We start from the raw sequence: 72,089 nt of genomic DNA on the forward strand, positions 1-72,089 counted from the left end.
TATAGCCACCTTGCATTTTGGTTTGTAGGCCTTGGGTGTGTGAGTGTGGAGCATGCATTGTGTGCCTAGCATCATTACTTGCTTGCATGTTCATATTGCATGCCTAGTTCACATGCCTAGGTTGCATTACATTGGCATGCATGCCTCTCCTCTTGATCAAGCCATGATGGAGGTTGAAGGCTCCCTTGTATGTTTATATGCATTGCATTACATTTGAAATCAAAATGGCACACTTGGTCCCTTGGGCCATCACGCATTGAAATGCGCGATTGGTGGTCCGAGAACCAAGAACCATGTCCCTTTGAGTCATAAACATGATAAGGGATGTGTTGGTGCACACATTTGCTTGGAATGCATTGCCATGCCTTGTTTTGCCCTCTGCTGCTGTCAAAACAGGATTCTGCAGGAAGCTTTGGCCGGCCGGCCATCTATACTGCCGACCGACCAAATATGGATGGCCGAGAGCTCAACAAATGGTCGATGACCATCCTGCTATGGCCGGTGATGATTTATCTTAGTCGGTGGTGATCCACAATGTCCAGAGAGTGTTCCTTGAGAATTGTGCCATTTTCAGAGGAGAAAAACAGTGGAAACAGAGGCAACTTGTGCATGGCAGTGGACTTCCGAGCGGAGCCGAGCACGCATTGCATTAGGCCCTCTTCCCGAGGCTGTTTACTGTTTAATTAGCTTAGTTAATTTGCTTAACTAGTTTAATTGGTCTGTAATATTTAATTAGCTTGTAGGTTAGTTAAATCTGTATCATTTTTTCGGTCTCTCCAAGCGAGGGTGAATTTGTAATAAGTGTGGGTGCATGTGTGCATGTCTTCAAACCCCCCACTTCTTTCTCCCTTTTACTTACCTGCTTTGATGGTTAGTATTAAGGCATATTTAATTTAGCATACCTCATGCTATGCATGCGTGCATCATTCATCAGTATTGCATGCATCGGGCTCGACGCATCATGCTAACTGAATAAGTATTTCAAATCTAACTTGAATACGTGCATCAAATGGTTGCATTTCACATGCCATCCTAGGATTAGCCGAGCCTATCCTAATTGCATTCTGTATGCGTTGCATTAGCCATCTTAACATGAAATAGGATCATGCATGATTACTAACTAGTTCATTGTTTTGGCACGGAGTACTAGGTGAGCATTTATGCTTTAGCATCTCGCATGAGTGTGAATGTTAATATAATAGCATGCTTACCATGTGGCTAAATGCTTACGTGATATAACTGCACGAGTGCCTGTGGATGGAGGTTGAATTACCTAAATTGGAATAATGCACTAAAACTGTGAGTTTTAAGCCCACTGGATAGTGGCAAAACCATCTTTTCTAAAGCCCACTTGAGGGTGGCAAAATCTGTATTTTAGCCTACTTGCGAGTAGCAAACCATGTTCAAAGCAAACATGAAATGTTTTGTTCCAATTTAGGCGATTTGGTCTATACTTGTTTGCTGTGCGCATAACATAATAATTCTAGGCTAATAACCGGAATAAGAACACGTAATGTTTTCAAAACAAGATATCATGGTTAGTAGAGGCCGATCTTCGGATCGGGTGAGAGGGGGTGCTCATAGCTGACCTTCCCCAATCGTACCCAAGTTCTCGAGCCGAGGCAACTTTGGTGATGACAGACACGTGGCCTTAGGCAAATGAGTCAGGGTTTCCTAAATTCCCCCATTAAAAAAAATATTTAGGTGCCGACTCTGTATCTGGCAAAGCAGTCCATGTTTGGCACTTCTTTTCTAAAAATCTATTTTCTCAAAACGATTTTCCGGATTTAGACTCTCTGGTTCAGATTAAGAACCGTGACAATTTGAGTCCGAACTGTAGCGAGCCCAAATAAAACAAAACGGGATTTCCCTCCCGGGACGTTCGGGGACGTCTACAGCAGTCTTTATAGATTTTATGAACCGGATATTCCAGGAATTCTTAGATCGCTTTGTGGTCGTTTTTGTGGACGACATTCTCATCTATTCACATTCAGAGGAGGAGCACGGGGAACACTTGAGAGTGGTGCTCGAATTACTTAGAACCCATAGGCTGTATGCCAAGTTTGGGAAGTGTGAGTTTTGGCTAGGAGAAGTCAAGTTCTTAGCCCATGTGGTTTCCCGAGAAGGGGTGTCTGTTGATATATCCAAGATTGAGGCAGTGCAAGATTGGGCACAGCCTAAGAGTGTGTTTGAGATCCGCAGTTCTCTGGGATTAGCTGGGTATTACCGCCGGTTTGTGAAGGATTTCTCCAGGGTAGCTTCGCCGTTGACTAGACTGACTCGGAAGGGAGTCAAATTCGTATGGAGTGAGACTTGTGAAAAGTCATTCCAAGAGCTGAAAGTTAGATTAACCACAGCTCCGGTCTTGATTATTTCGGAGAGAGGGTTGGGTTATGCCGTTTACTGTGATGCCTTACGAGAGGGTTTGGGTTGTGTGTTGATGCAAGAGGGGAAAGTGGTTGCCTATGGTTCACGTCAGTTGAAAATACATGAGAAGAATTACCCTACGCATGACTTAGAGTTAGCAGTAGTGATTTTTGCCTTGAAGATTTTGAGGTACTACCTTTCGAGGTGTTCTCGGACCATAAGAGTTTGAAGTACCAGTTTACACAGAGGGACTTGAATTTGAGATAGAGAAGATGGATGGAGTTCATTGAGGACTACGATTTTGAGTTGCACTATCACCCGGGAAAGGCCAATGTAGTGGCCGATGCCCTTAGCAGGAAATCCATTAGCGATGTAGCTTGTATAACCATCCGGAGTGGGAGATGTTAGGTGCGCTTGGTGAGTTTGATTTACTTTTGGGCGAATCCGTTGAGGCTGCGGTCTTGTTTTCTGTTGTTGCTCAGTCTACACTTATGACTCGAGTGTTAGAGGCACAGAGAGGTGACCTTGAGGTAGAATCCCTCCGAGAGAAGATCTCCAGTGGGAAGGTTGAGAAAGGTTTGACGGTGTATCTCGACCAGAGTGTGAGATACCGAGACCGTTTATTTGTACCAGAGTCTTGCCGAGAGAAGGTACTCCGAGAGTTTCATCATTCACGCCTTGTAGTGCATCCAGGAGGCACTAAGATGTATCGAGATTTGGGTCGCTAGTTTTGGTGGCGGGGTATGAAGAGAGATGTGGCAGTTTACGTATCTAAGTGCCTTACTTGTCAGCAAGTGAAGGCCGAACATCAGAGGCCAGCGGGTTTGTTACAACCCTTGCCTATTGTCGAGTAGAAGTGGGAGCATGTCACTATGGACTTCGTTGTAGGTCTTCCGAGGACTCAGCGGGGTAGTGATGCTATTTGGGTGGTTGTAGACCGGTTGACTAAGTCGGCGCACTTCATTTTTATGCGCGTGAGAGATTCAGTAGATCATCTTGCCGACTTGTATATTCGGGACATAGTGAAGTTGCACGGGGTCTCAGTAACGATCGTCTCAGATAGAGATCCTCGTTTTACTGCTAGGTTGTGGCAGAGTTTGCAGAATGCCTTGGGTACTAAGTTGACCTTTAGTACGGCTTATCATCCTCAGACTGACGGGCAGTCCGAGCGTACTATTCAGATCCTTGAGGATATGCTTCGAGGTTGTGTCCTTGACCTTAGTGGGACGTAGGAGAGGCACTTGCCCTTGGTGGAGTTTGCCTACAACAATAGTTTTCAGTCTAGTATCGGTATGGCACCGTTTGAGGCCTTGTATGGCCAACCGTGGAGGTCTCCAGTTTGTTGGGCCGAGGTGGGTGATGCACCTTTGTTGGGTCCAGAGTTGGTGAGGGAAGCGACAGAGAAAGTTGAGCTTATCCGTAGGAGGCTTATTACAGCCCAGAGTCGTCAGAAATCTTACGCCGACCATAGGAGACGACCTTTGGTATTTGAGGTGGGTGATCATGTCTTTCTAAAGATATCACCTAGGCAGGGATTGATGAGGTTTGGGAAGAGTGGGAAGTTGTCCCCTCGGTTTATTGGCCCTTTTCAGGTCCTTAAGAGGATTGGCGAGGTTGCCTATCGTTTAGCTTTACCGCCGCAGTTGTCCGGAGTTCATGACGTGTTTCATGTGAGTATGCTTCGAAAGTATGAGCCAGATCCATCGCATGTATTGGATTGGACTGACTTAGAGGTTGATGAGGATGCCTCGTATGAGGAGAGACCGGTTCGGGTCTTGGATAGACGGGATCAAGTCTTGCGAGGCAAGACCATTCCCTTGGTAAAAGTCTTGTGGAAACATCACAGAGTGAAGGAAGCCACTTGGGAACGTGAGTTGGAGGTCCGAGAGAAATATCCGGACCTATTTGTGGATGTTTGAGTATATGTTATGTATTTTGTTGTACTATTGGACCTTAAGAGTATTGAATATATCTAAGGTTGTGAAACATGGTATATGTTTTGGTTTAATGGAAGTTTAATGTAACATTGCATATGTTGATTATATTGTAGAAATGGAATTATATCATGAAAAAAAATGAATATGATATGGAAATGGGAATCATGTATATTGTAAACTGCTGAAATGGAAAGGAAATGCATGTTGAAATGTATATGTTGTGAAATGCCTCTTGACAAGAGATGGAATGACCGAGATGGGTCGAGTTATTGAAGGTTGAATGTAACATTGTTTAAAATGGAGAAAAACTTGTTCTTTTGAAAACTTGCCCTTAATTTCGGGGACGAAATTCTTTAAGGGGGGGAGGTTATAGCGATCCCGGGTTTTTTCCCTTGTTGTACAGTGATCCGGACTTGGTTCCGTGGATGTTAGTAGTTGTTTATATCTTGTTTACATCCTTTCATACTTTGTATTTGAGTTATGGGATGTGTTGGGCAGGCTTGTTATAGGTTGGTTGTGCTTGGGAGCAAATGGTTGCTGCCCAGAATTTTGGTCCTTCGCTCGAGCGAGAATTTTGTCGCTCGAGCGAGCTCTTTGCTTTTGGTCCTTCGCTCGAGCCAAGGTTTCTTCGCTCGAGCGAGAGTTGAGTTTTTGTGTCTGGTGGGTCGAGCCAGAGTTCCTTCGCTTGAGCGTGGAACTGCGTCTGGTTGCAGACCTGAGGGCTTGAATTGTTGGCTCGAGCGAGAGTTCCTTCACTCGAGCGAGGTGGGTTTCTTGTGTCTGGTCGCTCGAGCGACCAAGTCTTCGCTCGAGCGAGCCTGTTGTATATCAGCAGACAACAGCGGGTTTAACTTCACTTTTTCATCCCCTTTCCATTTTGAAACCCTAGAGCCGACTCTCTCTCTCTCTCTAAACTTGTCTTCTCTCTAGGTTTTCATCTCTCTTTAGTGTGAATCTACCCTAAGTCCTTTGTTAAAAAGATAGAGGGTGTTGAGGGCTTTGTTTTAATCTGAAAAACTTGGGATTTGGAGCACTTTGATTGTTGGTCTTCATCTCCGTTTGGGCTCTAACTTCGAGGGAGGGATATCCTACTGCTTCTTATGAGCTTTGTCTTTAAATTTTAGCATTTTGATATATTGGGGGTTGTTGTGTAATTTTGAGAAAGTTTGGGGGTCTTTATGTAATTTTCATAACAGAGGGGTTTTGGACTAATTGAATCCATGTGTATTTGTAACATTGAAAATGGAAGTTATGTTATGAAATTGATAGAAATGGAACCTTAGGGTTGTTTTATTAATTATGGGAAATGCCCTAATTACATTGATAAATTAATTTGTGTAATTAATTTTGAGAAATGAGGAATTGAATTGAGAGTGTTAAAATTAGGAATGTATGGGATTAAAGGGTATAGTTGGATAATTTATCACTCACCTAGTTGAAATGTTGATTATATCCATTTGGTGCATTTATCTTCTGTTTAGAAATAACTGCTTTGGGCTATCGGTGGAGGATAGTCTTGATTGTTGTAGACAATGCATGATGATTAGGCAAACTAAAACTAATCGATTGAGTATGCTTCCGAATATAGCGGTTGGAATAATACATTAACTTTATGTATTGATTGACTAAGTATATGATCTATGTTTATATATATTGTGTTGTGTGAGAGGAGATAGGGGATGTACTCCACGGTTTAGGGGAAGATAGGGGATGGACCTCTAAACCGGATTTTGGTTTGACATTGATACAACACTAATATGTGTATCATTTGTGGAAAGTGGAAGTGTTTGATTTGATTTGATATAGCACTAAAATGTATATCGTTATCAGTTTGTGAAATATAGAAGTGTTTCTATGTTATAGTGATACAACACCAATATGTGTATCACCCGTGAAGTATGAAAGTGGTTTATGTGTTATTGATACGTCACCAAAATGTGAATCCATCACGAATTTCGAAAGTATTTAAAGATGAGTCATAATCTCATTAAGTTATTTGGCCAGGTTCTGAGCCTCGTTTTCAAACTCAAAGTTGAATAAGAAATGAGAAATGAAGTATAACATGGACTTGATTGTCATGGAACTGTAATGTGATGTAAGTTGGATGTATAAGTGTTGACCATCTATTAATTGCTAATCTTCTAGTCATTGTTTATAGCTGGTTTAGTATGTTTCTACTGGGCTGTGGCTCACCCTATATGGGACACCATTTTCAGGTACATGTAGCATGCCACCTCCAAGGACATAGCTTGGGAGGCTAGAGGCAGACAGACTTTTTGTTGTGTTGGCTTTCTTTTGATGTATTACATGTAAATTCAAGCCAAGGGCTTAATATGTATATGAGTTAGTACTCACTTCTTGTAACCAAGTGTTGGCTTGGAAAGTTGTAAGCCCATAGGGTGTTTACTTTTGCTGTCAACATGTAATACTTTTTGTAATAAATTACTCTGATGAATAGAAGGATGTTTATCTTTTATGTCAATGCATATCTATATTGATGGGTTTAATGTCATTATTTCGAGGGCGTTACATACTAAATCAAATATAAGAAATGACTAAAACAATAGCATTTGATAGATGGTTAACACTTATAAACCAGTTATATCACAATACAGTCCCATGACAATTATGTCTATGTTACGTTCCGCTTTCCTTTACTTATCCAAATCATTTCATATACATGGCTCAGAACCTGGCCAAACAATTCAATGAGACTATAACTCATATACCAACACTTTCACATTTCACGATAGATACACATATTTGATGCATCATTATCATACTAAGACACTTCCATACTTCACAAATGATACACAGATTTGCTGTATCAATACTTCAATTTAATACACATATTTGCTGTATTAATGGAGTCCATCCCCTATGTCCTCCCAAACAAGTTTGAGAGTCCATCTCCTATCTCCCTTCAAACCATGGAGTACATCCTCTATCTCCTCCTACACAATACACATATTCCAAGTATGTAAACAATTATCATATACAAGAATAATTCAATACACATATTTGATGTATTATTCCAACCGTCATATTCAACGACATATTCAATGTGATTAGTTTTAGTTTTCCCTAATCAACATACAGTGTCTACAACAATCAAGACTATCCTCCACCGATAGCCCAAAGTAGTTATTTCTAAACAGAAAATAAATGCATTAAACAAATATAATATCAACATTTACATAGGTGAGTAATAAATTAATCCAACTACACCATTCAATCCCATAACTTCCCAATTTCGTTATCCTCAAATTAATTTCATATTTCCACATTTTTCCCAAATTAATTATACAAATTAATTTATCACAACATAATTAGGGCATAATCCTTTTTTCTCAAATAATGATCCTAAGACCAAATTCCACCAATTTAACTCTCAAGCCCACATTTCCAAGGCTTAAAATACACATGGAGCTTTTAAAACATAAAACCCCTCTTTTGTAAATTACAAATCAAACCCTAACTTTTCCCAAAATTACCAAACTACACCAACTAATCAAAACGCATAAAACTTATGTCAAAACTCATAAGATGGAGTAGGTTATCCCTACCTCGAAATTAGGAGCCCAAAGGAGAAGATGGTGAAAACCCAAAGTGCTCCAAATCCACAACTTTTCAGATTTAAAGGAAGCCCAAGTCACCCTCTATCGTTCTTACAAAGAGACTGTAGACGTGCCCGCGAGGGACCCCGCTACAGTTCGGACTCAATTTGTGTCACGGTTCTTAATCTGAACCAAAGAGTCCAAATCCGGCAAATCGTTTTGAGAAATAGATTTTTGAAAAGAAGTGCCAAACATGGACTGCTTTGCCAGATAAAGAGTCGCCACCTAAATATTTTTTAAGGGGGGATTTAGGAAACCCTGACTCGGTGCCAAAGGCCACGTGCCCGTCATCACCAAAGTTGCCTCGGCTCGGGAACTTGGGTACGATTGGGGAAGGTCAGCTATGAGCACCCCCGCTCGCCCGATCTGAAGATCGGCCTCTACTAACCGTGATATCCGTTTTTGAAAGCGTTATGTGTTCTTATTCCATTTATTAGCCTAGAATTACTATGTTATGCGCGCAGCAAACAAGTATAGACCAGATCGCCTAAATTAGAACAAAACATTGCATGTTCGTTTTGAAGATGGTTTGCTACTCGCAAGTAGGCTAAAATGCAAGTTTTGCCACCCTCGAGTGGGCTTTTAGAAAAGATGGTTTTGCCACTATCTAGTGGGCTTAAAACTCACAGTTTTAATGCGTTATCCCAATTTAGGTAATTCAACCTCCATCCACAGGCATTCAAGCAGTTATATCACATAAGCAGCTAGCCTCATGGTAATCATGCAATTATGGCAACACTTACACGCATGGGGTATGCTAAAGCAAAAGGACTTACAGAGTACTCCAAGCCAAAATAGAAACTAGTTAGTAATCATATGCATGATCCTAGTTCATGTTAAGATGGCTAATGCAACACATGCAAAATGCAACTAAGATAGGCTCGACTAATCTACAATGACATGTGAAATGCTACAACTAACATGTATTCAATTTGGAATTGAAGTACAATGCAGTTAGTATGATGCGCCGAGCCCGATACACGCCAGACAAATGTATGGATGCATGCATGCATAGCATAAGGTATGCTAAATTAAATATGCCCTAATACTAACCATCGAAAGCAGGTAAGTAAAAGGGAGAAAGAAGTGGGGATTGGAAGACATGCACGCACGGACCCACACTTTTTACAAATTCGCCCTCGCTCGGAGGGACCAAAAGAATAATACAATTAATTAACTACGAGCTAACTAATTATTACAGTCCGTTAACTAGTTAAGCAAATTAACTAATCTAGGAAAACAGTAAACAGCCTTGGGAAGAGGGTCCTATGCAATGTATACGCGGTTCCGCTCGGAAAGTCACTGCCATACACAAGTTTGCCTCTGCTTTGACTGTTCTGCTTCTCTGAAAATTGCACAACTCCCAAGGTTGCTTCTCTGAGTGTTGTGGGACACTACCGGATGAGTGAGATCATCACCGGCCATTTAGAATGGTCATCGGCTAAACATTATGCTCTCGGCCAAACCTGTTTTGCCGGTCGGCACCAAACACTGTCGGCCGGCCAATTCTTCCTGCTGAAACCTGTTTGACAGCAGCAGAGGGCAGACAAGGCATGGCAATGTATTTCAAGCAATGTTTGCACCAACCACACTCCTTATCATGTTTATGGCTCAAAGGAGCATGGTACTTGATTCTCGGACCACCAATCGCGTATTTCAATGCGTGATGGCCCAAAGAAACCAAGTTGTGCATTTCAATTTCAAATGACATGCAAACCAATTAAACACATAAAGCCCAACCTCTATCATACTCAATTCAAGAGGCAAAGCATACATGCTCTATGCAATGCAACCTAGGCATGGAGGCTAAGTATGCAACATGAACATGAGGACAAGTATACAAGTTAGCAAACATGCAAAGTGTAATCTTAACCATGCACATATGCAAGGCATGTAACATGTTAGGAAACTTAGCAAGAAATGCATGCCAAATGCAACACCAATTAAACATGCAACGAAATGTCATGAGCCAAGTACCTAAGCATACAAACATGCATGCAAACATGGTTGAATACCTAAGCATATAGAAGCAACTTTCAAGCACACTTAAAAGGGGCAAACATTGGCACATAGCATACATGATAAGCTTTGAAAAACATGTAGAAGATGATGCCAAATCAACCTACCAATGCAAGCAAAGCATGCATCCAAGCCCAAAGACTTAAACTATGATCATATGACACACGAAGCAAATGATCAAAGTGAATCAAAACAGTCCCAAATCATGCCAAATTAAGGTCAAAGACACACCTAGATGGCATCTAAATGGCCTATACATGGAAGCATACAAAAGGGGCCAAACATGGAGCATAAGATACCAACCTCTTAAAGCATTAAAGGAGCATCAAATGCAAGCATACAAGCATGCTATAAGGTCTGAAATGGCATGACAAATGGTTCCAAACCACTGAAACAAAGCAAGTAAAGCATGCTAGGGGGGTCAACACTCAAGGCCTACAAGGGAGATTGCATGGTAGCTATACAAAGCAAAGCATGGATGCCCCAAATGACCAAAAACAGACCTTAAGCACACTAAAACATGCATAAAAGCTTCACAAAGCTAAGCCAAAATAACTAAGCATAGCGGTCTAAGTGCTAGATACATGTTAAGACAGTTTTCATGGCATTACAAGACAAGTATGCAAAGCAAGCATGGTGTGTCTAAACCAAGTAAAAACAGTAACATGGTATGTCAAATAAACCCCAAAAACCCATGGAAACAAGGTCCACACATGCTAGGATGGGGTGTTCCTTTGAAAGGCCAACAAGAGGGTTACTCTACACATGCAATAAGGACATTCAACAAGACCAAACCAACTCTGGAAATGGCTTATGGGGGTCCTAAAACCCATTGAAAAATGCTTGAAACAAGGCTTGGAAGCATGCAAATAGGAGCCCCTTTGGAAGGCCAAAAAGGGCAACAAACAAGGCAACAAGGGAGAGGGTCACCCCTCTCCTTCTTAGGACCTTAAACCACCATCCTCACCACTGAAATCCCTCAAGATTTCAGTGGTGAGGAGGCCCAAACAAGGTAGTCCCGAAGTTCACCAAAAATAGCACAAAATGAAGCCAAACAAGGCCTAAGAGGGGGTAAACGACCCCAAACACAAAAGTGTCCTTAATGAAGTATCTTAAACACAAAAAAATAAAACTTTTTTATGTTATACACAAAGCTCAAAACAGCAAGCAAGATAGGCTAAAAGCTTGTGCAAAAACGGGGGATAAAAGAGGGTTAAAGGCTCACCCTTGTAGACCAACGAAACCAGCAGCTTCTTGGGAAAAAAACCAGTCCCTTAGCCTCTGAAAATGGCCTCCAAGCTCCTTAGGTTGATGATGGAGGTGTTAGGCTAGGGGTTGGTGTGCAAAGGAGCCAAGAACCAAGCAATTTGGAGCTAAAATGAAGGAGATATGGACAGAGATATATGTATGGAGCCTTAGACCAATTCTTGGAACCTCTTGAATGGAATGATAGCCTCTATATTTATAGAGCAAGACAAGGTGCCAAGCTTCTTAGAGAAGCTAACAAAAAAAAGGGTCAAGGGGGTCAAGCTTCCCTTAGAAGCTTGGAGCAAAAGGGCCAAGAAGGCCAAGCTTCTTGGAGAAGCTAGACAAGGGTTCAAGCTTCTCTTAGAAGCTTGGAGCAAAGTGTTCAAGCTTCTTGGAGAAGCTAGAACAAGGGTGCAAAAGGTGCAAGCTTCTCTTGGAAGCTTAGAAGGGTTCAAGCTTCTTGGAGAAGCTAAAAAAGGGTCAAGCTTCTTGGAGAAGCTAAAAAGGCTCAAGCTTCCTCAAGAAGCTAAAAAAAGGGTTCAAAAGGGTCAAGCTTCTTGGAGAAGCTAAAAAGGTTCAAGCTTCCTCAAGAAGCTAAAAAAAAGGTTCAAAAGGGTCAAGCTCCCTCAAGAAAAGGTCTCGGCCAGGAAAAGTGGCCGATTGATCAGAAACAGTGGCCGGCCGACCAAACACAATGCCGACCGACCATCAATAGTGCCGACCGGCCATCACCAATGGCCGGTGGCAAGGAAACAAGGCCGGTGGCCTCAAGCCATGGCCGGTGAGGAATGGGGATGGCCTACAAGCTACTTCCCACCCTCAAAAGCAAAACCACAAGTCTTTGATACAAAACCAAACACAAAACAAACAAGTCAAGAGGTCTTGATGTAAGGCGCATAGCCGAAACCTCCGAGAACTCAAGACGAACACAAACAAGGGTAATCATCGAGTGTTCAAATGATGACGTCCAAGTCTTAAGGACGGTCAAAAATGGGGTGTCTACAGTTGCCCCTCTTTGACAGAACTCGAAAGTCATAAAAATGACGGGAGTGAATGTCAAAGCCCAGAGACGACCCATTTTTGACAAGGCCGAAGACTTAGTCAAAAGCATACAAGCTACAAATAAAGGTATGCGCCCGAGGGCAGGGGCAAAATGCAAGACAATGCACAAAGCCGAGCATAACATATGATCATGCAAGAAACATAGGGACGTATCCCGGTGTTTCGGAAATGTATAAGCATTGGAACGTATTCCAAATGCTCTTAACCAAAGAGGGAGAAACATAGGGACATATCCCGGTGTTTCGAAACGAATGAGAAACATAGGGACGTATCCTGGTGTTTCGGAAAAAGAAAGAGAAACATAGGGATGTATCCCGCTGTTTCGGAAAAAAAGAAAAAACATAGGGATGTATCCCACTGTTTCAGAAAAAGAGAAGAAACATAGGGACGTATCCCGGTGTTTCGAAAATAAGGGAGAAGAAACATAGGGATGTATCCCAGTATTTCGAAAAGAAGAGAGAAACGTAGGGACGTATCCCGGTGTTTCGGAAAAAGTGAAAGAAACATAGGGATGTATCCCGGAGTTTTGGAAAGAGAGAGAAACATAGGGACGTATCCCGGTGTTTCGAAAAAAGAGAAAGAAACACAGGGACGTATCCCAGAGTTTCGGAAGGAGAGAGAAACATAGGGATGTATCCCGGTGTTTCGGAAAAAGAGAAACATAGGGACGTATCCCGGTGTTTCGGAAAAAGAGAAAGAAACATAGGGACGTATCCCAGAGCTTCGGAAGGAGAGAGAGAAACATAGGGACGTATCCCGGTGTTTCGAAATGGTGTGAGCATTGGAACGTATTCCAAACGCTTTTAACCGAAGAAGGAGAAACAAAGGGATATACCCCAAAGGTTAGGGACGTATCCCAAAGGTTAGGGACGTATCCCAAGGATTAGGGACGTATCCCAAAGATTAGGGACGTATCCCAAGGATTAGGGACGTATCCCAAAGGTTAGGGACGTATCCCAAGGGTTAGGGACGTATCCCAAAGATTAGGGACGTATCCCAAAGGTTAGAGACATATCCCAAGGGTTAGGGACGTATCCCAAAGGTTAGGGACGTATCCCAGTGTTACGAACAAGGAGGAGAAACATAGGGACGTATCCCGGTGTTTCGAAACGAATGAGAAACATAGGGACGTATCCCGGTGTTTCGGAAAAAGAGAGAAACGGAAACGTAGGGACGTATCCCGGTGTTTCAGAAAGGTATAAGAAACAAAAGGACGTATCCCAGTGTTTCCAAACAAAGGAGCGCGTAAAACAATGCAATGCAGGTGCACAAGACAGTGCGATAAAATGCAATTCTATGCAAGTATGGGGGGCATTTTCTATGCAACATTGAAAGCATATTCTATGCAGAAACATAACGATGCGCGGCACGCATGCAACCGAAGTGTATATGAAAGTTCACATTCTATGCAATAGAAGGGCATCAAACACGTACTCTGGTGCCTCCGATTTACCTTTCGGAGGACTTGGCAACACAACTCTGCTCGAAAAAGGGACACCCTGTTTACATTGGCGAGAGATAATATCTGTTGCTGCTTTAATTGCCATTCTGACTTGAAGCAGGCTTAAGCTTGGAGTAGAGGCACACTCATTCTTCGGAGCACTGACAACGCCTGAAGAGGTACATCCGGAGTACAATCACAGAATTTGCGGAAGGTAAAACATACTCAAATGCTTCGATTTTCCCTCTTTTCTTTTGCTTTGTAGTCTGGAACCCATATAGCTTCAAATAGGTCATTGTTTTACTGTTCTTGCATGACCTGGGTTGAACCCCGCAGTTTTAAGAAAGAACAAATTCTTGTTTTGCACAAATGTGGAGAATGGCACAGCACTCTGAGCACACAACAAATCATTTTTTGAAATTGAGAAAATGAGTTCTTGACCAGGTATTGAGCCTACGACTGAACAGAACGAAAAAGACTCAACAACGAAAAACAAAAGGTAAACAACCTAAACACATCGAGATACGCTCGGAACGACTCAAATCCAGAATCGAGACAAACAAAACAAGAGACACGACACATAGACGTGTTACAAAGACGAGAGACCTCTCAGTACGCAAGGAGCCAGTTTTTTTCGGGTATTGTTTCCCACCCTTTTGTCATTTGTGATTCTCACATCACTCTGGCACTCAATCTCTGTTTTTCTGAAAAAAGCCATTTTCTGACTTTTTCTCTCAGCGCACATCTCTCTATTCTTCAATCTCTCATTTTTTATCCCTCCCCTAGGTGGTTGGTGGATAAACAAGGAGTTACGGGCTCTTGCCCCTAGCATTCTGCTAGATTCTCTTCTTCTGCTCACAACAGTGAGCTTCTCCCACGGAGAGGTTGTGATGCGGCTGGATGTGCTGCAGATTTGCAATTGACATCGGTTGACGATGCTTTGCTGGGGAGTTTGGATGTGATCAGATCTGTCCAGATGAGGGAGTGGAATATCATGATCCTTTCCAGTTTGTGCTTCGCACTTGGCTCGATACCTCATTGCTCAAAGGATGTGAGAGCTTTCTGCCCTTTTGCGGTCAGCTTCAGTGGTGCCCTTTTCTGGCAGGTAGAGTGCCCTTTCTAGTGGGTAGAGTACCCTTTCTGGCAGATGCATTGACAACGTGGGAAAGACAGGAAGCCTGACTCAACTGTGCCCTTAGTTCATTATTTTGACCATTTTTGTTTTTGCTTTCTACTAAAACAATTTTGACCAATATGAGAGTTAGATTAACATACTTGTTCGATTTTTGATCTGAAAATCATGCAAGTTAGGTTATGAGCACTGAAAATTTTCCCTTTTTGAGTCCAAGAAATGGTCCAGTTTTGGAAAAGATGGAATAATTTTCGAGGGATCAGTCAACCTCAGTAAAAAATTCTCAAAAATTATTTTTGCAAACGGCCACTGTTCAACAAGGACAAAACCTACTCTTGAGATGCACAACCTCGGATCGGAGGCAATGGAAAATTGCCCCTTGTCTGAAGGACACTGCATGGCAACGGAAAGTTGCCCCTTGTTTGAACGACACTGCAGCGCATTGAATGGCAACGGAAACTTGCCCCTTGTTTGAATGACACCGCAGTGCATTGAATGGCAACGGAAAGTTGCCCCTTGTCTGAATGGCACCGCGGTGCATTGAATGGCACCACGGTGCATTGAATGGCAACGGAAAGTTACCCCTTGTCTGAATGGCACCGTAGTGTATTGTAATCAGTCTTCAGAGCGATGATTGCAACCGAACTCCCGGATACAAAAAAGACAAAGATGACTAGAACCATCACATGGACACAGTTGAATTTGAAGTATTTTACGGCTGGACTTCAAAATGAAATTGCCTACGTATCCCAAAGATGGGAATCAAGCCTTACGTAGTTCCGGTAAGGTACACGCGGGGATTATCCTCTCCTTTTTAGGCTCTAACTTTTGCCAAGGCGCCCGTTGCGGGTTTTCGACCTTGCGAGCTTTGTTCTTCTTTTCTTTTCAATTTTTTTCATTTCTTTTTCTCTTCTTTTTTTTTTTTTGCATTTTTTTTTTTTGCATTTTTTTTGTTTTTTTTTTTGTTTTTTTTTGTATTTTTCTCTTGCTCTAACTTTTGCCTGGTTCGCCCTTCCGGGTTTTCAGCCCAGCGAGCCTCTCAAAGGGTAAAAGTGTAACAAGTCCATGCCAAATGGTTTTAGGGTTTTGAAGCCATCCATATCCAGGAGAGTGGTTGTTGTATTGATTTACTGAAGGATCCATCTTCGGCTCTTCGAGAATATCTGACATTTTTGCCCCTAGTTTGAGGGGGGGCTTCTGATCTAGCTTTACAAGCTTCCTTTGATCTGATCTTCTTGATCTGACTTTGGTGCCTCTTGTTCGAGGGCTGCTTCGAAATGGCCACACAGGCCTCACGTTGTGGTTGACCGTTGAACGTTCTGAACTCAGGTTCAAGGTTTGAAAGTGAGGGGTCGAATCTCGAGGCTGAGAGGGATCCTAAGCTGCACAATCTCAAGAGCGATCCCACACAAGTCTTCGCAAGACCGCGCAAAAAATTTTTTGAAATTTTTTAAGAAAACGACAAATCGCTCGCGCCGAAGACAGTGTAGAACCAATCTGGATCAAGCCAGGATCCTTCTCAGTACTCACATTAGCAAGCATGATCTCAATCATTAAGGGCTTAGCATGCCTCTCTTTCTCTCAATTGATCAAGTTTTGCAAAACCTGAGGAATTCCTTCCTTTTCGTTTTTATCACAATGTTTCGAAAAAAGTTTTGAAAAACTTAGGTCATTACAATGACTTCAAAGGCACAGAAAAGGCAGGCGAAGAGCACTGTCATTTCATTCAAACTTCTGGCACAACTAGCACACGGCAGAAGCAAACACAAGAGTGTGAAAATCACTGCTGTTCCATTCAAATCTGTTGGCATAACTGGCTCCAAGGCAGAAACAGACTCAAAAGAAAGCAAAAAGACAAACACAAAACAAGATAGTGATGTCCAAGGTAACACCCCCCGAATCACCCGACTCCTATACAACAGGACTGACTTGATACGACAAGACAGACCTCGAAACAAAAGGACTGACTCAAAACAACACAATAAGACTGACCCAATACCCGAGTCAGAATGTACAAAACTATCATTCACAAATGCTCAAAATAGTGCGTGCCATACGCCACATCCGGAGTAAACTGAGCGCCGCCCGCAGGTGGTTCATTCCTCGATCACATCACATTATCCCCCACAAGTTCACTGGTCAAGTGTCGATAGACTTTGCAGGACCTGGTGCGGGGATGACCCTATTGTCAATTAAATTTTGTATCTCGTGGCGGAGACGGACGCAACTGTCGGTGTCATGACCGGTCTGTTGATGAAAAGCACAGTACTTAGTCAGGTCATGCTTTGGAGGGAGAGGATCGGGTAAAGGCCGTTGTTGCAACGGTTTCAGATATCCTTTCCTGAGTAGGACCCCTAGGGCTTTAGACAAAGGCATATAGAGTGGGGTGAAAGCCCTTTTGCCTCGGGGTAGATAGTCCGAAGTTTAGGGGTTTGAAGTGGATGCACCAACAAAGGGGGTGGCTACTCTTGGTGTGGTGGTGGTGACCATGCCCACTTCAGAAGATTTTGCGGTTGCATCACCGCTGGTGGTCGCACTTGAATTGCTGGAAAATGCCCTCCTAGGCTGCTCCTTTTCCTGGTCAATGAGGCCCTGCTTCATAGCGTCCTCTATCTGTACTCCCATCTCATGCAAATCTGAAAAGGTAGGGAAGGGGAGCACGATCATTTTCTGCATCAGTTTGGGCTGGAGGTTGCGCACAACCATCCGTATTTGATCCTTATCCGTTGGCCTAATGGTCATCATTGAGGCCTTGGCCCTCCAGCGGGCCACGAATTCTGAGAAGCTCTCATTTGGCTCTTGACGGGTGACTTCAAGATCACGAGTTGTGACCTCAATCTGTGCGTTGTAGGAGTATTGATCACTGAAGGCCTCAGCCATCTCTTCCCAATTCTGTTTCACAGAGTTCTCCAATTTCGCATACCAGATTGCGGCTATCCCAGACAGGGTCCGGCCAAACAATGATAGCTTCTGTAATCTGGTGAGGCCGATCGACCTTAGTATGTCTGAAAATAGCCGCAAGTGCACCATGGGATCCCCGGATCCATCGAAACGGTCAATATGTGGCATCTTGAATCTGTCTGGCAGCGTCACAGCTGCATCGGTATACCCATCCTCGATGTCCGGGACGGATATCATGCCTTGAGCCTTCTTGAACAACCTTTCAAGCTTACTCATCTTTAGCGCCGTTGGATCCATCTCTAACTCAAAAGGAGAGTCCGGTAGGTTGATGGGTGTCTTGGATAGCTGGGGTAGAACCGGGGGCGGAGCTGGCCCGATTGGAATGTCTGTATCATCCTGGACGTGGGTTGCCTCCCCGAGTATGGGAACTCTTGGTGGGGGAGGAGCCTGGTGCAAAGTAGATACTCCAGTTTGCTGCTCCAATCTGGCAATTGTCTCTGCCTGTTGGGTTATGACCACAGCCTGTTGCTTGGCGAATTCTGCTTGACGGACAGTGTCTTGCTGCATGGCTTTCATACTATCCTGGAGTTGGCGCACCATCTTTTCCAGACTCGACATACTGTTCTAGTCTAACTGAGCAACCGGTATATCTGTGTTGGCAATAGGCTCGGAAATCTCAGCCCGACTGCTCAAAGATCACTGATCTGGTAGCTGTTGTACTGGTGGTCTGTGCCTGACTAGCCTTCTCTGGCCCTGATTACCCTTGAACTGAGTCTATGACCTGACGAAGTCTATCAGTACAAGTCCAATGAACCTCGGGGGATATTGGAGCCTTCTGAAGCTATGGTTCTAGGACTACCTTGCAAAAGAGAAAACAGACAGCACCTCAGCCTGATTTCACCAAAACAGATATGAGCACTAGGATAACTGTGCCCTCTACTGAATTCTGCCCCAAAATTTTGCCTGTAAACTGATACCCTCAGGTAAAACTGATTCCCCAAATACTGATCGTGATGCCCATAGGCCTGATACTCAAACTTGCAAACTGATACATGCAATCCTGTAGAGGCCAACTCTAAAGCACATAGCAGATAAGTGAGAGCCAAAACACCCCTATGTTGGGATAGGGTTTTCCTGTCCTATTTTGTCAGGAGCTAGGGTTTCACTACGCACGCAGCGGTTTCAAACAACTTAGCATCGGGTAAGCAACCTGTCCTAGTTTGGAATGGTCACTATGGATTCCGAATATGCACTAGGTCGAATGGTCAAAAAGGGCGCCCCGGTAAAATCGGGGTTTGTGTTCCCATACTGTCAAAGCCCATAACTGGTCAGCCTTATGGTCATGCCTTGACAAGACAAGCCTCCGACAAACCGCTCAGGAATGGCAGATGGCAAACACGGTGTCCTAGGCGCACCAATGCACATGCAATGCAAAGACACACATAACTGAAATCAAAACAGGATATCATGAGTTCGAGTCAAGCTTTCTAAATCCCCAGCAGAGTCGCCAGAAACTGTAGACGTGCCCGCGAGGGACCCCGCTACAGTTCGGACTCAATTTGTGTCACGGTTCTTAATCTGAACCAAAGAGTCCAAATCCGGCAAATCATTTTGAGAAACAGATTTTTGAAAAGAAGTGCCAAACATGGACTGCTTTGCCAGATATAGAGTCGCCACCTAAATATTTTTTAAGGGGGGATTTAGGAAACCCTGACTCGGTGCCAAAGGCCACGTGTCCGTCATCACCAAAGTTGCCTCGGCTCGGGAACTTGGGTACGATTGGGGAAGGTCAGCTATGAGCACCCCCGCTCGCCCGATCTGAAGATCGGCCTCTACTAACCGTGATATCCGTTTTTGAAAGCGTTATGTGTTCTTATTCCATTTATTAGCCTAGAATTACTATGTTATGCGCGCAGCAAACAAGTATAGACCAGATCGCCTAAATTGGAACAAAACATTGCATGTTCGTTTTGAAGATGGTTTGCTACTCGCAAGTAGGCTAAAATGCAAGTTTTGCCACCCTCGAGTGGGCTTTTAGAAAAGATGGTTTTGCCACTATCTAGTGGGCTTAAAACTCACAGTTTTAATGCGTTATCCCAATTTAGGTAATTCAACCTCCATCCACAGGCATTCAAGCAGTTATATCACATAAGCAGCTAGCCTCATGGTAATCATGCAATTATGGCAACACTTACACGCATGTGGTATGCTAAAGCAAAAGGACTTACAGAGTACTCCAAGCCAAAATAGAAACTAGTTAGTAATCATATGCATGATCCTAGTTCATGTTAAGATGGCTAATGCAACACATGCAAAATGCAACTAAGATAGGCTCGACTAATCTACAATGACATGTGAAATGCTACAACTAACATGTATTCAATTTGGAATTGAAGTACAATGCAGTTAGTATGATGCGCCGAGCCCGATACATGCAAGACAAATGTATGGATGCACGCATGCATAGCATAAGGTATGCTAAATTAAATATGCCCTAATACTAACCATCGAAAGCAGGTAAGTAAAAGGGAGAAAGAAGTGGGGATTGGAAGACATGCACACACGGACCCACACTTATTACAAATTCGCCCTCGCTCGGAGGGACTAAAAGAATAATACAATTAATTAACTACGAGCTAACTAATTATTACAGTCCGTTAACTAGTTAAGCAAATTAACTAATCTAGGAAAACAGTAAACAGCCTTGGGAAGAAGGTCCTATGCAATGTATGCGCGGTTCCGCTCGGAAAGTCACTGCCATACACAAGTTTGCCTCTGCTTTGACTGTTCTGCTTCTCTGAAAATTGCACAACTCCCAAGGTTGCTTCTCTGAGTGTTGTGGGACACTACCGGCTGAGTGAGATCATCACCGGCCATTTAGAATGGTCATCGGCTAAACATTATGCTCTCGGCCAAACCTGTTTTGCCGGTCGGCACCAAACACTGCTGGCCGGCCAATTCTTCCTGCTGAAACCTGTTTGACAGCAGCAGAGGGCAGACAAGGCATGGCAATGTATTTCAAGCAATGTTTGCACCAACCACACTCCTTATCATGTTTATGGCTCAAAGGAGCATGGTACTTGATTCTCAGACCACCAATCGCGTATTTCAATGCGTGATGGCCCAAAGAAACCAAGTTGTGCATTTCGATTTCAAATGACATGCAAACCAATTAAACACATAAAGCCCAACCTCTATCATACTCAATTCAAGAGGCAAAGCATGCATGCTTTATGCAATGCAACCTAGGCATGGAGGCTAAGTATGCAACATGAACATGAGGATAAGTATACAAGTTAGCAAACATGCAAAGTGTAATCTTAACCATGCACATATGCAAGGCATGTAACATGTTAGGAAACTTAGCAAGAAATGCATGCCAAATGCAACACCAATTAAACATGCAACGAAATGTCATGAGCCAAGTACCTAAGCATACAAACATGCATGCAAACATGGTTGAATACCTAAGCATATAGAAGCAACTTTCAAGCACACTTAAAAGGGGCAAACATTGGCACATAGCATACATGATAAGCTTTGAAAAACATGTAGAAGATGATGCCAAATCAACCTACCAATGCAAGCAAAGCATGCATCCAAGCCCAAAGACTTAAACTATGATCATATGACACACGAAGCAAATGATCAAAGTGAATCAAAACAGTCCCAAATCATGCCAAATTAAGGTCAAAGACACACCTAGATGGCATCTAAATGGCCTATACATGGAAGCATACAAAAGAGGCCAAACATGGAGCATAAGATACCAACCTCTTAAAGCATTAAAGGAGCATCAAATGCAAGCATACAAGCATGCTATAAGGTCTGAAATGGCATGACAAATGGTTCCAAACCACTGAAACAAAGCAAGTAAAGCATGCTAGGGGGGTCAACACTCAAGGCCTACAAGGGAGATTGCATGGTAGCTATACAAAGCAAAGCATGGATGACCCAAATGACCAAAAACAGACCTTAAACACACTAAAACATGCATAAAAGCTTCACAAATCTAAGCCAAAATAAGTAAGCATAGCGGTCTAAGTGCTAGATACATGTTAAGGCAGTTTTCATGGCATTACAAGACAAGTATGCAAAGCAAGCATGGTGTGTCTAAACCAAGTAAAAACAGTAACATGGTATGTCAAATAAATCCCAAAAACCCATGGAAACAAGGTCCACACATGCTAGGATGGGGTGTTCCTTTGAAAGGCCAACAAGAGGGTTACTCTACACATGCAATAAGGACATTCAACAAGACCAAACCAACTCTGGAAATGGCTTATGGGGGTCCTAAAACCCACTGAAAAATGCTTGAAACAAGGCTTGGAAGCATGCAAATAGGAGCCCCTTTGGAAGGCCAAAAAGGGCAACAAACAAGGCAACAAGGGAGAGGGTCACCCCTCTCCTTCTTAGGACCTTAAACCACCATCCTCACCACTGAAATCCCTCAAGATTTCAGTGGTGAGGAGGCCCAAACAAGATAGTCCCGAAGTTCACCAAAAATAGCACAAAATGGAGCCAAACAAGGCCTAAGAGGGGGTAAACGACCCCAAACACAAAAGTGCCCTTAATAAAGTATCTTAAAAACAAAAAAACAGAGCTTTTTTATGTTATACACAAAGCTCAAAACAGCAAGCAAGATAGGCTAAAAACTTGTGCAAAAACGGGAGATAAAAGAGGGTTAAAGGCTCACCCTTGTAGACCAACGAAACTAGTAGCTTCTTGGGCAAAAAAACTAGTCCCTTAGCCACTGAAAATGGCCTCCAAGCTCCTTAGGTTGATGATGGAGGTGTTAGGCTAGGGGTTGGTGTGCAAAGGAGCCAAGAACCAAGCAATTTGGAGCTAAAATGGAGGAGATATGGAGAGAGATATATGTATGGAGCCTTAGACCAATTCTTGGAACCTCTTGAATGGAAGGATAGGCTCTATATTTATAGAGCAAGACAAGGTGCCAAGCTTCTTAGAGAAGCTAACAAAAAAAAGGGTCAAGGGGGTCAAGCTTCCCTTAGAAGCTTGGAGCAAAAGGGCCAAGAAGGCCAAGCTTCTTGGAGAAGCTAGACAAAAGAGCCAAGCTTCTTGGAGAAGCTAGACAAGGGTTCAAGCTTCTCTTAGAAGCTTGGAGCAAAGTGTTCAAGCTTCTTGGAGAAGCTAGAACAATGGTGCAAAAGGTGCAAGCTTCTCTTGGAAGCTTAGAAGGGTTCAAGCTAAAAAAGGGTCAAGCTTCTTGGAGAAGCTAAAAAAGGGTCAAGCTTCTTGGAGAAGCTAAAAAAAGGGTCAAGCTTCATGGAGAAGCTAAAAAGGTTCAAGCTTCCTCAAGAAGCTAAAAAAAAGGTTCAAAAGGGTCAAGCTTCTTGAGAAGCTAAAAAGGTTCATGCTTCCTCAAGAAGCTAAAAAAAAGGTTCAAAAGGGTCAAGCTTCTTGGAGAAGCTAAAAAGGTTCAAGCTTCCTCAAGAAGCTAAAAAAAAGGTTCAAAAGGGTCAAGCTTCTTGGAGAAACTAAAAAGGTTCAAGCTTCCTCAAGACGGTAAAAAAAAAGGTTCAAAAGGGTCAAGCTCCCTCAAGAAAAGGTCTCGGCCAGGAAAAGTGGCCGATTGATCAAAAACAGTGGCCGACCGACCAAACACAATGCCGACCGACCATCAATAGTGCCGACCGGCCATCACCAATGGCCGGTGGCAAGGAAACAAGGCCGGTGGCCTCAAGCCATGGCCGGTGAGGTGTGGGGATGGCCTACAAGCTACTTCTCACCCTCAGAAGCAAAACCACAAGTGTTTGATACAAAACCAAACACAAAACAAACAAGTCAAGAGGTCTTGAGGTAAGGCGCATAGCCGAAACCTCCGAGAACTCAAGACGAACACAAACAAGGGTAATCATCGAGTGTTCAAACGATGACGTCCAAGTCTTAAGGACGGTCAAAAATGGGGTGTCTACAGAGACTAGGCTAGAAACTCACTAGAAGTAGTTCAATCCCTAGAGAGAAGGTGAATAGAGAGAGAGGGAGGGGGAGAGAGGACGAATCTAGGGTTTGAGAGAAAAAGGAGATGAAAAAGTGAAGTGTAATCCCATTGTTGTCTACTAATATAACACAGGCTCGCTCAAGCGAAGGATTGGTCGCTCGAGTGACCAGACACAAAGAACCTTCGCTCGAGCGTAGAAAGCCTCGCTCGAGCCAACAATGCGAAGCTTCAGGTCTGCAACCCAGAAGCACGCTCGAGCGACAGAATGCTCACTCGAGCGAAGAAACCCAAAACATAGTCTTCGCTCGCTCGAGCGAAGGAAATCTTGCTCGAGCCAAGAATTGCAACTCTCAGGTCCAGAACTGGACGTAGACGCAAGCTTGAGCGAAGGACTTCTCGCTCGAGCCACCAGATACAAAACTCAACTCTCGCTCGAGCGAAGGAACCCTGGCTCGAGCTAAGGATCTAAAACACAGAGCTCGTTCGAGTGACAAAAGGCTCGCTCGAGCAAAGGACCAAAATTCTGGGCAGCGACTATTTTCTCCCAATCACACCCAACCTGTAACAATCCTGCCCAAAACATCCTATAACTCAAATACAAAGTATTGAAGGACGGAAACAAGGCATAAACCACAACTGACATCCATGGAACCAAGTTCGGATACAACAACCAAAGGAGGAAGAACCGAGATCGCTATAAATCCTAAACTACGAGGACTATTAGTGTAATCCGTCCTAATTTTTTTTCAAAATTATGTAAAAAAAATTTCATTTTTCGGACTGTCTTGTATAGACTAATCAAAAAAATAATTTTTTTTGAAAAATTCTAAAATACTGAAAAAATCCTGAATAAGTCAAAAAATCTTTTTTTTTTAGATTTTATTTTTGTCTTTTTAAAATTTTTTAAAATTATTTTTAAATTTTGTGATCGATCCCATCAAGTTAAATTTTTTAAAAACTTTTTGTCTTCCTTGATGAGTGAAAAACACGTTATGGGGTCCAGTAGACATCAATGAAGACTGGCTCACTTGTTTCTAGGAAAATGCTAGTATGCATCCACTTTTTTATCATAATAAAATTATGATTTTCTATAGTAAAAATCATATAATTTGTGGTGAGTGTTTTATGTATATTTAAAAGTCAAAATTAGATATTATTATGGTTATGTTATCAGTTATATAGTGTAATTTTGTGTTTGGTTGGAGGATTTTGGGAGGGATTTGGAAAGGGAAATAGAAAAGGTGTGTGAAATTATGTGAAATGTAAGTATATTTTTTTTATATTTCACCTACCTTTTCTATTTCCCTTTTCAAATTCCTGCTCAAATCCCTCAACCAAACACAACATAAATGTTACAAATTATTTATAATAAAAAATGTTAAAAATATTCAGTGACAAAAATTAAAACATATTGCGGTGTTTGTTACGAAATATTATAATTTTGTTATGTATAATGTATTGTCTTTTTAAATATTTACAAGGTAGATGTGGCAAACTTTATGAAGTCAAGTCTTTCTTGATGAGGGAAAGACACGATATGGAGTCCAGCTCTGTAGAAATCAATGAAGAGTGACTAGTCAAAGTATTTTTTGTCTTTTTTTGGACTTTATTTTTGTCTTTTTTAAACTTTTTAAAATTATTTTTAAATTTTGTGATTCATCCCATCAAGTTAAAATTTTAAATTCTTTTTTATAAAAATATTCAATAAAAATAAAAATAAACCAAAAACAGAGCCACCAAATAAACAAATCTCAAACACCCATTATTGCGGTTGATTATGATCAACATTTATGAAGTCAAGTCTTCCTTGATGAGTTAAAAACACGTTTTGGGGTCCAGCTTAGACATCAAGGAAGACTACCTAGTCAAAGTCACTTTACTTGCTTGTAGGCTTTCCATTGCACCCACATTTGCCTATAAAGCATTTGGCCTCTCCCCTGTTAATAGTCAGCAAGCATTACAACCTTTGTTTTTGAATCTAAGAGCAAAGATGGTCTCTAACAATCAACTCTTTCACCTCTTTTTGTTTCTTTGTTTTTTCCAGATTACTTGTTTGCATGCCCAACTCTGCACTCAACAACAGACCTCTGCATTGCTCCAATTTAAGCAACAATTTTCCGTCATTAAATATCCTAAATACGGTTTTCCTTCAAAAAATACCCTTACTCATTCTTACCCGAAGATGGAGTCGTGGAAGGAGGGTTCTGATTGTTGCTCATGGGATGGGGTCGAGTGTGACAACAACACAAGTCAAGTAATTGGCCTCGACCTCAGTTGCAGCTGGCTCAACGGCACCATCCACCCCAATACCACCATCTTCTACTACTTTCCTCACCTCCAAAGCCTCAACCTTGCTTTCAATTACTTTGGTATGTCTCCAATCTCATCTGAATTTAGTCGATTCACCAGATTGACACACCTCAACCTCTCTGCCTCTAGGTTTTCTGGCAAAGTCCCTATAGAAGTCTCCTTTCTGAGCAAATTGGTCTCGCTTGATCTCTCTTACAATGATGGTTTGAGGTTGGAACAACCTGGATTTGAATTACTTGTTCAAAACTTAACCAAGGTAAGAGAACTTAATCTTCGAGATGTAAACATATCTTCAGTGGTTTCCAATTCCTTGCTCAATCTGACTTCTTTAACACTTCTCGATCTTAGTGGGTGTGGATTGCTTGGAAAATTACCTGACGGAATATTCCATTTACCACATCTGAATGAGCTGAGTATATTGTATAATCTTGCTCTCACTGGTTATTTTCCCGAGTTTATAAACTCGAGCAGTCCTCTCCAGTACTTGCACCTTGCACAAACTAATTTCTCCGGAGAACTACCTGACTCAATTGGGAATTTGAAGTCCTTGAAAATGTTGGCTGCCTTTGATTGTGAATTTTATGGATCCATCCCTACGTCACTCGGAAACCTTACGGAAATGACTCATTTAGACATTGAATATAACAATTTCACTGGCATGCTCCCATCTTCACTTTCAAACCTTGGAAATCTCGTCTCCTTGCGAGTTTCAGGTAACAATTTCGAAGGTATAATTTCGGATTTTTTACCCAACAGTAAAAGTCTACTTTATTTACATATTGGTTCAAACAACTTCAGCGGTCCATTCCCATCATTGGTTTCAAACCTAACATCACTGGTTGAGTTAGGTTTGTCGCATAATCAGCTAAGAGGACCTCTTCCATCACAAATAATTGGATTTCCAAATCTAACGTCGTTAACTTTAGATGACAACTCAATCAATGGTTCAATTCCATCTTGGGTCTTCAGCTTACCAGCATTGATTAAATTAAGCATCCGTAATAACAAATTGACTGGGCATGTAAAAGAGTTCAAATCCACTGATTTAAGTTTTGTTGATTTGAGCAATAACAACCTACATGGTAGTTTTCCAAGTTCAACCTTCAAACTTGTGTACCTTAGTAGTCTCATTCTTTCATCAAATAACTTCAGTGGTAAGCTAGACATGCTCTGTCATGCAAAGTTCCTTCAAATTCTTGTCCTGTCTAATAATAGCTTTAATGGTGCTATTCCACAATGTTTAGGAAATTTCAGCACTGGTTGCTTTGTGCTCGATCTGGGGAAGAATAATTTTTCTAGCACCATTCCGAATACATTTGTAAAGGGAAATTCCTTTGAAACTATCAACCTTAATGGAAATGGATTTGAGGGGGCAGTACCAAAATCTTTAGTCAATTGCAAAAGTCTACTGGTGCTAGATCTTGGACGTAACAAGTTCTCTGACAAATTTCCATATTGGTTGGAAAAACTACAATGGTTGCAAGTTCTAATACTGAGATCTAACAAATTCCATGGACCCATGCCAACTTCCAAAGCCAAATTTCCCTTCCTTAATTTGCGAGTTATGGATTTGTCAGACAATTATTTTACTGGTCCATTGCCAGAAAAATATTTCAAGAATCTTAATGCTATAATGAATGTCGACGAAGCCAATTTTAAATTGCAATACTTAAGCGGTCCTGGCACATATTACTATCGTTTGACTATAGTAATCAAAGGATCAACCATAGAAATGGAAAAAGTCCTAACCATTTTCACTGCAATTGATTTATCGAAAAACAAATTCGAAGGTCAGATTCCACAGATCATTGGAAAGTTAAATTCAATCCGAGGGCTCAACTTGTCACACAATAGGCTTACAGGTCATATACCAACATCTCTTGCTAATTTGACAACGCTCGAATGGTTAGACCTCTCTTCCAACAAACTCAATGGGGAGATACCTCAACAACTAAGGAATTTGAAATCCCTTGAAGTCTTAAACCTTTCGCAGAATCAACTAATAGGACCAATACCACAAGGCAACCAATTTGATACATTTTTAAATGGTTCCTACACTGACAACTTGGCATTATGTGGACCTCCATTGTCAAATGCATGCAATCCAAGTACACCACAATCACCACCCTTGATGTTTCAACAAGAAGACAATACTTCAAGTGGATTCAACTGGGAAGTCATATTATCGGGTTATATATGTGGGCTGGTGTGGGGACTTGTTATGGGATATCTTATGTTCTCTAGAGGAAAACCTCAATGGCTTGTGAGGATCATTGAAGGTGAACGAAACGAAAGCAGAAAGAGATTTAAAAAGCATGCTCACAGGAACAGAGGAAGGTGAAATTAGCCAATGCAAGTGGTGTCCTTTGGTAAGTATTACAATGAATTTCTGCAATCTTTTGCTTGAACATGAAAAACTATGGCTTGGTTATGGTTTTTATCTAGTCTATTTGTAGTTTCTTAGCAGTTTATTTATATCATACATAATAAAGCTAGTTTATTTCCTTTGATGTTTATACAAAGCACTTGATTGGAAATCATCATACGAAAAATTAAAAATAAAATCATGGTCGTAATAAATGAGTAGTGAAAATAAAGGTTTGTTATTGATTCCAGTAGCTGCAATTGAAAAAGGTACAAGACTTGGACACTTTTTTAATATATATATATATTTTTTTAAAATTTACTTTTATACTCTAAACTATAGTCACTTTTTCTACTTCATTTTTAAATTATTAACTGCATCTATTTAGTCTTTATTGTTCATGATTTTAGTTCATATAATCCGATTGGAGACAATTTGTCCAAATCATTAATGCTAAAAATCTAATCTAATGGTTAAAAAAATAATTTTACAATTTGGACAACCAAACACCCATCTTTCACTCTACTTCAAATAATGAATAAGAAAATGAGTGCTTGGTTCGGTAAATTTACACCAACCTCTCCTAATTATAGTGGGTTAACACTTAGCTTATTTTTATCAGTAACATTATTTATATGGATGAAAAAATAATATGTTTACCTTGTTTGGTTTAATTCACTTTTCAAAAAGTTGAATATTTTTTGTTTTGTTTTGTTTTCCTTTTTAGTGAATATTTTTAATATTTTACGCAAATTTTTTATTTCTGAAATACATCTAATTTAGATACACTGAAAAAGTATAATATTTGCGAAACAAAAAATAAAAAATTCACCAATTACAAAAAAAATAAATATATATATATATATATTAAAATTCAATACATTTTCATATTTTGTTATATTCAATGAATTTTTTTTTTTTTAATTTTTATATTTTGTTATACAGTAAACTATAGTCACGTTTTTTTACTTCATTCCTAAATTGTTAGTTGCAACCATTTATCGTTTCTTATTTCAGTTCATATGGTTTAATTGGAGACAATATTCGCAAATTAGCAATAGTGAAATTTTATCGTTTCTTATTCATACTTACAAGACAGCTCACCCTATACAACTAGACACCTATATTCCTCTCTACCCCTCATCTCAAATAATGAATAAAACAAATATGTTTTTGGTTGTACAGTTTAGAGTAAATTACACAGGTCTCTCTTAAAATTTGAAGAAAACAAGCCCTCTTTTATGTTTTTGCTTTCTATTATTAATATGGGAAAGAGTTCTATCTAATTTACTGTTGAAATAGAAGTGTGATAATCAGTTCATAAGATACATTATAGGTCTTATTTTGATAATCTGAATCGTACAATTTGTAATTTTTTTTTTTTTTTTTTTTTTTGTGTAGATCATTTAGGATAAAATTTAGATTAATGCCATATTTATATCCATATATATTTTTTCATATTAGTCTTTGAAAAAATGAATGGACAATTTCAAAATTAGACTTGTGATTTGTTTTTTTAAACAAATATAATGAAATCATATAGTATAAATATAATGAATCTAATTTTTTTTTTTTTAAATTATCAAAATGGGATATGCGGTGGCTCTATAAACCCCAACAACACCCCTCTAGTAAAACTGTGGACGGGAGAGAATCATTCCCCATTAAAATTGAGAAACATTAAAAATGTTTTCATTGTTTTCATTTTTTTTTTCATTGTTTTCATACATTAATTTAAGCTATCTAATAAGCATATATATGGTTTTCAAAATATATTTCGGTGACATGTATGTGAAATCCAATATGCTCAGGGAATTCAGTAATTGTAACAATCTTTGATTTGTGTCATGTAGTTGCGGTGCATTTCAATTTGATCTAAGTGGCGTTGCTTTTGGAGCCATGGCAAATTTTGGTCAAGCTGATGCATTACACAATGCGGGGAAGTTGCAGATACAATATCAAAGGTTAGAATATATATATATATATAGATATGTTAGTGGGTGTGTGTTTACTTGATGAGTGTATTGTTAAATCTGTAAAATATAAATTTTAATTTTGATTTAAAAATAAATATGTTGTGTGCTATTTAAGTAGTAAAGATGTTGTTTCCCATACTGAAGATCTTGGATTGGAATCTTTTGCTTGGTTTGTATTTTCTCGTGTTTGGAATAATAGAAAACGAAAGTCAATGATTTTTTTTTTTTTAATCAACAAAAAACAAGCTTATTTAGATATGAAATGTTTTTTTACTTTTAAAAGGCAAAATATATTTTCCGAACAGTCTTAGTAATGTCACTATACTACCACCGCCACTCTCACCTTCAGCACCACACCATCATCACCATGGCCACCACCACTATCATCGTCGCTATCACCGTCACCGCCGCCCCACTATCATGCTACCACCTCTACCTCTGCCTTCATTCTACCACCACTACTATCACCACCAAATATAAAAAAATATTTTCTATCCAAAAAAATGAAGCGTAAATTTACAATTGCCAATATTTGGCCATGTATGCACCTTCTCTCTGTATCTCACATGTTAATAAGGCCAAAAATGACATTTTAATTTGGCAATTTGTTAAAAAAAAAAATGACATTTTCATTTGACAATTTGAGATCCATTTGACTCACTATAGTTGAGTGTTGGTTGCTATTTGTATATACATTTGACTTTTAGAGTGTCACTAGTCATTTACTCAATAGTTATTGGCAGCCAGCATATGTTGTTTCTCAAAATCTGATGGGTGGAAATTGGTGATAGTGTGCTTTGGGAGACTAAAGACAACAATACACTTTGTATTGCTGTTTGTATAGTGTTGCAGATTGTCAATTCAATTTCCGTGGATTCATTTGGTGAATAGTTGTAATGACTGGATTTTTTTTTTTTTTATATTTAGAAAATCATTATATAATTTGATTGAATGGTTATTGCACCACGTGATTAGTGATTTTTTTATTTTTTTATATTAAAAGATAATTTGTAAATGGGTTTATGATAATTGAAACACAATTTTTAATTTGTTACACAAGTTCAGGTGAAATTTGTGTCTCTTGAGTTGAAGATCTTACTTTTGTAAAATTTTAAAAATAGTTGTATAGCTCAAACATTATGAAAATTTTATGAAGTGTTCATGCATGAGTATTTATTTTTTAAAAATTCACAAATTAAATAGTGTTTAGTTTAATTTATAACAGAATTTTGTGTTGAGATTTGATGTTAAAATCATGACTTGAGGTAAAACTGATTGGGTTTAATTTTGTATATATTTGGGGCATGTTTGGTTTATGGGTGAAAATTTAATTCAAGAGCCATAATTTAAAATCAATCTAATTTGGGTTCATATAATACATGTTCAACTGTTTAATTCTTTTTAATTATGTGAATAGAAGGTACCACATCGAGAGTTGTTATTATTTATTATACTGTATTATAATAAATGTCTATAATGTAAATTTATGGTGCGTTTTATTAAACAAAAAAATATATTTTGTGATAAGAAAAATTATATTATTTATATTACAAAATATTAAAATATTATTAAAATATTTTTAATTGATGTATATATATATATATATAAATAGATGATATTTGAATATAAAAAATAAATAAATAAATAAATAGAGAGGCAACCCACGTGGGGCTGCCGCCACCCCTTTCCTTTATCTTTTCTTTTCTCTTTCTTCTTATTATTATATTTTTTTGGGGTAAATTACACTCACTTTCCTTGAAATTTTTGATAATTATAGGAATTTCTTTTATAGTTTTAATAATTAAAAAAAATTATCTTTACTTTTGAAACTATTATTAAGATTCTCTCACCGTTAATCTTCTATTAATTTATTTAACAGAATTCTAATGACGTCATGCTGACGCCATGTACTGAGTTAAAAATTCCAAGATTGGCCTTATATATTCAAATAGTAAAGTTCACTCATTCCCGAGGTTTTACAAAAAAAATTAATAAAGACTCATACATTATTTTAATAATGTTAAACAAAATTATTAAATTCTATATAATATTTTAAAAAATTCTAAATTGTTAAGACAAGCATATATAGTAGAATAACCAAACATTACCTTATCTGAAAAAAAAAAAAAAAAAAAAAGAGCTAATAAATTGATCACCATTAAACTTTATACTAGATTAAATACAATCATTTATTTGAAAATTACGAAACAAAGTATAAAAGATGTTTTATTTTTTAAAAAAGACCACCAATTTTATAATAATTATTTTGAGAAATTAGAGTTTGAATAAAAATTTAAAAATGCATATAGGTATTTGATTTTTTTTGGGGGTATGAAAAATATATATTTGGAGAAATGATCCCTCTCTTTCCATTTTCTTTATTTTATTTCTTTCTATTCATTTTCTAATTCATTTTTTCATGTCAATGCAGCAAATAGCAACACCATATAATTTATTATTATTATTTGTTCTCTCCTCTACTCTTTTTTTGCAATTTTTTTTCATCATTTTTTTTTCCTTCTCTTTCATCAATGTTAGCTAGCATCACCCAATATCATAGCAACTTATGAAATATGAATTTTTCTTTTGTTTTGTAAACGTATTTGTGTATTAATTTTTTTTAAAGAAAAATAAACATAATAAGATTTTATATTTATAATAAAAAAATTGACTTATAAAAATTACCAAATGTTACCTCATAAATATATATTTAAAAAAAAAATTATCATTTTATCTTTTCACAATCCTATATTATTCTCAAATTTTAATTATCATTAAAAAAATAAGTCAATATATATTTCTCACCTTAATAATAAATTTTTTAAAAATAAATAAAAAATGAAAAAATATCTAATCATGTTACAATAAATTAAAATTAGATGATAGAGAATGAAAGATAAGGAAATCATTTAAGAATATAAACTATTTAAATTTGTCATTTTTTACATCTAATTAAAATAGAATTTTACTTGAAGAAATAAATTATTTGAAAATAATAAAATACTCAAATAATTTGTTATTTATTACATCTGAAATCTATATCTCCCCCTTTGTTTCTTTCATTTAAATTATTTTTATTAAATGAAATCTCAAAATTAGTTCAAATAAGAAACATGGATATTCTTTCTTAATTTCATTAATGACTGATTTTTTTTTTTTTTTTTTTTTAAACTTATGTTCAAAGCTTATAGTGGAAAAAAAAATGCAAAGTCAAGGAAATACAAAATAATAATAATAATAATAATAATAATAATAATAATAATAATAATAATAATAATGATTGTGAGAGATAAAATGATAATTTAATATATAGGTAAATTACAATTAAAAAGTATTAAGTGTAAGGGGTATTATAGTCATTTGCACAACCAAGTTAACACTGTTTGGCTTAAATTACCTGGGGGGAGGGAGAGATATTGATAATGTTAGAAAAAGTAAGGGTAGTTTCTGTAATTATTGAAACTACAGAAGAGGTCCCCTATAATTGTCAAAAACTGTAACGCTCCGAATAAATAACACAATAAATACTCATTAACTTCCAATTACATTAACTTGATTCCAAATCAACCCTTTCAATGTTATATATATATATATATATATAAGGAATAAAGTCTCAACATGTACATTGTCATCAAATCTCCAACATGGATATTCATTAAAATCCAGTGATTTACAAAAGAATGTTCCACATGCAGTTATACATTCAACATTCCTAGAATATGAATCTATAGCATGTGACACAATACATCAAGTACAATTTAATGCCCTCAAGGGCTACAATTTTCCAAGGTTTAAACTCGGTTACACAAAAGTAGTTTTCAAACTTATACATATAAAGCTCTTAGCTTGTCAAAAATAATTACAACAAAAGAAGAGAGTCTTGTGCTCTCAAAATATATTCCACGCCTCTAACTCGGCGGGCACACCACATCGTTTCCCGTACAAAATCTCATAGGGTGAGCACAAAGTCCAGTAGGAAAATCTTAACAAAGTATATACATTTTATACAATCTCCTGAGATGAATGTATATGCCATGCCATGTTCAAATATATATATATATATATATATATATCTTTTGAAACCTTTGTGCACAATGCAATTTGAGAATTTAACAATTCAATGATTTCAATGTAGTTCAAAAGGGGCGGTAAATACGATTCAGGTAATCTCTAAGTTGGTGTCTGCAAGTAGGCATAACAAGCACTATTAATCCCTACGTTACCGGTTGCTAACCGGAAGGCACATGGTACCTCCTCCGTGCGTGTTTTCGGTCTTTCACAATGGACACTCAGCCCAACTTAACCAATACTAACTACATCCTTTATCTAGACTTATCAACGTATTTACCCAAAAATCATCCAAAAAGATCTTGTTTCACAAACAATTTCCTTTCTCAAACAATACTTTTCCAATGCAAGATTCAAAATTAATTGCAACAATAATAAAATAGAGTGGCAATGCATTAATATAGTCCATTTTCAATTCTATCACAGAATCCTCCATTGTGATCAAATTTTCACATCTTTTATCAATATAACTATAGTGAGCCTGGTATTCCCTGTTATTGTTTAACTGTAATCCAGATTCGGTTTCGTGAGGGTGCTGCTGTCTTATCCTCTTACTATTCCTTTCTCTTTGTGTTCGAGTCTTGAGTTGTGTTGGGCGAGTTTGAAACAAGTTGGTTGAACTTAGAAACCAAGAGTAGTTGCCCAGATCTTGGCCTTCACGCTCGAGCGGGGATTATGACGCTCGAGCGGGCCCTTCTCTGTCGTCTTTCCGCTCGACCGGGGTTTTCGACGCTCGAGCGTAGTTTTCCATCTCCCAGTATCTCCTCTGCAGTGTTGTGAGCTCGAGCGGGAGTTTTGACGCTCGAGCAGGATGTTGTGTGTGACGCTCGAGCGGGAGAGTTGACGCTTGAGCGGAGACCTGGTTCTGTAAAAGTTCTGGGAGTGTGTATCCGCCGCTCGAGCGGGATTGTTGACGCTCGAGCGGGAGTCTGTGAGTGACGCTCGAGTGGGGGTTTGGACGCTCGAGCGGGGAGACTTTTATATAAAGCCGAGATCCGACTTTTTTGTTCACTTTTCAACATCTTTTCTCTCTCTTACTTTTCCAAAAAGGTATTTTGAGAGCTCCTCTCACTAAAACCCTAACTTCTCTCTTAGGATTGATCTAGTAGGAGTTGTTTTCTAACCTTGGGCCTTTACAAAAGTTGTGTTGATCGTCGAGGGCTATCTTTTAATCTGAAAATTTCGGGATTTGGAGCATTTCCGTTTCTTCATCTTCTTCGTTGCGTCCCATCATTCGAGGTAGGGATAACCTACTCCATCTTATGAGTTTTGTCTTTAAATTTTAGCATTTTGATATGTTGGGGGTTGTTGGGTAAATTTGAGAAAGTTTGGGCCTTTGTGTAATTTTACAAAAGTTGAGGTTTTAAATATATAAACCTATATGCATGTTAGGCATAGAGAAATGAGATTAGTATTGGGATATTGATGAAAATGGAACCTTAGGGTTGTTTTGTGAATTATGGTAATTTGCCCTAATTGGTTTAATTAATTAATGCATATAATTAATTTAAGAAAGCAAGGAATTGAATTGAGAATGTTGAAATTGGGAAGGTATGGGATTAAAGAGTGTAGACAAATTATTTATTGCTCACCTAATTGGAATGTTGATATATTCTCCATTTGTGCATTTATTTCCTGCTTAGAAATAATTGCTTTGGGCTACCGGTGGAGGGTAGTGTTGATTGTTGTAGACAATGCATGATGATTAGGCGAACTAAAACTAATCAATCGGGTGTGTCATAGAGTATGACGGATGATGGAATACATTAACTTTAATTTTTGTAGACAATGCATAATGAAGGTTTTGTCCCCTTCACCCTCTTGTCAATTATTGAAACCGGACTACGATTTCCAGTCCAACCTTTAATTTGCGAGTTTCTTAGGCAAACTAGATTATGCCCTACCCAACTATCCACCAATTCATACCGCATCATTATGGGAATAGCCGAACTGAACCGCCAAGCCGGACTAAACCTTGGCCTGGCCGAGATCTTCCACCAATACTCCATTGGTTCAAAAGAAGATGGGTGGGTCTACTATTTGAGAATACGTCGTCGTCGGGAGAAGATAATAAAACACACACCGGATAAAGACTTAAACGACGACGACTTTTTCTGGGTGTCTGGGAACTTTGAGGATCATCAAGCCCAGATTCCTGGCCGACCTATAAACTGGAAAAAAGGAGAACCTGGTATACTTACTTCGGTTTTCTTGCGTGTTATTTGATATTTCGGTTTTTTATCTATCAGCCGAACTGACATTTGCCTTCTTTCGTAGATTCTGCCCACCTCCATTCCTTATACAGCTACCCAAACCTAGCAACTTTGCGCGCCGCACTACGGTATCCAGAACGTAGTTGGGCCAAGTTGCTCAAATTCGAGCCGACCTACAAATACAGTGGTCGTCGGAAAGCCAGAGTGACTGATTTTCTTCTTGAAGACGCACCAGAGCCGGACCCAACCTTACCACAAATCAGACTAATTCCACTAACTGCCGAAGAAGAAATGGCCAAAAAGAACAAAGTAAGGGCGCTTCTAACCGAGACAAAAAGGCCCGAAGTACCGCCACCAGGCCAAACGCAGCCTGCCGTTGTGGCCCTCCCTTCTCAACAGCCTTCTTCATCCCGCCCCTCTAAGCGCGCCCGATCTGCCCCGACCGAACAACAACTTGTGGATGAGGACAAATCCATCCCTCCACCAAGTCCTCAACCAATCCTTCAATCAGAGCAATCTGACCGAGCTGACTCCTCAAAATGGGCTCCAGTTCTCTCCTTTCAAAACCGAAATATTGAGGAAAGTGACTCAGTTGTTGCTGAGAAGGACTACTTAATGGCTTTCAACCTAGCCAAGAGTGTGTGTCTTCCAAAAGATATGGAGCACCACAACAAGCAACTCAACACCGAACTGAAGGCCATCCGGTCTTCAACAAAGTCAATGATCCTGGTGAGTGGCTTTCCCTTTCCTTTGTCTAACTTTTCCCAACTGTTAGACCGGCTAAAGAGAGTTACTACTCTTTTGCAGGCCATTCAGAAGAACAATCTTGCACATAAGAAAGTGCTGGAGCTCAGGAAAACGACGAGGCAGGTCATGGCTGAAGCCGAGGCAAATACGGCCGAGCTTGAGCGCGCCAAAAAGCAGATAGCCGAGCTACAATTCGAGAACGGTCGCTTGACCGGACTTGTTGGCTCATCTGAAGCCGAAAAACAAAAAATTGCGGCAACGGTGAAAGACAAGTACTTGCGCGAGTTGGTCAAACTCGAAGGCAAAAAAGATGCCGAAATAGCGGAACTCAAGAAGAAAGTCAGTGATGCCAATGTCCAAGGTTTCAAAGAAGCGGAGGGCCTATACATTCCGTAATGCGAGGGGGCAAAGGATTTATTCTTCAAGTGCGGCTGGAGAAGTGCGGTGGAGCAGCTCGGCTGTGGGCCTGAAACCGATGTCTACAATGCTCCACAGTACTTTATTCCGGCCTCGCTTGCGGACTATGCTGCTTCGGTCCAAGAACAATTCTTGCTTGGTTCAAATGATTCAGACGATGAAAACGAACAAACTGTTATTCCGGTAGTCAACGCGCAAGTCAACGATCAATCAGCTCGGTTGGAGGCAACGGTGGAAGACCTGACTGTTGAGCCATCGGTTGATATCGTTCTGCCAGTTGCTGCTGAGACGGATGTTCCATTTGCAACCGGCGTTCAAGTTGACATTGATGCCGAGATTGAAGACCTTTTCTCTTGATTTTGTAACTTTTTCTTTTTCTTTTTGCTTTTGTAACTGGGCTATGGCCCCTCCTTTGTATTTGCTTTCTGATGAATGAAAAATTTCTCGAACTCTTACTTCGATCGATGTGTATGTTTGTACGTGTAATGATTTCTCTACGATCTTTTATACTTTCAACTGTTATCTTGGTTTAAGCTGGTCAATCTAACTACGCTTACTAGCCAACCACTCTTTAGCCGACATAATTTGTTCTGCTAAGGAGTATGAAGAGTTAAATGCCAGCGAATCCATTCTTCAGTCATACCCTTACTTCGGATGAAGAGTATAAAGAGTTGGTTTAATCCAGCCAACCACTCTTCAACCATACCCTTACTTCGGCTGAAGAGTAACAAGAGTTGGTTTAATCCAGCCAACCACTCTTCAGTCATACCCTTACTTCGGCTGAAGAGTAACAAGAGTTGGTTTATTCTAGCCAACCACTCTTCAGCCATACCCTTACTTCGGCTGATGAGTACAAAGGGGTGGTTTAATCCAGCTAACCACTCTTCAGCCATACCCGTACTTCGGCTGAAGAGTAACAAGAGTTGGTTTATTCCAGCCAACCACTTTTCAGCCATACCCTTACTTCGGCTGAAGAGTAACAAGAGTTGGTTTATTCCAGCCAACCACTCTTCAGCCATACCCTTACTTCGGCTGAAGAGTATAAAGAGTTGGTTTAATCCAGCCAACCTCTAAGTTAGTTTTTCCAGCCAACTTAGAATAATGTTTGGTTATTCCGACCAAACGTCCTGCAACCTGGATCCTTATCCTGGGCTTAGGAAGGGTGTTGGTTTATTCCAGCCAACCTCTAAGTTAGTTTTTCCAGCTAACTTAGAATATTATTTGGTTATTCCGATCAAACGTCCTGCAGCCTGGATCCTTATCCTGGGCTTAGGAAGGGTGTTGGTTTATTCCAGCCAACCTCTAAGTTAGTTTTTTCCCGCTAACTTAGAATAATATGTTTGCAATGTACCTAAACTTCACTAAAGCTAACTTTTACAGAGAACAACTCATGCTGAAAAGAATCGCTTTGTTTTATTGAGGAAAGAAAAAATACATATGTTTGAAGGAAAAAAATTAAAAGTAAAATAACTTGAGATTGGCCGTGTTCCATGGCCTTGGGATTGCTTTGCCGTCCTTGTCTTCTAGGTGGTATGCCCCTTTGCCTGCTAACCCAACCACTTTGTAAGGACCTTCCCAGTTTGACCCTAACTTGCCATCTCCTGGTATCAAGGTGTTTCCCATCACTTTGCGCAGTACCCAATCTCCGATCTTCAATTGTCTTGGATGTACCGTTTTGTTGTATTTTCTGATTAACTCTTACTGGTATGAGGCAATGTGAACCAGTGCTCTTTCTCTTCTTTCTTCCGCAAGGTCGAGTTCCAATGCTATTGCTTCTCCATTCAAGTCTGGATCAAAATTTTCGCTTCGAATTGTGGGGAGGCCAACTTCCAGTGGGATTACTGCTTCCATTCCGTAAGCTAAGGAGAATGGTGTCTCTCCTGTTGATCGCCGAGGTGTGGTGCGGTAAGCCCATAAAACATGAGGAAGTTCATCTGCCCACTTGGCTTTTGCTTTTTCTAACCTTTTCTTCAGTCCATCCAAGACGACTTTATTTGATGCTTCTGCTTGGCCATTTGCTTGAGGATATGCCGATGTAGAATTGTAGAACTCTATCTTGTACTCTTCACAAAAGCCTCTGAAGATTCTGCCGTCGAACTGAGTGCCATTGTTTGAGATTAGGGCTTTTGGTATGCCAAACCGAGTGATCATATTCTGCCAAACGAACTTCTTCACATCTTTTTCTTTGATTGATGCCAATGCTTCTGCTTCTACCCACTTTGTGAAGTAGTCTGTTGTTGCGAGAAAGAACTTCCTGTTACCGGGTGCTGTTGGAAGTGGTCCTACTTTGTCCAAGCCCCACATTGCGAAAGGCCATGGGCTAGTTAATGGTAGGAGTTCTCTAGCTGGTTAGTGTATTTGGTGTGCGAATTTCTGGCATTTCTCGCACTTCTTCACATATTTCTCCGCGTCTGCCTGCATGTATGGCCACCAATATCCTTGTGAAATGGCCCTGTAAGCTAGCGATCTTCCACCTTGATGGCTTCCGCACACCCCATCGTGTATTTCGAACAAGAATGCTTCCACTTTGCTGGGGTGAACACATTTTAGGTAAGGTCCTGAGAATGACTTCTTGTATAATGCCAAGGATGGGGAAAGCCAAAATCGCTGCGACTTCGCTCTTATTCTGTTGGCTTCTTTTTTCTCTTCTGGTAAGATGTCGTCTTTTAAGAACAGGATGATGGGATCCATCCAAGAGGGGCCTAGTTCTGCACAACATACCTCTTCTGCTTCGGGGTCTTCTATGCTTGGTCTTGGTAAGTAGTCGATGAGCAATGGATGAGGGATGGATGTATCTGCCATTGAGGCAAAGCCTGCTAGTTCATCTGCTCTGCTGTTTTCCTCTCTGCCAATTTGTTCTATCCTTACTACATCAAACTTCTTGATCTCTGTTCTGACCAATTCTTGATACTTGGCCATTCTGTCATCTTTTGCTTCATAGTCGCCAGAAATTTGGTTTACCACCAACTGTGAGTCGCTGTAGACCATTAGTTCGGTGGCCTTCATGTAGTATGCTGATTTGAGTCCTGCAAGAAGCGCTTCATACTCCGCTTTGTTGTTTGATGCTGGGAAGCCAAGGTTGATTGCTTGCTCTACAACCAGGCCGTCTGGAGAGATGAGGACTATGCCAAATCCTGCACCATGCCGGTTGGATGCTCCATCCACAAATAGCTTCCACATCTCTACAACGAACAACTTCCAGCAAGTGGAGGGGTCAGATGATGTCGTGGGGTCAAGAATGGTGTTTTCTTCAAGGTCCATGCTTGCTGTCTGCCCCTCGCCATCTGATTGGACTGTTGGTGAGTTTTGGTCTGTTTCTTCCTTGTTGTATTTAGTCTGGTCTGCCTTGGATTCTGACCGAGTGCTTTCTGTTAGGGGCTGCGCTATTCCGGCGTCAACTTCCATCCCTAGTTCGTAGGGCTGCTCGCGGGTCGGTTTTGGCCGGGTGCGGGTCAAATCCGACCCGACCCGCACTTATGCGGTTGGGGAAAAATGGACCCGCAACCGCCCGCGATGCGGTTCGCGGTTTGTGCGGGCGGGTGCGGTTCGGTTTGCGGTTTAGTGTTTTTTTTTTTTTTTTTTTTTTTTTTTTACTTAAGCAAATTTGACATTTTTTGTTACTTTCTAAACACTTTTTTTTTTAGAAGAGTTATAAATTAAATTACAAGATATACAAACATGTTAGATAAGATGATATGGAACCATGCTTGAGGATAGTAATTAATCTTCCTCCTTAGCTTGCAAAAACAAACCCTTAAAAGTCAAACTAGTAACACTAATTTAAATATGCAAAAACAAACCCTTAAAAGTCAAACTAGTAACACTAATTTTAATAGTGGATTAATCTTCACTGTTTAGTTTTTAATATGCAATAATGTGATAATAGAATGATAATTCAAAATATCATATTTAACTGTGTCTACTACACTAATGGAATATAATGATTTTTTTTTATATATATATAAATAAAAGTCAAACTAGTAACACTAATTTAAATATCATTAGATCATGATAATGTATATAAGTGCCCATATAATAAATTTTACTTTCATCCAAAATGTAAAAATAAAAATAATAATTAGTTATCTCCATCCATCCAAAATGCAAAAAATAATAATAATAACTAGTTATTTTTTCTTTAAAAAAAAAAAAAAAAGATGCGGGTTGCGGGCGGGTTGGGTTCGACCCGAACCCGATCTTTTGCCAATTTCTTGACCCGCACCCGCCCGCCTACCTGCATCGAAACCGCCCAAAGCACTGCGGGTAGGGTAGGGTCGGGCGGTTTGTGCGGGTGGGTGGGTTTGTTGCCCAGCCCTACTAGTTCGGTTGTGTCAGTTAGGTCGACTAGGCAGATATGATGACTACCAGGAGTAAACTCTGCGACGAAGTCTGCCAAAGATTGGGCTTTTACTGCGGTTCTGGGTTGGAACTTGATGTCGAATTGTCCCAACTCTACTGCCCACTTCAAGATTCGCCCAGAAAAGTTCACCCTCTCAAACAAAGCTTTTAATGGAAAAGCTGTGAGGACGACTATGGTGTGGGCATGAAAGTAGTGTGCCAATTTCCTGGAGGCCATCATTAAGGCCAATGCTAATTTTTCCAAGGGCAAGTACCTTGTTTCCGCTCCCAGCAATGTCTTGCTGACATAAAAGATGGGCAAGTGTTGTATTCCTTCTGCACGAACTAACACTGCGCTAACTGCGTGCTGAGAGACTGCCAGGTACAAGAAGAGTTCTTCACCAGGTACTGGGGTAACAAGCAGAGGTGGGGAAGACATATATTCCTTCAAGCTTTCCAGAGCTTGGTCGCAATCTTCATCCCACTCAAACTTAGCCTTTAAAGCTTGAAAGAATGGTCGTAGTCTGTCTGATGACCGGCTTATGAATCGATTGAGCGCAGCCGCCATACCGGTGAGATGCTGCACTTCTTTGACTGAGTTTGGTCTCTCCAAATCCTGGATTGCCTTGATCTGAGAGGGGTCTGCTTCTATACCTCGGTTGGTCATAAGGAAGCCCAGGAATTTGCCAGATCCTACTCCGAATGCACACTTCGACGCATTAAGGCGCAACTTGTGCCTCTTTAGGATCTCAAACATCTCGCCTAGGTCCTTGAGATGATCATTCTCATCCTTGCTCTTGACCACCATGTCGTCGATGTAAGCCTCGATTGTTCTGCCTAACAATGGTTCAAACATCTTGGTGACCATCCGTTGGAATGTCGCCCCTGTGTTCTTTAGGCCAAAGGGCATGACCTTGTAGCAGTATAGTCCTCTTGGATTTGTAAAAGATGTGACCTCCTAGTCTGGTTCATGCATGGCGATTTGGTGATAGCCTCTATATGCATCCAGAAAGCTAAGTCGGTTGTGCCCCGCCGTTAGGTCCACCAGTTGATCTATCCGTGGTAGAGGAAAGCTGTCTTTAGGGCACGCCTTGTTGACTGTTTTGTAGTCGACGCAGACGCGCCACTTGTCATTCTTTGGCACTACGACTGTGTTGGAGATCCATCTTGGGTAGTGCACTTCTCTAATTGCTCCTGCCTCCAGCAGGTTACCTACTTCTTCCGCCACTATTTCGGCATGGTGGAGTGCCAATCTGCGTGTTCGTTGGATGATTGGTCTGGCGGATGGGTGGACATTAAGTTGGTGACTGATGAAGTTTGGATCAATACCTGGCATGTCGTAGGGTGTCCAGGCGAACACTTCGATGTTAGAGGTCAAGAATTCCAAGACCTCTAATCTCTCAATGCTGGACAACGACGAGCCAAGCAAGAAGAACTTATCCGGGTTCTTTTCATCTATTTTTACCTCCACCAAGTCCTCCACTGCCTTCTGATCGGCCTCTTTGCCGACATCCGCGAATAGCTCATTACTTTCAGGTTCTTCCACCGAATGAACGTATCCTTTGGCAGCGCGGCTGCCATTTACCGTGGCGAAGCATTGCTTTGACATGATCTGATCCCCATAGACTTCTTCAATTATACCGGTGTCATTGGGGAACCGCATTACTTGGTGGTAGGATGACGCCACTGATCGCATGGCATGCAGCCATGCTCTGTCTAAGATAATGTTGTAGGTGGAGGGGACTTTCAATACCCGGAACTCCACTTGTTTGGTCACGCTTCCTGCTCTGACTGGAAGAATTATCTTACCGACGGGCCATTCTGGCATGGAGTTGAATCCAATTAGGGGAGATACAGCAGGCGCCAAGTCTTTGTCTTGTAGCTTTAATTGTTTAAATGTTTCGTAGTACATGATTTCACATGAACTGCCCTGGTCAATCAGAATCTGCTTGACGTCAAAATCCTTGACTCGGAGAGTGACGACTAGGGCATCATTGTGAGGGCAGTATATTCGATCCAAGTCTTTATCCGAAAAAGACATGACGTTTGTTGCCTCTGTCTTCCCCTTCTTGATGGCAGGTTGGGCACTTAGCACCTCTCTAAAGTGCTCAGCCTTTTTGATTGATCCCCTGAGCTCGCATATACGCTCAGGTTCAAAGACTCCATGTATCACATTGATAATGCCTTGTGGCGGGGCGTTAATTGGCATTCTGTTAGGGTGGTTATTATGGTCCTGGAGGGCTGGCTGCGTCCCTCCTTCAATGTATTTGTCCAAGTGGCCTGCTGCCACCAACTCTTCCAGGTGTTGTCTCAACGGTGTGTAATTCTCAGTGCGGTGTCCTTTTTCTTTATGGAAGGTGCACCGTGATCTTTCGTCATAGTCCTTCTGCGCTTCCCCTAATTTGGTTGGCCAATTGACGAAAGGCTCATATCTTATTTCGCTAAGAATCCGATATATCGGTTTCTTGAACACCGTGGTTATGGCAGTGCGGATTCTCAACCATCTTTTATCTGGGTCTTCTCCGTTATCTCGTCTGCCACGCCCGTTTCTGTTATTTCGATCTACCGTGTTGACCTTTGCTGAGGTCTTCTTTTCTGGTACTGTGGTCGCACCAGACTTTGCTTTGGCACGTGCGCCATCCTCTTCTACCCTGATGTGCTGATACACTCTTTCCATCAGGGCTTCCATGGTGAGGGGTGGCGTCATGGTGATCGAGTCCCTTAGTCTGTTCCCGACTGGAAGGCCTCTTTTATACTGTGCGATGGCGAGATTGGTGGGGCAGTCCCCAATCTGATTGAATGTCTCCCAGTAGCGACTGTTGTAGGATCTTAGAGTCTCTTTATCGCCCATGTCGATGGAGAGTAGCTGGTCGATCTCCACCGGGGTTTTAGTGTTTGTTCGGAACCTTGTTACAAACGCCTCTGCCAATTGTGCCCAGGAGGCTATGCTGCCTTCTGGAAGTTTTTCAAACCAAGTCAAGCCTAGGTCGCCAAGGCTTGACGGGAAGAGTATGCACATTAAGGCCTCGTTTCGCCTGTATACAGCCATGACTTGGCGAAAGTGGCTCAAGTGTGAGTAGGGATCCGTCTTCCCTTCATATGTAGTGAATTTTGGTTGAAGGAAGCCTGATGGTAGGGGCGCGTTTTCAATCGCCGGAACAAACGGTGAAGTCTGCAGCCTTGCTAATGCTTTGTTCGTTGGTTCGTAGGCAGGGCGCGGTATTGGCATTCCAACCTCGACACTTCCATGCGTCCGAGGAGCCAACCGTTGTAAAGCAGAAACTCTGTGCGGATCCCGCGCCCTGGCATCCTCCTTGCATCGTGCTTTTTCTTCGAGCACGGTTCGTAAGTCGGATGATCTGGGTAACTCCGTCTGTCTAGATCTGGTTTGGTGCGAATGCGAGGGCCAATACGTGCTTCCTTCAGTGTATGATCTTTCAGATCGCGTCCTCTCAGACCTGGAGTGACGAGTTTTGGAAGACCAGGATTGAGTGTCGCCTGTCCTGAGGCTTCTACTCTCTCCTTGCGAGGGTGTGCTATTCCTGCTACAATTTTCTGAGTGGCGAGGGGGCGTCTTGTTTTTGCGCCCCTCTCCTGTCGCCACTTCTTTTTTCTTCATCTGGCGTTTCAAGGCCTCCATGTTCGCCGCCATCTTTCTTATTAATTCATCTTGCTCTTTCACGCGATCTTCCAGAGCTTGAGGGTCAATCCTCCGCCTTTGCCTATCAGGACTTTGCGAATAAGAGCGACAGGGGCTGTTAGTCTGTCTCCCCCTAGTATCCCTCCTGGTGTTATGTTGTTGGGGCTCCAAGTCCAACATGGGAGGGACAGAGGGTAATCCTTCACGCCTTGCGCCCCCATCTGGAGTTAGCCCGTTGACGGCGGACTGCGGCAATTCTTCAATGTGTGCCATTGATCGTAAAGGGGAGAAGCTTTTATCAAGAGGTTTTGTTCTGTCTGTTATTCCCACAGACGGCGCCAATTGTACGGGAAAGAAATAAACCTTCTCGTATAATCCTGTTGATCAAATCCGTGCTCCTCCGTACGACGTCGCTTTATCACCTGAAAACACAAACGTGAGCTAGCCGGCGGGTGTGTGCCGGAAACCTCTCCGATGCCTAAGTCAGTAAGCTTGACAAATAGACAAAAGCTCTGTGTATTCAAAAAGCAAAGTTGTGTGTTACCTCCCCAAAGGTGATATTTGTGAGCTTTTATAGGTTTTGTGTGGCACAATCCTAGTAGGACTCCTACTCCTCCATGCAGAGTCCTCCTAGGATTCATACTCTTGAAAGATAATGCTTATCCTTCAACACCCCCCTCACTACTTAAACCAAGTGAGATGGTTTTTACCATGGCCGAACTACCATCTGACCGAAATAATACTGGCTATGCTGAGCCACAGAGTAGGCCGAACTATCCTCAGTTCGGTTCTTCCTCTTACTCCTCCTTATCATGGTTCTCTCCTGTTCAACCCATGGTGTGTTTGGACCGAGCTACCGAATAGCAAGGTTCCGACCGATCTACCCAGAATACGTCATAACCGGACTAACTCTGAGACCGGCCTAACTCCAAGTTGCCCGGACCGGAGTAACTTTACAATTCTTGGGCCGGAGTAACTTTTCGACCTTTTTACCCAGCCCTTCGTACTTTGGGCCATAAAGTCCATCTCATAGCTCGGCCCAATTTTCACCAAAATTACCCTCTCATATATTATATGATTTAATAATGTGATTACTTATGACTAATCAATCTAATTTTTTCTATTGATATTCTTTTCAGCTTATCATATGAGATGACTAATTCAGATCAATGAGATAGGTATACATTAGTCTCACAACACACCAATTTCACCCATAAAATTAATATTTTTAACTTTATTAAATTTGAACTCGTTTTTTATATAATTTTCCTATCTATATAACATTACTCTTAATAGAATCAACAACTTTACCAATATCATTTTGTGAACATTTATAGAGTGTAACTTAATTGGTGTCACTAAACTTAATGATTGAGTAGCATGAGATTATTTCCCAGACCTAATTATAGAGGTTTATGTCGTACTTGGATGACAGAATTCAAAGTTACATATTTACAAAAAATTGTAGGAAAGTTAATTGCACTTTAGTTTGGGATAGGCTTTTTAATAAGAGGGAATTACAATACAGTGAGACCAAAAAAAAAAAATTATAAAAATATATGTGATGCAAGTGATTCTATGATGGAGTGCAAATGAAAAACCCCGCCATGTTTATGTAAAAAAAAAGAAAAAAAAAAGAAAGATATGTCCCACTGGGATGTAATTCTCCCTTCTAATAATAATTTTTTAATTTTTTTAATTTTTTTTTAAATTGAGCTCGTGAGTCAAAATATTTTATTAATTTAATGACAACTAAAATATAATTTGTAGTTTAAGGATACTAAGTTTTATTTTATTTATTTTAATTTTTTTATAGATAAAACTACCTTTAGTATAATTTCATTACCATGCCACCTTTGACTGTCAGTGACAACCTCTGATCATCCGCAATAATTTTTCGATAACTATTGTCAATTGCTGGTGACCATTTCAAACAACACCAATCATGGATATAAATTTTTTTAAAAAAAATAATGTGATGAATTTTTTTACTAATTAAGTTTGACATTCCTAGATTGTGAAATTTCTCGGAATAAGACCTGAGTGAAATTTTATTAAGTAAAATATGATGACTGGGGTGTATTATTCGCCTCGTTCTTCTTCGTTTAATTTTGGGTCTGCCTTTTTAGAGTGTCAGGTTTCACTTGGATCCTTGTTAATCGTTTGGGTTTGTGGTGTTTGGAAGTTTTTCTCAAAAATTCTTGTTTTTGTTTATTCCGGTGTTGATTTTCACTTGTTCCGGAGAGTGTGAGGTTGGGCCCGGAGTGTCGGGAGTTGAGCTGAGAATTTTTCTGGGCTGAGGGCTGAGCCACACGTGCGGGGGACTTGGCCACATGTGCGGGGGACTTGGCCACACGTGCAGGGAGCGAGGCCACACATGCGGAAAACATGAGAGTCTTGGGTTGCCTACTGCATAAAAGGCACGTGAAGGAGAAGGTGCGGAAGGAGTTGCGGGGGAAGCGCCGCACGTGAGGGGGTGAGTGCGGCACATGCAGGGATAGGTCTCGCACGTGCGGGAAACGCTGAGTCCGAAAAATTCAACTTTTCTCTCTTTTTAGGCTGTGTGTGTATCACTTTTTACACATCTCTTTCTCTCTCTCTATAAAAATCATTTCCTCTTCCTTCTCTCTACATTTCCTACACCAAACCTCTTAAAACTTTTGATCTCTTTAGATCCATTGCATTTTAACCCAAGCTCCTTCATCAAAGTTGGAGAGCTAACCGAGGGCTTCGTTGGGTGCGGTGAAGATCATGTTTCAACACCGTCGATTTTAAGCGTTTCATCTCATTTTCTTCTCCAAACTTGAGGTAGGGGACTTCTTAGAATTATATATATATATATATATTGCAAGATTTTGATTAAATTTTCGGAGTTTCTCTTTTGAATCTTGAAACTTGATGTTTGGCTCAACAATGTGGGTAGTTTGGGAGTAGATTTGCTTTCATGTCTCTTTTGAAATAATTTCTTGAGGACTTGAACTACATTGATTGAGGAAGAGTTGTTTTTGAAGAAATTCTTGCAAGTGATTTGTGTGTGTGTGTTATTGTGGTGGGAAAAAACCTAGAACTTGGGGGGTTTTCAAAATATGTTGAGAATATATGGTTGACATTGTCTAAATACTATTTTGTGTGCCAAAAGAGTAAAGGATGATGAAATTTCTTATTTATGATGATGAGTTTCATGAAAAAGGAAAATGAATGATATTGGAAGTTGTTCAAATGTTGTTTTAGTCTTAAAATGACTAATGTGTTGAGAATAAGAGAAATGTGGAAACATTGTTATTTTTGAAGAACTTGGTTAGATAGATGGTTCTCTTGTGAAATCACCTTGGAAATGAGAAAATTAGTGATATGGATCTTCATGGTTAAATCATGAGATAGAATTGTTAATGGAAAGGATATTGCATTGCATTGATGTTTGTTGCATTTTCATCTCAATTCATTTAATTATAGTAAATTTAATTATTGGATTTGAAAACTTTTGCATTGAGAAAAGCATGTTGTGGAATAAGTTTTCATGGAATTGTTTTGGGGTAAATACGTTGGTAAGTCCGGATAGGAGGTGTAGATGAAATTGATTAAGTTATCCTCAGTGTCTGGGGTGAAAGACTAAAAACACATGCGGAGGAGGAACCACTTCTCTTTTGGTTAGCAACCGGTAAAGTGGGTTTTTGGTAGTGCTAGTTATGCTTACTTGCAGACACCAACCTAAAGATTACTTGAGTCTTATTTACTGCGCCGTTGGATTAAATGGATAAATTTTGAAGTGATGAAATTTTAATTTATCATTGAGCATGATGATTTCAAAAGGTGAAAATGTGATCTTTTTTTCAAGAAAACATAGCATGGCAAGTGCATTTCCTTTTGCGAAGCCTGTATAAAATGTATATACTCTTTTAAGATTTCTCTACTGGGCTTTATGCTTATCCCTATGGGATTTTGGTGCAGGAAAGACGTGGTAAATCTACCAAATTAAGGTGTGGATGCATGTATTGAAAGCACGAGGCTCTATTTTGTCGTGGCCATATTTTTTGTAAGCTAAGGGCTATATATGTATGGGTTCGAGAAACCATCTTTTGTGTAACCGGGCTTAAGCTTTGGACTTTGTAAGCCCCTAACCGCATGTGGGATTATTTTGTATAAACATTGAGATCATGTAATGAAATGTGTTGGGGATAACTCTGGTATCTCTGAAGAGCCTTGGTTATTATTATATCCATTGAATTTATTTTTTTTTTTTTTGGGAGGGGGGGTGGGCGTTACATAAAATTAGTGAAAATCTATGAAATTTAATGAAGTTAATGAAATTTTACTTAACTTTAGAAAAATTTCTCTGGTTCTACTCAACGAAATTTCGCCAACTAGAAGAGACAGTAGAGACCTAGATTGACTATCACATATTGAAATTTTACTGCAATTGAATAAAAGTCAGTAAATCGTCACTGGGTAAAATTAGTGAAATTGAAATAAACTCAAAAAAACTTCATTGAATTGAGTTAGTGAAATTTCTCTGAATATGATAAATGGTAGAGAGAGAGAGCGAGAGAGAGAGAGAGAGAGATTATAACTGATTGTAATTTCATTGCAAATGAATAAAAAGGCAATGAAATCATCTTACGTTTCGACTTTGTTCTTTATTGCTTCTTCATATTCTTTCTCTTTTTCTTCATTTTTCTTGTTCTTGTGCGTCATGAACACCAACTAGAACGTTGAGTTGCTATGATTTCATGGCACTGGAGAGCTAAGAACAAAAGATTGGAAGATGACTATGAAGGTCCGTCATTGAAACCGCTGAAACGAAGACTTGTCGTTGATGAGGTCGAACACAAGTCCAATGGGACCAATGTTTGCAAACCTCGACGAGGACGAAGAAGATCATGAACACACTGTCATCATAGTGGTGTAGCATTCACAGGCATGGTCAAAGGTTAGGCAAAATTTATTTAATCATTAGGATCATTTCACCCCATCTTTGTTGTTGATGTGATATTCTTTAAAATTAATAGTATTTGGATGAATAGCTAAAATAAATAGCATAGTCGGAGTAGAAACATGAAATAGTTAATAGAAAAAATAAAATGTATACTTTATAGTAATATTTAGATAGGTAAAATGCCTATTAGCATTGGAAATGCTCTAAGGGTATTTTTTACTATATATATGTTAAAGTTTGCTTTTAGCCTTCTAAAATTTCAAATCTTAGGAACTTCTACTATAAAAATAAGGGAAATTCTAATATACACCCCTTTAAAAAGGGTGTACCAGATGCACCCCTAGTTATGTCATTTTCCTTTTTAGTTATGACTCATGAGTTCTTTAATTATGTATCATGTTGTATTTAGTTATGACATTTTTTCTTTTTTTAGTTATGACTCAGAAAATTGAAGGTAAGACATTTTTCTCTAGTTATAAGGTGGGTTTGCACCATAGTGTTTTCTATAAAAATATTTTGGGTTGTCCTTAAGGTACTATGAAATTTTGATGAATGATCGTTTTTTAATTTCTCCAACTTTGTTTGAATTTGGAATTTTTATTTTGTGGATTATCCTAAACTAAATAGACTTGAAAAGTAAAAAAAAAAAAATAGTACATATTTTTAAAATTTATTAAAGACAAAACAAAGTTTAAAAAAATATATTGTTTAGCATGAGCAAAAAGGATGCATCCAGTGAAAATTTATTTATGTTTTCAACTTCTAACTAAATAAATTTGAAAATAAACAATTAAAATATTTTTTACTTAAATATTCAAGAAATAACTTTCTTTCCTCAAACCAAATGAAGTCTCATCCCTATCATAGGAAAAATTATTTGTTAATTTTAGAGTATTGATCCACACCATTCATAGAAATGATGGGGTACTCATTAGGCGATGCTTGGATCAATTGAAGGTGTGTTGTTTTGGTCGGCAAGGTTCCGATTGAAGAAAGTCAAAAAGATGATCTAGAGTGCCATCCCTTTAACAGCCTTGTGGTCAATTTGGAAGCATAGAAATACGTGTATTTTCAATGATGTACAACCAGATTTGGGTGAATTGAGTGACCTTCTTATAATCAGAATTGCAATTTGGTTGAAAGCTTCTTCAAAGGATCTCCAGTTCTTTATTCATGATTTTTTTTTTTTTGTTTAACATTACGTAGATTAGAGTTTGTTTACGAGGTGGAAGCTAGTTCTGAACCTTTTTTGTTTGTACTTGTTTTGTAAGTGAGTTGGAATCTTTCTAACTCTTGTTGGTGGCTTTGGGACTGCACATGATTGTTCATGTTTTGAGTGCCAACTTAGTTGGGATGCATTGTATTGACAATGATGCAATTCCCTGAAGCATTTTGGTGTATCTCTTCCTTTTATTAATAAAATTTCTTTTGATGGCCATTCAAAAACCATTCATGGACAACATCTTATCCAGTTGTTTCCTAAGCAAAGACAAAAATGCGTTGAGTTCTACTATTTCAACAAACAAAATTGAAGTTGAGTCACACACTTAGATTGTCCGAGAAGTTCCAAACAATTTTGCCGACAGGGCATACTAGGGTCCTAAGGTCCTGGGGGAATCGAGTTGGCGGTGCACCCCGCACAACATTCACTGTTATGATGTTATTTGAGCACATTTCGGGTTCTATTTTAATAATTTGAATCGTTCACATTACATCGAGTACAGTATAACCTACCAAAAATTAAGTTGATCAGATATCGGTAGTTTTTTCATAAAATAAATAGTAAGTATGATTTTATGAATAAAACTAAATACATATATAATTTGATGAAAGGGCTACCGATATCCAATCAATTTGATATTTTACAAATATGTTATACTTGATATATCTTAAAAAGTGAACAGCTTGGATTATCAAAATAGAATCCAAAGATGAGCCCAAACAACTACACAACAATGATTACTATGCAGTGTACACAGTAGTCACCCTGAGTGCAAGTTGATCTGTCAATCTATACTAAACAAAAGACCTCAGAAATATAAAACACAAAATCATGATAAGAATCATGTTAATATTTTCTTATTTGATAGTTGACAATAGTATAAATATGAATTGGACCATTTCAACTATTTCAAACCAGAATTTATGTACTTTATTAAGAGGTGAGTGATTTCAATATTCATATTTGATTTTGAATTTTATTCTTCATACATTTTGTAACACCTCCAAATAATTAATCATAAGAAAACTCAAATATATTCCAACAACATGACCTTGTTTCCAACTTAATAACTTCCATTGCATAAATGTATATGAGATATAATGCCTCATCATCAACATCATCATCAAATCTCTAACATTTGTATTCATTATACTCTAGAGATTAACAAAAGTATTCCACATGCAATTATACATTCAACATTTCCTACAATATGAATCTATAGCATATGGCACATTAAGTTAAATATAATCACATGCCCTCATGGCCTACAAGTTCCAAGGCCTATGCCGGGTTACACAAAATGGTTATTGAAACCCATACATGTAAAGCCCTCGACTTGTCAAAATAACAACAAAGGAAAAGAGCCTTGTGCCCTCAAAATACAATCCATGCCTTTAACTTGGTGGAATCATCACATTTTTTGTTGCACAAAATCCACTAGGGCAAGCACAAAGTCTTGTACAAAGATCTTAACAAAGTATATATATTTTATACAGTCTCATGAGATGAATGCATATTCCATGTCATGCTCAAAATATATTTCTTTATCCTTTGGAAATCTTGTGCATGATACAAATTTGAAAATATAGCAATTCAATAACTTCAATATAATTAATGGTGCTAAATACAACTCAAGTAATCCCCACATTGGTGTCTATAAGTAGGCATATCAAGCACTACCAATCGCCACTTTACCGGTTTCTAACCGGAAGGCACGTGGTATCTCCTCTGCACGTGTTTTCGGTCTTTCACCATGGACACTCAAACCAACTTAACCAATACCAAACTATACCCCCTATCTGAACTCATTGACGTATTTACCCCAAAACAATTCAAAGCAATAATTTCACAAAACAATTCCACATGTAACAATTCCTTTCTCAAAACAATTCCTTTCTCAAAGCAATAATTTTCAAATGCATATTTGAAATCAATGATAATGAAGATGAAATGGAATAGCAATCCAACATGTAACAATGCATTATAATAGTTCCATTTTCAATTCCACCACACAATTTTCCATTGTGATCAAAATTTCCACATCCTTCTAAATGTAATTTCACAATATATCATCTAAGGGATAAATAACTATACCACATTACGTGCATGCTCCACATGTTAATCATCATTTTCAAACTTGGTCTTTTCAAGACAAACCAACAATAAGGTATTCATCAAGCTTCAAAATCAAACGTTTCTCATTTTTACATGAAATCCCTCATTAGATACAATTATAGAATTTCCTCCATTAGTTATTCACCATAATAATTTATCAAGTATGAATTTCATAATAACTCAACCTTTTCTCCAAAATCCCCAAATTTTCTAGGGTTTCAACCAAAACTAGATTTTCCCCATTTTTGAAAGAATTTTTGCAAGACAACACTCACACTTAACAACATAGCTCATACTCTCAAGGTTTGGGGGAATATAGAGACAATCCACTTTTAAAATCATCTAGAGTTCAAGAACCCAAAATCATAGTTCAAATATGAGAGAAAGATTCCAAACAAGCATAGACTTGCAAATATATATATATATATATAACTCTAAGAATGTCCCTACCTCAAGCTTGGGAGACGAATGAGAGAAGAACCTTAAAATCCAATGTTGAAGAAATCTTGTTTCGATCGGTGAAAATGTAGCCCTCGTCGCCCTCTTCAATTTGGTGTAAAGAGAAGTTTGAGTATAGGTGGGTTTGTAGATAGATAGAGGAGAAAAAATGAATATTTATATATAGAGAGAGAGATATGAAAAAGTGTATAAAACATGTTTTCGGCATCAGATTTGAGGAAAAGAGCTCAAAATTCGAGATAGATGCGTCGAAAACCACACGACCGGTTTCAAATTCCGCACGAGAAAAAATCCAAATCTGCATGAGCAAATTCACAATCCTCTCACGAGTGGTTTGAGCCAAAGAGAAAAAACCAAAATTTCAACCATATTTGCTCGAGCAGTTTTCAAATCCGCACAAGCGGTTTTTCTGCCCAAAATTTCCAAAGTTCCTGAGTGATTTCGTTCAAGCAGTTACCAAATCCGCATGAGAGGTTCTGCCAGCCAAAGCCAAAAAATTTGGTCCCACCCCCGATACAACTTCCAATGGCCAAAACTCAATAATTTTAACCCTGAAACGTTAAGAGAGGTTAAGTAAGAGTTGAATTGAAATCTCAACAAACCAATACGATAATCAAAACGCCGAAAGTAAAACAAACCATCTGACTATGCAATACCGATCAAGTCTAAGACCCAGGACATTACAACCTCCCCCTCTTAGGAAATTTCATCCCCGAAATTTGGTCACACTCTCACCAACAACCTCCAAAAGAACAATGACAATTCAACAATAACAGGACTCTGAGCGATAATAACTATACCAATGACAATAACGAATAAATAACAATAACAATTCAATAATAGTACAGAGATCTCAACCTCGACAATATTCCACTTCCATCATCATAATTTCCATGGGCCATAGTCACAACCACTAATATGATAATCAAAGCATGAAGTTCAACAATAATTGTGACAACTCTACAACAATTCACATGCTTGAAAAAAAAAAGCAATAATGATAATAACAAGTGATTAGCAATTATAATGCTTCATTCTCAAACACTACAGAATATTGCAACCTAGAACAAATTAGGTGTTCTCAAACAAATTTGGATACTTGGAGAGAACTTTCGTCCCATTCCCAAGTTACTTCCTCAATCCCATGGTGTCTCCATAACACCTTCACTAACGATATAGTCTTACCCTTTAACACTTATAGCCATCCGGGCTTAGACCTAACCCATTTATTGTTTTTGAATTCAGGAAACCATATCTGTAGCGGTCGTCCTTCCCTCTCTTCTTGTTGGGTTTTGGCTTCGAGGGTCGACACCATCGACACTGCCTTATTTCTTTGTTTTGTTCTGCTCCTAGGGTCGACACCAATCATCGTGGTCCCAACACTTGTCCTGTTGTTGGCCTCTGGGGTCAACACTATCTTGTTGCCCCAATCTTGGAAATTTCTAATGAAAAATAGGGTCGACACCATGGGTTCCTGTAGACACCCCATTTTTGACCGTCCTCAAGACTTGGACGTCACTGTTTGAACACTCGGTGATTATCCTTGTTTGTGTTCGTTTGGAGTTCCCGGAGGCCTCGGCTCGCGCGCCTTGTCTCAGGATCTCCGAACTTGACCTTTTAGTGTCTGGTTTTGCACCAAACACTTGCATCTTGCCTTTGAGAGGCAGAGTGGGGCTTGTAGACCATCCCCACCCATCACCGGCAGTGGCTAGATGCCACCGGCTGGTTTTTGCTGCCACCGGCAATATAGTTTGCCGGCCGGCACTCTTTGTTGCCGGTCAGCACTTTTTTGTGCCGGTCGGCACTTTGTTTGGCCAAGATGGCATTTTTTGCCGGCCGATTGCTGTTCATCTGCTTTTGCAGATATTTTTGGACAGCTGTATAACTTTTGCTCCCCTCCATACACGTGTATGGAGGGATCTCCCTCTTGCAAAGCTTGTCTTGTAAGCTTTACAAGAGGCATATAGAGAGGAACTCTCTCTAAGGCAAAGGGAGAAGGCTTTTAGACATTTTAGAGAGAGGAAAATACAGAGGAGAGCTCTGGTTTTCTAGGGTTAGGGTTAGATACACTCACCTATCTCTCTTTCCCTCTCATTTTGCACACTAGGTGTTTTGTGTCTCACTATTGCACACAAACACCTAGTGTTTCACCTTCCTCTAGGAGCTGAGGTTCTAAAGAGTGTGTTTTGAAGTTTTGGTCTTGGATTCAAGCTCAAGGAGGCCATTGGAGCATCTTTGTTGAAGAAGGCATCAAGGGTGAGAAACTAGTCTTTTTTTCCCCTTTTTTGCATTGATTTTATACCTATCTTAGAACTGTTTTTGTGATTATTGTATAACATAAAAAAGTTCTATTTTTAAGCCCTCTTTATTGTTTATTAAGAGTGTTTTGTTGTTTGAGGGGTGTTGACCACCCTTAGGCCTCAAAAGGCCTCATTTTGAGCCATTTTGTGCTAGCTCCGGGATTTTGGTGTTGAGGTCTCTTCACCACTGAAATCTTGAGGGATTTCAGTGGTGAAGATGATGCTTTGAAGTCCCAAGAAGGAGAGGGCCACCCCCTCTCCTTGTTGTCCTTGAAAAGGGCATATTTTGGCCTCTTAAGGAAGCCTATGCTTGAGTGTGTGTTGAGCATATTTGGTTTGTTTTTCATGCTTATATATCCATGATATAACATGATTTCAAGTTGGTTTTGGATCTCCATGCATGTTTAGCATAGTTGCCATGTAATGCCTTATTTGTGCCTTAACATGTTCTAGGTTGTTAGCCTTTGTTGGAACATGTTTTAGGCTTGCATTTGTGAAGTTTATGTGCTTATTTTGCCATGTTTTAGCTCTGTCCATAATCGTTTGGGTTGATCTTTGCATGCATTATAGAGCTCCTTTGCATTTGGGCTTGTTGGCCTTGAGTATGTGCATGTGTAGCATGCCATCTTTGCATTGTTTTGATGATTTGGAATCATCCTACATGCTATTTCAGTCCCATTTCCATGCTTGTTGGATTGCCTTGCATGTCTCTTTAATGCTTTGAAAGCATGTGTTGCAATGCTCCATGTTTTGGCCATGGTGTATGCCTTTGTATTTGGGCCACTTAGATGCCATCTAAGGAGTCCTTTGGCCTTGTTTTAACATGCTAAAAATCTGTTTTTAGTTGTTTAATGCATGCCATGTTTGGTCATGATAAGTGTAGTTCAATGCATTATTGATTTGCCTTGAACACTTGGACTACTCTTTGCATGTTTTGGCTTGATTTATAACTTGATTTGGCATCATTTTATAACATGATTTTAGGGCTCATGTTGCATGCTAATTAGTCCATGATCCCTCCTTTCAAGTGTGCTTGAATGTTGTTTGATTCATGCTTAAGTGTTGGTCCTTATGTGCATGTGTGTGTGCATGCCATTTAGCTCTCACTCTTTAGCACTTTTGGCTACTGTTTTAGGCCTATTTTAGAGTCGCCTAATTCATGTTTAAGTCCATCTTTGCACTCATTTGTATTGCCATATGCATGCTTGTATGCTTGCATAAGTGTTTTGCCATGCCATGTTGCATCCTTAGCTTGTATGCCTAGGTTGCATTGCATCTTGCATGCATGCCTTGTTCCTTGAATTGGTGATAGGAATTGGGCCTAATTTGTTTGATTGGTTTGCATGCATTTGAAACCAAAGTTGCATGCTTGGTTCCTTGGGCCATCATGCATGGAAATGCGTGATTGGTGGCCCGAGAACCGAGGCACATGTCCCTTTGAGTCATTACAATGATAAGAGACATGTTTGGTGCATACATGCCTTGAATTGTGCTGTCATGCCTTGTTTTGCCCTCTGTTGCTGTGAGTTGCAGGTTCTGCAGGAATACTCTGCCGACCGGCAGTGTAATGTGCCGACCGGCACAATTTTCTCTGCCGACAGACCCTATTTTGTGCCGATGGCCATACTACACTGCCGGTGGAAGTTTCATTCAGCCGGTGATGATCCCCTCTGTCCAAGGATGCAGTCCTGAGGCTTTGACAGCCTCCAGAGGAGGAAATGAAGGAAAACAGAGGCAGCTTGCGCATGGTGGCACGCTTCCCGAGGCGTTTTTCTGCTTTAATTAATTAGTTAATTTGTAATATTAATTAGCTTGTGTAGTTAATTAATTTGTAATATTTATTTGGTCCCTCCGAGCGAGGGCAAATCTGTAATAAGTGTGCGTGAGTGTGTGTATGTCTTCCAACCTCACGTCTTTCTTCCCTTTCATTTACCTGCTTTGATGGTTAGTAATAGGGCACGTCTAATTTAGCATACCTTATGCTATGCATGTGTGCATCCATGCATTTGTATTGCATGCATTAGGCTCGGTACATCACGCTAATTGCATCAATACTTCAAATTCTCAAACCGAATATGTGATAACTGTGCATTTTCACATGACATGTTTAGGATAGCCGAGCTTATTCTAGTAACATTTTGTATGCGATGCATTAAGCACTTCACATGGACTTGGATCATGCATGTTTGCTAACAAGTTCTTTGTTTTGGCACGGAGTACGATGTAAGTATTTATGCTTTAGCATCTCGCATGCGTGTGAATGTTGCCATGACAGTATGCTTGCCATGTGGCTAGATGCTTATGTGTTAAACTGTTTTGAATGCCTGTGGGTGAAGGTTGGATTGTTTGAGTTGGAAGAACTCATTGAAATCCATGTTTTAGCCTACTTGCGAGTAGCAAATCCAAAACATTTTTCAAAACAAACGGATATGCAATGTTTATTTCCAAATTAGGCAATCTAGTCTATACTTGTTTGCTGCGCGCATAACATAGTAATTCTAGGCTAATAAATGGAATAAGAACACATAAAGTTTTCAAAAACGGATATCACGGTTAGTAGAGGCCGGTCTTCGGACCGGGCGAAAGGGGGTGCTCATAGCTGACCTTCCCCGATCGTACCCAAGCTCCCGAGCCGAGACAACTCCGGTGATGACGGACATGTGGCCTTCGGCACCGAGTCAGGGTTTCCTAAATTCTCACATAAAAAATATTTAGGTGGCGACTCTGTATCTGGCAAAGCAGTCCATGTTTGGCACTACTTTTTCAAAAATCTGTTTCTCAAAACGATTTGCCAGATTTGGACTCTTTGGTTCAGATTAAGAACCGTGACACAAATCGAGTCCGAACTGTAGCAACGAGGCCCACGCGGGCGCCGTCTACAGTTTTTGGCGACTCTGCTGGGGAGTTTAGAGAGTTTGACTCGAACTCGTGATATTCTGTTTTGATCTCATTTAGGTGTTTCTTTGCATTGCATGTGCATTGGTGCGCCTAAGAACACAGTGTTTGCCATCTGCCATTCCTGAACGGTTTGCCGGAGGCTTGTCTTGTCAAGGCATGTCCATAAGGCTGACCGGCTATGGGCTCTGACAGTATGGGAACACAAACCCCGGTTTATCCGGGGCACCCTTTTTGACCATTCGACCTAGTGCATATTCGGATCCATAGTGACCATTCCAAGCTAGGACAGGTTGCTTACCCGATATTAGGTTGTTTGAGAACCGCTGTGTGCGTAGTGAAACCCTAGCTCCTGACAAAATAGGACAGGGAAACCCTACCCCAACATAGGGGTGTTTTGTTCTCTTTACTTGCTATGTGCTTTTAGAGTGCTGCTCCACAGGAATGCACGTGTCAGTTTGCAAGTCAGAGTATCTAACCTGGGGACACCAGTATCAGTATCAGTTGTGAGAATCAGTTATCCGCGGGTATCAGATTCAGTATTTTGGGAACAGTGATTTTTGGGAACAGTGATCAGCAGTAGGGTACATTTGTTTGGCTACACCCGTGATTGATCAGTTTGGGCTGAAATGCTGTCTGTTTTTCTTTCAAGGTTCAGAGAGTTGCAGAGTTGATACAGAACAGCCAGTGTCTCCCCTTTGCTGAGGCAAGATTTATGGCGACACAAAGTTCAGAAGAAATTGTGGTTATGACAGCCGTACCGGAGCAGGGAACCACTCCGCAGAGTGAGGCCAGCATCAGTATGTCACACCCGCCCAGGATGCCCGTTGTGCACCCGGTTTGGGCTCCCCAGTTATACCAGGCTCGTGAGCCCACCACCTTCGAATTGATGGGGATGATAGGCGATCTCCAAAGGTCTGTGGCAGACCTCGCCTATGGAATGTCGGCTTCACCGCCAGCGGCGCCGTACGCCGGGAATTTTGTACCACAGGAGCCCCCGCTACTGGGGCGGATTGTGATAGAGCTCAGCCAGCCAGAGGTGGCTTCCGGCTATAGCTACGACATGTCAGCACCAACCCAGACCCTCGATCAGGCTGAGGCCAAAGGAAAGGACAAGGCAAAGGTAGACGCCGACCCTATTGAGCAACTGCTGTGGGCAGTCGAGGCTTTGAAGGCCAGAGGGATGAACAAGCAACAAACATCTGCAATAGTGACCAAAGCTGTAGATGATGCTTTCCCCGCTCCAACCAAGGGCAGTTCAAGCCAGACAGAAAACCGGGATGGGCCCCGTCATGCCCAGACAATTCCAGTAGCTCCCAACCCTGCACCGGGGAAGGTTCAAAAAGCCAAGGCAGCGCCGGCTGATCCTTTCGCCAGCGCATCTGGCAAGAATCCTCAAAATACAAAGTACCTGCCCCGAGGGCGCAGGGTCTTTCACGACCTCCACATGCCTTTGTCTAGGGCATTGTTAATATTGGCAAAGAACGGGCATCTTAAGCCTTTGGAGCCCCGGCCACTCCCGAAGAATCTCCCCGCCACTCATGATGCTACCTTGTACTGCGCGTACCATCAACAGTCCGGTCACAGTACCGATGGATGTTCCCGCCTTCGTCATGAAGTGCAGGATTTGATTGATAACAAGGTTATCCTACCACCCATCTCAGGCAAGCCCGTCACCACTCAGTTGTTGGATTTCGAGGGCTCAGATACTGCGAGTATGTAAAGTGAACCGCCTGCGGGCAACATTTGGTACATTTTTGGATGAAGCGTCTGGCACGCATTTTTGAGCATCGGTGAAACCGAGTTTTTGTAAATCCTGGCTTGTATATCGAGTCGGTCTTTTGTTTTGAATCTGTCTCTTTGTCTTGAGTCAGTCTTTTTTGCTTAAGGGTCTGTCTTGTTGTATCGAGTCAGTCCCCGTTGTGTATAATACCAGGTGATTCTGGGGTTGTTGTCCCGAACGCCATTTTGTTATTATTTGTTTTTGTTTTGAGTCTGTTTCTGCCGAGGGGCCAGTTGCACCAACAAAGCCGATTGAAACAGCTGTTGCTATCTCAACCTTCATGCTTGCTTTCAGCATAAGTGCCAGAGAATTTGATTGGGCTGACAGTACATCTCGCCTGCTCTCCTGCGCGCCAAACTCATTGCATTAACCTAATTTTTTCAACAAAACAAACTTTTTGAACACTGCGGTGATGAAAACGAAGAGGAAGGAATTCCTCGGGTTTTGTAAAATTTTGATCATTTTGAGAGAAAGAGAGGCGTGCTAAGTCTTTTTATGAATAAAGCCATGCTTGTCGGCATGAGTACTGAGAAGGACCCTGGCCTGATCCAGATTGGTTCCACACTATCTTCGGCACGAGCGACTTCTCGCTTCCTTAAAAACTTTCAAAAACAAATATTTTACGCGGCCCTGCGAAGACCTGTGTGGAATCGCTCTTGAGATTGCGCAGCCTAGGATCGCTCTCAGCCTCAAGATTCAACCTATTTGTTTTCCGAGTTTGAACCCGTTCAGAATGTTCAGAAAGTTCAACGGACAAACGCCATGAAAGGCCCGTGTGGCCAGTTTTGAGGTAGCCTTCTATCAAGAAGCATCAAGGCCGAATCAGAAGGAGTAGATCTCGCCGGGAGAAGCTCGTAGAGTAACCCTGATGGATTCTCCGCAAATCAGTGCAACAGCCGTTCTCCTAGACACAGAGAGGCTTCAATTTCAAGAAACCATTTGGCATGGACTTGCTACACTTTTACCCTTTGAGAGGCTCGCTGGGCTGAAAACCCGGAAGGGCGGTCCAGGCAAAAGTTAGAGCAAGAGAAAAATACAAAAAGAAAAAAAGAGAAAAAAGGAAAGAAGAAAAGAAAAAAAAGAGAAAAAAGGAAAGAAGAAAAGAAAAAAAAGAAAAAAGAAAGAAGAAATAGAAAATGAAAAGAAGCTCGCAAGGTCGAAAACCCGCATTGGGCGCCTTGGCAAAAATGAGAGCCTAAAAAAGTGAAGGTTAAAATACCCGAGTGGACCTTAACCGGAACTACGTAAGGCTTGATTCCCATGTTTGGGATACGTAGGCAACTTCATCATGAAGTCCAGCCCCCAACGCTTTCATAGCGTCTCAGTCCATGCAATGGTTTCGATTTCATCCCAAGGTCCAGTTGCCAACACCTTCCAAGGTGACTGTGTCCATATATTTGTTGTGACCGTCTTCGTCATCGCTGTGTCCAAGAGATCAACCACCGCCAATGAAGACTGTCTGCGGATTGCTGCGGCACCATCCCAAACAAGGGGCAACTTTCCGTTGCCACCACCCGCCGCGAGCCGCCATTCAAACTAGGGGCAACTTTCCGTTGCCTCCCACCCTCCTTCAAACCAGGGGCAATTTTCCATTGCCTCCGATCCGAGGTTGCGCATCTCGAAGGGTAAGTTTCATGCTTGTTGAGCATCAGCTGTTTGAAAAATAGTTTTTGAAAATTTTTACTAAGGTTGACTATTTTCTCGAAAACTATTCCATTTTCCAAAACTGGACCATTGTCTTGGACCCAAAAAAGGAAAATTTTCAGTGCTTGCGGCCTGACTCGCATGCTTTTCAAATCAAAAATCGAACAAGTACGTTAATCCAACTCTCGTTTTGATCAAAACCGTTTTAGTAGAAGGCAAAAACGAAAAAATGGTTAAAATGATGAACTAGGGGCACAGTTGAGTCAGGCATTCTGTCTTTCCCCCGTCATCAACATACTTGCCAGAAGAGCGCTCTGCCTGCCGGAAGAATAGCTGTGAGCTAACGGCATCGGGCGTGAACCCACACCTTGCTATTTATCCATCAATCACCCCGGGGAGGGATGAAAAATGAGAGAATGAAGAATAGAGAGGTGTGAGTTGAGAGAAAAGAGAGGAAAAGGGTTTTGAGAGAAAATCCGAGCTTGAGAGTTGAATGATGTGAGGATCACAAATGAGAAAGGGTGGGAAACAATACCCAGATTGAACTGGCTCCTCGTGGTCCGAGGTCCCCCATCTTCGTTTACGCGTCTGTGTGTCGTGTCTCTTTCATTTGACGGTCTCGTCTTTTGTTTTGAGTCTCTCCCGAGCGTGTCTCGTTGTGTTTAGGTCGTGTACCTCTTTGTTTAAGTCCTCCCCGCTGTGTTCAGTGGTAGGCTCGATATCCCGGTTTGAAAAACCCTCATTTGATTTCAAAAATCATTTATGCTCAGGATGCCGTGCCATTCTCTACATTCGAGCGTATTTCGACTCCAACCGGTTCCGTCTTTGAGCTCCGTCTTGTCAGATTGGACCGTTTGTTCAGAGTTTGCTGTGTGTAGAATGAACCGAATGCTGTGTTTTGGGCTGTATGCAGATCAATCCCCAACAGAGTAAGGGCTGTGTGTTCAAGAATCAGGCAGTGGGTTGCTTGGGTGTATTTTGTTGTTGGCTGTTCAAGTTATCTGATTATTACAGTGCAAGTGTTCAATTTTCAGACAACCAATCAGTTCCGTTTACATTGAGGTGTAACATGAAGAGATGCGATGCAATGCATGAGATGTGTAAATGTAAACACTTTTTCAGATAAAAAGTCCGTTTCATTTCATTATCTTTTCAAGTGTACAAGTTTTGGAAACAAAAATCTGCCTGCGGCAGTACAAGGTAATCTATCTACCAAACAAAAAGAAAAGTACAAAGAAAGAAAGAAAAGATAGCAAAAATCTGCATCTGTGTCCAGCGACTCCAAGGGCTGTCAGTCCGTCCTGGTCCTCTTCCTGGACGAAGGTCCAGGAGCATCATCAGCGTCGTCATCAGAGCCCGAGCTAGAACCGTCTCCGGTCTCCTCCTCCGATGACCCTGCCTCCGCCTCTGACTCATCGTCGTCGTCGTCGTCCGGAACTGGAGCTCGCGAGCTACTCCCGACGTGAGTCCGCCCTCCCCTGGTACGGGGAAATATCCTGCCCTCCTCATCTCTCCCCCGAGCAGGGACAGAAGGTCTAGCTGGAGCACCTCCTGCCATGGGAATCTGGAAAGGAGGCTGAAAAAGTACACAAAAAGGGAAATGCATCAATACACTGTGAGCAGTTTAACAGTGCAGAATGCAGTGTGTGAGTACAGTGTATGAATGCCGTGAGCAGTTTAACAGTGCAGAATGCAGTGTGTGAGTACAGTGTAGGAATGCCGTGGGCAGTTTAACAGTACAGAATGCAGCGTATGCAGTGTCAGATGCTGTGAGATCAGTGTATCGGGTGTTGTGCCGTGCGTCAGATTATGTAAAGCAGAGTATGAATGGTTTGAGGCCAGTGTCAGAGGGACATACCGGTATGCTGTAGACAGCCAGGAGGTCAAATGTCCGCTGGAGCATCCCCATCATCGAGGCATTCATCGCCAACGACTGACGGGTGTACTCAGAAGAAACCTGCAAAGGTATCAGATGCATTAGTATTCTGTGGAATATCAAGTAAACTGAAATGAAATGACTGTACGAAGTGCAGTGATACATACCGGCGGAAGGTCGGGAATGTCAGTGAACTCATGCCCAGCCGGTGGAGGGGCGAAGGGGATCTGATAGGTCGCCCCACCCTGCCCCTGGAAAGTCAGCACAGCGGGTAGGGCAGGCCACCCAGCTCCTCGTCCACCTCGCACTCCACCCCTGCCACGGACCCGGGCCCTCCTCGAAGATCCAGCCCCTGCTCCTGCTCCGGCCTCAGCCGCCGATGCCACAGGCCTGGCCCCCTCTGCTCGACGGCCGCTCAAAGGTCGCATCAGGTACGTCCGCACGTACTCCTGATAGTCGCCGGTGCCTCGGAAGCCGGCCTCCTCCCAGCCGATGGAATAATCATCCAGCTGCTCAGGGGTCAGCCCCTCGGTCTCCCTCATCTCTGCAGGAGGGTGGGCCGGGACTATCTGCTCAGGTAACCCGCGGGTCTGGCGTAGAAAGCGCTCCCCCAGGTACCAAGCCCGACAGACCGGGCCCTCCAGCAAAATCCGGAAACGCGAGGTCTCCTCAGCACCAGGGAACCGACCCCGCATCGCCAATGGCAAGGAAGCCCCTGGCCGCCATGTGATCTGAAAGTGGCAGACAGTTTGTTATCTACTGTTATTGAAATATGCAGTGGGAAAGCGAAGCTAAATGAACTGAAAGTAAAGCATACCTCCGTGGGGGTGATGGTGTCGAAATATCGGCGGAAGAAGCCGAACGTCTCCCGTGGTCGCCGGGTGCATCCCCCGTCAAAGCGACTCGAGAAGGGAACAGCCGGAGGAGGCTCCGCAACTGGCACAGGTGCAAGCCTAGGGAAGTAGGCATAAACCCACAACTGCAAAACAGATGTCAGTATGACCATCAGATAAAGCAGAATATACAGAATGAAGCAGAAATGGCAGAGCCGTGTGTTGAGCCGTGTATTGTGTGCAGTGTACAGTGTGAACAGTGTACAGTCAGTGTAAGGCAGAATGTATGTGTGTGCCGTGTGTACAGTATACAGCAAGTCTAAGGCAGACTACAGTGTGTGCAGTGTACAGAGTACAGAAAGTACGAGACAGAAAGGAAAAGCGGAGAAGGAATGTACCTCCCAAGCCCGCCAGTAGCCTCCAAGCAGCTGGCCGCTGCCACGAGAAGCCGAGCTCATATAGCCGTACAGGGTGGCCAGAGCAGCGCCGCCCCAGTCGTAGTGCAAGATATCCCGGACGTCCACCAGTGCGCTGAGAAGGCAGAGAGGCACGGTGTTCGCCCGGTCGGCGAAGATAGTAGTCCCGAACAGGAACATGAGGAAGCCGCGGGCATACCTCTCCACGTCCTCCTCGGTCATCTGAGTCTCCTCCCCCAGTGCGGGCTGGACCCTGAACTGTGCCTCGAACCAGGAATATCGGACAAAGCCTGGACGAGCTAGCGGTGGGGCCTCCCCCAGTAGATGGACCTGAGCGGCGGTCCACTCATCCATATCAGTGTCGAAAGGGATCGGATCCCCCCCTACCCCGATGCCTGTGAGCATCGAGAAGTCATAAGGGGTCATCGTCATGTCCCCTGCGGCAGAAAAGTGGAAAGAATCGGTGGTGTCCCACCACCTCTCCGCCAGAGCGGCAAGAAGAGGTCTGCAGGTGGACAACCTAGAGAGCCCTCGGCAGAAGGTGCCGAAGCCCGCCCGATTCACGATGCGCTGGACCGCATCAGGGAGCTCGTCATACCACTCCCGAGCACCAGTATTCCCATACCCGCGAATGGTATGGGAACCCTCCTGCAAACAGAAAATGACAATTGCAAGACAACATTCAAAATGCAGTTGTGAAAAGACAGATATGGCATGTATGCAAGTTTGTCCAGATTTTGACAAATACCGGGTGCCGGTGTGCTTACAGAAAATACGTGTGATGTGTCAGCGTGTTTGGGTGTTTTAGAACAGATGTAGCATGTATGCAAATCTAACAGATTCAGACAAATACTGGGTACCAGTGTGTGTGCAGTAGAATACAGTGAGTGCAGTGTGTTTGAGTGATTCAGGGCTAGTGCAGTGTGTGTGCATATGTCAGTCTCAAGCAGATATCAGTTGTATGTATGTTTACAGTCAACTACGGGTGCATATGTCAGTCTCAAGCAGATATCAATTAAAGTAAAGCAGAAGATGAAGAGTTACCTCGGGAGTGCCGAATGAAAGGTGGGAGGTAGGCTCGCGTAGTAGTAGCTCAGGGGCCGCGTACCTCTCAAAGCTCCGGAACTGACGCAGGCCGTTTGGGGGCAGAACGTGGATCGCCAGCCGGTAGGTCGCCGGGTCGAACGGGCGCTCGCTCAGTGGTAAGACCTCGACCCTGGGATCCATCTCGTGGTCCGGGGGAGTCCCGACATGTGGAATGTCGTCCGCCATGTAGAGAGTGGTGTGAAAATGGTCGGAAAAGGAAAACCGAGCCGGAATGCGAAGAGTCAACCGAAAAGTCAACTCCTGAGAGGGTCGAAAATGGCCGGGAAGGCCGGAATGTGAAGAGGCACGGAAATGAAGAGGAAAGTGAGGGGAACAAACCCCGAGAAGGCGAGAACGCCGAACGAGGCACCGAAACGAGAATGTGATCGGTGGAAAATGTCCGAAACGCGAAGAGGATCGCGAATCCGACGACGAAACGGGCGTAGAACGCGAAGAAACGGGCGAAAAATGAGAGAGAAGCACTCTAGAGAGAAAGGGCAAAGGTTTTCGGCGGTAGGAAATGAGGAAATAGGGCATGAAGCCCTATTTTATAACACTCGAGGTGGAAAGACAAAACTGCCCCGCACCAGCAACTGTTTGCCGGTCGGCAATGTTTTGTGCCGGCCGGCACTTTTTTGTGCCGATGGAATTGTTTTTGTGCCGATGGCCAGCCGGTGGCCTCCTCTTTCTGCCGGTGGGGTTCCCACAACCTTGTTTAGGCCATTTGAATTGTTTTGGGTCTTCATAGCTCAAGAAAGTGCAAGAAAGTGCATCTCCGACGTTCAACCGGCCTCCGTTTTGACTTCGGGCCGTGTCTCCAGTGCGTGGCACTCGAATTCGTACAAGGTGTATCCTTTTTGTATCCTTTTGAATTCAAAAGTTGCCCCATGTGTGTTGCACGAACTCATCACACTACTTCGGTGCATTACATCGCGCTGTCACGCGCCACACATTTGCATTGTTATGCACGTGTTACATGCGTTGCAACACGCACCCCTTTGCATTGTCGTGCACATTTCTCATGCATCATCATTGCATTTCCATTCCTTGCATTGTCATGCATTCCGGAATACGTGCGTTGTTGCGCATTTAAGCCCATTTACACTCCGTGTGGCATGCACGTCACACTTGGCATCGCACTGTTTTGTGCATTGTATTGTTCGCGCTGTTCTGCGCATCGCACTGTTTTGTGCATTTCAAAGTTGTTCGCGCTGTTCTGCGCATTGCACTGTTTTGTGCATTTCAAAGTTGTTCGCGCTGTTCTGCGCATTGCACTGTTTTGTGCATTTCAAAATTGTTCGCGCTGTTCTGCGCATCGCACTGTTTTGTGCATTTCAAACCTCGCGCTGTTCTGCGCATCGCACTGTTTTGTGCATTTCAAACCTCGCGCTGTTCTGCGCATCGCACTGTTTTGTGCATTTCAAACCTCGCGCTGTTCTGCGCATTGCACTGTTTTGTGCATTTCAAACCTCGCGCTGTTCTGCGCATTGCACTGTTTTGTGCATTTCAATTTCGCGCTGTTTTGCGCATCTCATTGCATTTTGCATGCATTCCATCGCACTGTCCTGTGCCCTCGCGTTGCCTAACGCATTGCGCTATTTTGCGCATCATGCCGTCGTGCAATACCCCCGTGGTCTGGCGAGACCTTAAACACGCACGGTCTGGCGAGACCTTAAACACGCACGGTCTAGGAGACCTTAAATCCTTTGGAGGTGCGAAACCTTCAGCGCATTATCATGCCGTCGTGCAATACCACCGTGGTCTGGCGAGACCTTAAACACGCACAGTCTGGCGAGACCTTAAACACGCACGGTCTAGGAGACCTTAAATCCTTTGGAGGTGCGAAACCTTCAGCGCATTGTCACGCGTCTTGTAAATACCACCGTGGTCTGGCGAGACCTTAAACACGCATGGTCTGGCGTGACCTTAAACACGTACGGTCTAGGAGACCTTAAATCCTTGGAAGGTGCAAGACCTTTATTGCATTGGTGTGCACACTATTGCTTTGTACATATCTTAAGCCGCGTGTTGTCGCGCATTTCATGCAACATGCATCACTTGCATCATTTGCATTTCAAAAAAAACAAAAAAAACATGCATTGTCATGCATACATTTTGCATCCCGGTCTAGGAGACCTTAAATCCTCTGAAGGTGCATTTCCTTCGGTGTTTGTCGTGCCCGAACGACTTTTCGGTGGTCTGGTAAAGCCACCTGTCTGTGCTTGCGATGAGTTCCTAGAAGACCAACTGGGATGGTGGAAACTAGAGTTCGAACGGCTTATGCCTAGAACGCAAAGGTTCGGGAGTTCCGAGACTAAAGTCTGGTTTAAATACCCAGAGGTTTACCCTCGGCTTGAAATCTGTATGGAAGCCCCATAGGTTGAGGCGGCATGTCTACGCCTCACTTCTGGATACTGAACCAACCTAGTATATCACCCTGTTGGTAAGATAGGGAAAGTTGCAATCATAGTCATTGCATCATAGTGCATTGTCATGCATTTCCATTGTAGCTTGCATGCATCCATTGCATTTTCCCCAGTAGGTCGCATTACACTGCATTGTCACTGCATGTTGTAAATATCCACTCTATTGCATATTTGTAGATATTGCATTGTAGTTTGCATGCATTCATTGCATCACCTTCCGCCTTTGGCTTGCGCCTTTCCAGGTTGAGCTTGGTCCGGTATGTGCCCTTACTTTTCATGTTAAAACACAGTTCTGTATGTGTATCGCGCCGATTCCACGTTGATATGTTGGTTGAGGGTTGCGGCACCTTTTCTGTGTTACACATGGCTTGTATGTATGCATGCCTTTCCTAAGCAAGATTTGGTTTGGCCTGCGTGTCATATTCATCCATTACATTGTAGTGTAATTTTTGCATCCGGCATTAGGATCGTAGTCCTTTCTCCAGCGGGTTGTTTCCCCACTTATGTCAATTCCACCCAATGCTTGTTCTTGCGTCTGTCTACAATACTCATAGTTCAGTTGACCGTTCTATGGTAGACAGACTTGTTACCTCCATCAATCTATTTGACATAGGTGTGGTTTCGAACCGTTCGTGATTGGATCACGATTCAAATGCTTTGCATGTAGCTTGCATTGTTTCAAATACATTGCATCTTCATTTGCATTGTTTATACATTGTTTTGTATATATTGCATGTCGTCTTGCATCCATTTTGCATTGTCATGCATGTTGCTAACAATATTGTACCTGTTAAGTTTGTTTTCTTTTCAGGCACGATATTGTATGTACGGTTCATTTGAAGCTGGTGCAACCAGGCGAGCCGCACAGGTATTGTATCTCCCGAGTGAGACGTATTGAGAATTCCATAATTCTCTTACATCCTTTCTGCATTGTAGTGTAGTTTGGTTTGCTAGCTTAAAATTGTTGCATGTTTGCTTCATTACAGCTTTCTTTGCATGATCATAAGTATGCTCGGCTCCGTGCATTGTCTTGCATTTTGCCCCTGCCTTCGGGCGCATACCTTATTTTGTCTTGTATGATTGTCTAAGTCTTCGGCCTTGTCAAAAATGGGTCGTCTCTGGGCTTTGACATTCACTCCCGTCATTGTTATGACTTTCGAGTTCTGTCAAAGAGGGGCAACTGTAGACACCCCATTTTTGACCGTCCTCAAGACTTGGACGTCACTGTTTGAACACTCGGTGATTATCCTTGTTTGTGTTCGTTTGGAGTTCCCGGAGGCCTCGGCTCGCGCGCCTTGTCTCAGGATCTCCGAACTTGACCTTTTAGTGTCTGGTTTTGCACCAAACACTTGCATCTTGCCTTTGAGAGGCAGAGTGGGGCTTGTAGACCATCCCCACCCATCACCGGCAGTGGCTAGATGCCACTGGCTGGTTTTTGCTGCCACCGGCAATATAGTTTGCCGGCCGGCACTCTTTGTTGCCGGTCAGCACTTTTTTGTGCCGGTCGGCACTTTGTTTGGCCAAGATGGCATTTTTTGCCGGCCGATTGCTGTTCATCTGCTTTTGCAGATATTTTTGGACAGCTGTATAACTTTTGCTCCCCTCCATACACGTGTATGGAGGGATCTCCCTCTTGCAAAGCTTGTCTTGTAAGCTTTACAAGAGGCATATAGAGAGGAACTCTCTCTAAGGAAAAGGGAGAAGGCTTTTAGACATTTTAGAGAGAGGAAAATACAGAGGAGAGCTCTGGTTTTCTAGGGTTAGGGTTAGATACACTCACCTATCTCTCTTTCCCTCTCATTTTGCACACTAGGTGTTTTGTGTCTCACTATTGCACACAAACACCTAGTGTTTCACCTTCCTCTAGGAGCTGAGGTTCTAAAGAGTGTGTTTTGAAGTTTTGGTCTTGGATTCAAGCTCAAGGAGGCCATTGGAGCATCTTTGTTGAAGAAGGCATCAAGGGTGAGAAACTAGTCTTTTTTTCCCCTTTTTTGCATTGATTTTATACCTATCTTAGAACTGTTTTTGTGATTATTGTATAACATAACAAAGTTCTATTTTTAAGCCCTCTTTATTGTTTATTAAGAGTGTTTTGTTGTTTGAGGGGTGTTGACCACCCTTAGGCCTCAAAAGGCCTCATTTTGAGCCATTTTGTGCTAGCTCCGGGATTTTGGTGTTGAGGTCTCTTCACCACTGAAATCTTGAGGGATTTCAGTGGTGAAGATGATGCTTTGAAGTCCCAAGAAGGAGAGGGCCACCCCCTCTCCTTGTTGTCCTTGAAAAGGGCATATTTTGGCCTCTTAAGGAAGCCTATGCTTGAGTGTGTGTTGAGCATATTTGG

General features: G+C 41.4%; 2 protein-coding genes across 3 annotated transcripts; one reads left to right on the plus strand and one right to left on the minus strand.

Annotated features, from left to right (window-relative positions):
- The first annotated feature begins 25,617 nt into the window (after window positions 1-25,617).
- LOC145824677 (receptor-like protein Cf-9) lies at window positions 25,618-49,890 on the plus strand. 2 transcript variants are annotated; one of them, XR_014366621.1, is made up of 3 exons: window positions 25,618-28,365; window positions 30,215-30,325; window positions 49,709-49,890. XR_014366621.1 is itself a non-coding variant. In XM_082925048.1 (2 exons), exon 1 carries the CDS (start codon window positions 25,677-25,679, stop codon window positions 28,335-28,337), a length of 2,661 nt encoding a protein of 886 aa, XP_082781174.1. In that variant the 5' UTR covers window positions 25,618-25,676; the 3' UTR covers window positions 28,338-28,365; window positions 30,215-30,470. The 2 variants fall into 2 exon arrangements, 1 of the variants encoding a protein (XP_082781174.1); XM_082925048.1 differs by lacking the exon at window positions 49,709-49,890 and having other exon boundaries at window positions 30,215-30,470.
- Window positions 49,891-64,304: 14,414 nt separating this feature from the next.
- On the minus strand, window positions 64,305-65,058 carry LOC145823353 (uncharacterized). Its single transcript, XM_082922908.1, has 2 exons — window positions 64,970-65,058; window positions 64,305-64,687 (listed from the first exon to the last, which is right to left on the minus strand). The coding sequence occupies exons 1-2, from the start codon at window positions 65,033-65,035 to the stop codon at window positions 64,403-64,405; spliced, it is 351 nt and encodes a 116-aa protein (XP_082779034.1). The 5' UTR covers window positions 65,036-65,058; the 3' UTR covers window positions 64,305-64,402.
- Between the last annotated feature and the right edge of the window lie 7,031 nt (window positions 65,059-72,089).

The sequence above is a fragment of the Camellia sinensis genome, chromosome 4, assembly GCF_055761805.1.
Source record: "Camellia sinensis isolate YWXY chromosome 4, ASM5576180v1, whole genome shotgun sequence".
In the NCBI taxonomy this organism is placed as follows: Eukaryota; Viridiplantae; Streptophyta; class Magnoliopsida; order Ericales; family Theaceae; genus Camellia; species Camellia sinensis.

Excerpts from the sequence above, each read along its gene's own strand:
- LOC145824677 (XM_082925048.1), top strand. The coding sequence starts at position 25,677 with ATGGTCTCTAACAATCAACTCTTTCACCTCTTTTTGTTTCTTTGTTTT.
- LOC145823353 (XM_082922908.1), bottom strand. The coding sequence starts at position 65,035 with ATGAATGCCTCGATGATGGGGATGCTCCAGCGGACATTTGACCTCCTG. Across the intron at positions 64,688-64,969 it reads TGGCTGTCTACAGCATACCG|CCTCCTTTCCAGATTCCCAT; the intron begins GTATGTCCCTCT and ends GTACTTTTTCAG.